Below are 72089 nucleotides of genomic sequence, written 5' to 3'. Positions count from 1 at the left end.
TCAAATAGTAAATCGTATTCTTTTATCAATACGCTATGTCAAAGATGTCGCACAAACCGCTGTCGTGGGTATGGCAACGAGGCCAGAAATTCACCTGGAGTGTCCATATAATTACAATCGCACTAAAACACTGAATTCTTTGATCATTATTACCTTTAGTAGAAGCAACCGCCCATAATCACAAAAAATGGCTGTGGCTTAGCTAAGGTTAAGCCCAGGATGCGAAGCATACTATCCTTTATTTTAGTTGTTGAACCACTGTTTAGCCTGGTGAACTGCTGTTGCTTGGCTATATTTGGTTCGGCTAGACGAAGAAACAACTCATGCGTTACTCTGCTTCGCCTTCGAGAGTGGAACGCGACAGCGTTCCCGTCGACCCGCCAAGGAGTGTAAGATAATGGGCTATAGGCGCAGCGACTACGCTCCCCGCATTGGACGCGGTGAGCGTCGAGCAACGCAGCGTTCGGCGCGGCAACGAAATGTGCGCCTGAGCAAGCGACGCACGCCTGAGCCTTAGAAACAGCTCGTTTCTAAGGCAACACCGCATTCACTAGAGGCGCTTTTGTACCGCTTTGAAGCATCGTACTCGTGGCTCAGTGGTAGCGTCTCCGTCTCACACTCCGGAGACCCTGGTTCGATTCCCACCCAGCCCATCTTGCAAGAGTTGAGCCAAAGCCACCTAGAAAATCAATCTCTGTAGCACGCCACAACCTTCGCTTCTCATTCCAACGAGCAGCTCTGTCTCCAGGAGGCATCTCACCTCGTGAGTGTCTAGCAGAGGCAAGCGCAGCTGCTTATATACCGCCGCCACGCCGCGAGCGACGGCGCGAGTTGGAGCCCCGTTTCTCCTTCGTCGTGACGTCACGGTGTCACGTGGTATTGAAGGCGACACCGCCGCGCCTGAGGAGCTGGGTTGAGCTCTCGTAATATGTTTCGCATAAAAAGCTCTTGCGCTAGGATCCTTGCGGGAGAACTTGTAAGAGCAAATTCTAGCCAATCTAGATGCTGGCTGTTTTATGAGCGAAAACGGGGGGCCTACGGCAAAGAGCACTAAATTGTGAACGAAAATCTTTCGTGAATATGAAATATTTCGTGACTGCTGAAAGCAAACTTTTCCTTTACAGTATTGGAATTTTTTAAGATTGTCACTGCATATTGCTGCGTTGAAAAAGATAAAGCAGGAAGTGCCAAGATTCGTTTCACTGCATCGAAAAGACGCATAAAGTTCGCGTAAACTGCACCTCATTCAGCATTTGTGGGGAAAAGTTCGTGAAACGCAGCTTTCTAAAAAAAACATATTGACATCATTTACGAGTGTACTAAAGGTCTTTCATTCACAAAATATTCGTCTATACCACAGTGGTTCACAGTACGTCGTTGCTATACTGCGATTTGTCAATAAATGAACATTGCGGTATTTTAAACGTCGTTATATAAACTCAGAGCTTCCATTGCAAGCTTACCGTCTCATTTTATTTTATTTACAACAGTTGTAGTACAAAATTTGACGGCGCAATAAAAAATAAGCCACCTATATTATAGCTACATTTGCGGTATTTATGTTTAACGGAACAAACATCATCAACACGTGCTCAGTGAACTCGAGCTTAACAATTTCTCTTAAGCTGATACATGTAAGACAGCTTCTATGGTAAATCTTGCTCATAATGGACGCTGCAATTGCGGCTGCCCCATATCAACATAAACATAGAGCAATTACGGCAGAAAGCTTCTCACGATGACCCTGGATGTTGACGCGATTAGCATTGAAGGAATGTAGCGACACACGAAACCTATCACCTCCGAAACGCATTACGCCTGAGGCGCCGAGTACAGCCAAGCTATTCTCTCGAGCTTCGCTCCGGAAATGCAGTGCCATGTAGCGGCGCCGCCGAGAAGTGCGCGCGTGCCACCTGTTTGAATATTCATTCCGAGAAAATTGTATGGATATGTAGGGCGTAGCTTCAATTCCGCGTATCATCTGACCGATTTTGAAGGATTTTTTTGTCAATAGGTAGCCGCACATATCCAGTGACAGAAGTGGCCGTCAAAACGGATTATCGAAGAACGGCGCATACGCAGCCGCAAGTACACCGGGAATCAGGCTGGCGTTAAAGACGTTTGCTGAAGAGCGACGCCTACCGAACGACACGTGCTCACTGACCCATGCTGGCGTGAAAGTTGGATGCAGACAAGACAAGATGCTTGCAAGACAGGCACTTGGATTTGCTGCTCTACTGAGGACAAGTATCTCGCTACACGGCACATTTGCTCCGAAGTAGCCATGAGAAAAAGCCCGCAGATGACTAGTGATTGTTGTTGTGGGGGCATTATTTGCGATGGAAATCTCTGAGCAAGGGAAGATTTTTGACCCCGCAGCTCCGAAGGATGCTATGTCTATGATCTAGATATGTTCTTTTTTCTTTCAAAATGTCTCCCTGCAGCAAAAAATTACTGGCAGCAGCCACGACAGTCCAACGCAGTGAATGCGCTCAATTAAATATCCATAAACGGAAATAACAGTGCATCAGCTATGCCCAAGAACGCAATAATTGCATCTCCAGTGTTCCTCGCGATGTTATGCACGACAGCCCACTAAGCAAGCAACCCTGTGTCTCGGCGATTATGTTGAAGAAATTTTCTTTTCCGAATATTCGTAAATGCTTTGCTTCAAATGAAGTGCTACACTTTCATACAATTACGTATGAGTGAGTTGGTGCTAGCGCGTGTTTACCGTTGGACGTATTTCTTTCCCAATGAAAGCTGCCGGAAAATGCACAGCACGGGTGGGGGACGGCACCCTTCCTTCTTTACGCGTACCGGCACGTCCTGTCTTTAGCGTGGTACCATGATTTTACTTACAAAATGAACCAACTAACGCAAACCAAAATTTCATTGTACAAGCTTAGGTTGTTTGAGGGGGGCCAGTAAATTCTGAAAATCCAAATACCTGGTTACGGAAACATTCAGGTTTTTCTCGCGTACTATGGCCCGTCAATTTCTGACGTCAAGCGTATACAAACTACACCGATAGGGAAATTATACCTATATCCACTTAAAGGAAAGGCGACCTTTTTTCCGGACTGCAAGGAAAGTTATGGAATAACTCAAGTAGAAGTAAAGTCTATAAAAAAGAAATGGCAAGAATAAGTTTAATGCATTCGTCTCCAGCCGCTAAGCTTTATCGATTTGCACGATGAGCTTAACAACAAAGTACCAGGTGGCTAGTTGTACAAGAAAAATTACGGCACAAAATTTTCACTCTACACGAGCTCAATGCATCCCGTGTCTCCCTTCGCGAATGAAATACGCGAATGAGGAAGCGGCCTCAATGATAGAGGGTGAATTTTCGAAAAATTAGGGGTCGGGAGATGAAATAAAGAAAAGCACGAACGCAGTGCATATTCCTAAGTAACACACTTTTAATATGCAAATAAATACACAAAATGAATTAAAGTCATGGCAAGTACCATGAACCTGTGTCTTGTGGCAGCGAATTTTGTTGAGAACCCCGTGTTATTAATATGCTCCGGACGCTCAAAGCACGTTTCCTCTAGGATATAAGCGTTTGAGCAATCAAATAACTAGTCATCAATGCGTGGTCTCTATCGCACATATTTTGAAAAGAAGGACAGCACCTCCTGGCTAAAAATATCTCAGGCCAGGTACCACAGAAAAAAGAAGATATCCCGCAGAATATAGTATTCACGTTATTGTTAAGCTTAATGTAAAAATGCAAAATTTACAGAATGACATTGATAGAATCAACTTTATGGGGTAAAAAGGGCGCTAGAATTTCTAGTTGTAAAAGTAATGATGGAAAAGATCATATTTGAGGAGTGATATCAAGAATGGTGAAATTCTTGTAAAAACCACAGTGACGCTGTACTAACAATGTGAAACTACCGCTAAATCGGCACCAATAGAATCAACAGATTTCGAAATGATCAATATTTTAAGAATGCTATCGCTAGTATTACTGATGATAACACTATCAATACTAGTACGATATCTTGTTCCTGAAGTCTTATTGGTATAACAAAAGCTATCGAATCTAGTACTGTCTAGGATACTATCAATAGTCAGACCATTTGCTATTAGCAGTGCTACCGTTTGTTTTGCTAGTCTTCCCGGAGGATATTTCCAGGAGTTTTGCAATAACTGACTGTCAGTAACAGTCTGTTTATACGATCAGAAAAGTGGAGTGTTACGAAGTTTATATCGTTGATTTGCGTGCCACTGGTGGCGTGATCTTACTTAAATCACAATGCTGTATCCATAGTACGAAGTCTATCGGTAGTGAATTATCAACATTAGTATTGGTTGCACGCTATCGATGGTAGTATTGATGTTTTTTCTAGCTTTTGATCACTCGATGACACCCGAAGACATTACTTTCTTTAACTTCAGAGGTTGTATTAGCGGTCAATGCTTTTCCGACCTACAGTGTTTACTGGAACATATAGATCCTATTAAAAAAGGAGACGTTGCCCAAGTTAAGCTAGAGACATATGTTCTAACGAAATAATGTCAACGTATAGACCGTTTTTTTATGGTCGCCGCCAAACTACGCATTCAGAGGTGCCATCTATGGGCAGTCGGCATGCTGGCTTGGACGAGCGCTCGGTGCGTGTAGGCAAGGCATAAGCTCGGCAGCAGCTTGTGCTAGTTGATTACGCATCGCGCGGGTTATTGGGTATGCCGTGGCATCTTCTAGGTGACAAATGGTTCTTTGTGACGTTATGGAGAGTTTTAAGCCAGCATGGCTGGAGTTTTTGCTGCACTGAGGTGGACGGAGCACCAGCGGAATGTGTGCACGCGTGTTCTAGCCTACAGTCAGCCTCGCATATCAGTTTTGTATTTCTGAAAATTTGTTTCACTAATATGACCTTACTGCAGCAGTCTTACTATTTCTAAGCTGTGCTTTAGCTCCAGGGAGTAGGTCGGGCGCATATGACGATCCCTACAGTGTGGGTGTCCTCTTCTGGTACGGAATAAGTTGCGCTGTTTACTTCGGAAGGAGCCGGTTCAAGTTGTTATCTCTCGATATATTGCGTAACAGCCTTTTATTGCGATATCAATTATATTCACCCTCCAGGCGCTTTTCTGCCGTCGTCATTGCGGTGATGTTACGTAGGAGTGAAAGCCTGTGAAGGTGAGCCGCCGAACGCGGTTCAATGTCGCCTGCGCGAGCGCGCAACGCGGCCCGGATGCGTGCCATCTCCTGTGGCACGCGAGGCAGGCAGATCAGACGAGGGAGGAGCGGCCTTCTTCTACAGCGGTTGTTAGGGTGCCTCGTTGTCCACCGCTCCATACAGAGTGGAGACAACCGCGGCCTGTACTACGGCGTTCGGCGCGCGAATCACAGACGCCGCAGTAGACGCCCTCGGTGGACGCCATAGGGATGCGTTGCCGGGGCCCGTATGTTTTGAAAGCGATCTCTGTGGATGAATGGATGGATGGATGGATGTTATGAGTGTCCCCTTTGGAACGGGGTGGTGGGATGCACCACCAAGCTCTTGCAATTGTACGGCCTAATGTCCTACCTAGGTTAAACAATAAAAAAACACAAAATAAACGCTATGAACTCCCGCAACCAAGTTTTCTGACCCCTAATGCAAACTTTTCTTTTGTACGTCTTCGTTTTTTGTCGTTTCCCTACTTTTCTTCCACCAATGCTCTAATCCCCTCTTACTAATCCCTATTGCGGACATGTTTACTTTTCCACTGCTCTCGCCGAACTCGAGGGCTTCAAGGAGGCCAGTGGTGCCTAAGTCGGCCGCTGGGTAGACGTCATCACATTCTAGTAAAACATACTTTCATAGCTTCCCTAGCTTTACCGCTGCGAGCACATGCTTCATCTTCCTTCTTTTATCTCGCTAATGGTGATACCTCTGATCTTTTGAAAGCAATCTCCGACTTGGCGCCAAAGTGCGCGCCCACGGGGGCCTCATCTTCAAAGCGATCTTCGATGTTTGCAGAGTCCGCGCAGTGTCGGTAGCTTCGTATGCGCTGTGCTTTCGGCGTTTCGCTGCTCGCGGCTGCTGCCGGGATCGCTAACTCTAGAATTTTCACAGTGACTTCCCGCTCTCATTGAGCGAGATGAATTCATTTTCAACTGTGCGCGCCTCACACCATGCTGATTAATTCAGATAAACACGTTGGCGAGCTAGTTGGTTTGAATCCCTGATAGAACGTGTAAGCGCGACGGAGCAAGGACGTAGATAGAAGCACACACACAAAGACAGCGCTGTCTCTTTATGTCTCTTTCTTTCTACCTACTCGTTGAATTACGCTTACATACTCTATCATTGGTAACATAGATAGTAATCGAGCGTTTACAAGTTTACATGGCCGATAGCACTACTATGCTTACCTTGTACAGCTGTCTACTATTTGATTATCACAATCGAGGCTTCGCCTTTCGGGCGGAACTACGAATGTTGTTGTTGGACTAAGGTTACGCCCACAAATAAAATAGATTTGGTTACTAACAACAACATACCGTGGAGTGTGAATTACACTTGTCGGGTGACCGTCCGCGGGCGGCGCAAGCGTGCGAAGCTGTGGTGAATTCTGGACTAAATATATGTTTGTTTCATATGGCACGTGATCCAAGCATGCGTCATGGCCATGCGAGGGGTTGTCGCGGCGTAAGCTCAATTTCGTTCTTTTTTCTCCGAAAGAAAAGAATGAGAAGAATCAACAATTGGGCAAGTTGGTACTGCAGTTGGACATGCTGAAGGGGAAGTGCAAGGCGACAAAGACAGAAGGCAGGAAACACACAGGACAGCGCTGAACCTGCAACTAACTTTATTAGGAAGCTTACACATACTTAAGTGCTGCCACCTCTACCAACGTTCTCTCTCATTGATGGCGTAATAATAAGTACAAAGACAAACAGCAAAATCCTGTAATCTAATGCTACACTACGAAGTGGTTTAAAAATTCAAATTCAGTGTCATGCAAACATAGTGAAGACATGCTTACACAACACGATTATTTTTTTCCTGATACGGTAGCCATGCTATGGCATGCCTTCATTAAATTTGCGTGGCAGTTCACCAGCCAGAACGTTAGTAAACGATACTGTGCAAACCAAACGTGCGTCGAGCTGTTTCGTTTCTTAATTATATGTATATATGAAAGTGTTTGCTGGCTAACAATTACAACGTTAGTTCTGGCAGTAAAACATAAATACCCAAGATACGGCTAGCGAAGTATATATATATATATATATATATATATATATATATATATATATATATATATATATATATATATATATATATATATATATATATATATATATATTTATATATATATACATACGGAGATGTGTTCATATACTCTATTTACTTGAGTATTACTTGGCACAACATTTTTGATACCGTATTCGTGCACGCAATGGACTTTGGACATTTGAAAATGCTGCAATAATAGTTTGATCAAGGGTAACTAATCTCAAGTTTCATAAAAAGCCGCAAGTGTTGATCAACTGTGAGCTAAATATTTTTGACATACCAGGAGCCTGCCTGAAACGACGACATTGCTTTTGCAGTTATAGGACATAGGGCACAAATATGAAGTACATTATGATAATTTTTTTTCATTTTCAATATACCATAAGAAACTGAAGGTGACGTTTCAAGCACTGAAAGAAAGATATGCACCACCTGACAAAAGTTCCGTATGCCTTTTTTTTTGGGGTAGGGGAACATATAACCTACTTTGATTCCACCAAATTTGCGTAAAATCTTTGGAATCCTACTTTTTAAAAAGCAATAAAACTGTAATTGCTAAGCAAAATAAATGAAGAACTATAATCACTCAGCATTGCTTTTCGTGATGTTGGTTAACAAATATCTACAGCTAGTGCCCGGCTTGACGCAAACACGGGATTGCCTGAGTTATTTATTCGTGCCACTATGGTATTTAATGAGATTTAGTTTTCAGCTCGCAGTAGCTTTGTTAGTGCAAATGTATTTTTGTGGACTTCTAGAATATATGTTTCGTTGATGCAGATATCAAAGAAAACATTTGAATATTAAGCCATTTTTGAAGTTTGCTCGCACCTTGTTTACGCTTTTTGTTGCTTAGCTCCAGTTAGCCCTGATGTTAATTCTTAAGTTTTAGACAAAAAGGATAGATGCAAATAAAAAAATATATTTGGGAATGAATTTACAACGTGCAACGTAAACGGAACGCAAATGCGGCATGATTCCGCACTCGTACTTATAGGTATAGAATATATCTAACTTTAACGAGATCACCAAAAGAGGGAACGAAACGAAGAAAGTTTACAAATGGTTATTTTGACTCTAAACCAGCAAGAAGTTTCGTCTTCAAACAAGTTTTAGCGTTTTGCTTGAACCTCTCGGACGGTGTATTAAGTATACGCGGGTCCAAATAACGCTGACGTAACACACGCGGGTGCGGAAATGTTGAGGAAACTATTGAAAGATCACTCAGCATTGCTTTTCGTGATGTTCGTTAACGAATATCTACAGCGAGTGCTCGGCTTGACGAAAACACGGTATTGCCTGGGCTATTTATTCCTACCGCTATGGTATTTATTGAGATTTAGTTTTACAGCTCGCAGTAGCATTGTTGGTGCAAATGTATTTTTGTGGACTGCTAAAAGATATGTTTTGTTGATGCATACCACTCCGCGTAGGGCCCGTAAAGATATGGCACATTCACCATTATTCTGCCTGTAAAGAGCCCCGCCGGTAAAATCGCATGCCTTTGAGATATGAACGCTGCTATCGTTTTGCACTTAGATATTTATTATACTGAGAATTTTTACAATATAGGCCATGCGCTGTGAAAGTTATGTTTAACGACTCTATCCGTGGGCTGCGACTCTAAAAATTCCAAGGAATGATTCAGCCATAAAAGTAAGTCCTAGTTTGAACAACCCTTGCGACTGAATAGTAAAGCAATATATCTTGCATATACGGCATGCATGGACATATAGTATATATATCCCTGTATACCTGAGGAGCACCACGGCAAGGCAGTTGCCGACGGCGAAAATTCGCCTGGAGTGTCGAAGTAGTTTTTATTGCAATAAAAGAACAACAACGTTAAAATAATTCGCCCTTGAGCTATGATTGCCTAGGTAACCATGGTGTAATGAAAGTTGTCTTCAAATAGAGTGCCCAAGCAGCCGAAAACGCGTGTAGACATTTTGCATTTGAACAAATAAAACATGAGTGCATTGCAAGAAGCACGTTATGATATTGCCTCACCAGTGCTCTCTTTACTCGACAACGTATCATTCTTCACTATCTATGGTTACGCTTGACATCGTCTCGGCAACACGCGATTACACACGTTAATTTACTTTGACGCTCAAATAAACCCGTCATGCAGCGTCTCCCACCGTAGCCTTCCCCCCTCTCTCTTCCTAAGCAAATCATTGGAGTAATTTATATCAAGGAAATTAGTCGAGAGAGCTTCATTATACATCTTTCAAGCCAGATTTATTACTGTCAGCAAGAGTACATTGATCTACAGGCGGCCCAAGAGATCCAAACGTAGCAGAACAAAACGAAGAATGAACCGTTCAATTTGTATTCGCTTACGGAAGGGAAACTTGTATGTAAAGTGTTTATTGATAACTAACTAGTGTGACGTTGTCCCCATGTACACGGTTTGCGAACCTGGGAAGCCCCACGCAGCGACAGTAACTCTATTAAAACTATTTTTGTCAGATCCGCCTCATCTCGTCGGAGTTTACGTACAAGGAAGCTTTATTTAGGCGTACGAAGAAGTTTCCGCGTTATTGAAGGGTCAGTGCAAGGTCATACCGAAAACCTTCGACCTTCGAAAGCTGTACGAACGCAGCCTCTTCGCATCTGCTCGGGTGCGTTCTACGAAATGCAACAGGCGCGCCGATCAACTCAAAGAGCCAGTTGGCGTTAACACTATAGCAGTAGGCGCGCAATCGTGCCCTATTTATTAGAGCATCGAACTGTTTTGCCATGGTACCGAGGCTCGATCGCACTACTGGGAAAGTAAGTGCTTTAAGTGGGACGCAGCCGGCAAGTCTGCAACACCGAGCAGCCTCGGTTAGGAAAGTGCAAACAAGCTGGCAAGGAAAACTACGCTTTAAAAGTTATCATTCGTATCATGCGTTATGAAGACAACAAAGCCTCTGTCAGAAACGCTCAGGAGAGTTGGCGAGGAAAGCTCCGCTTTAGGAGTTGTCATGCGTGCTAACTTTGAGCTGGATGCGATGTATAGTGCGACAGTATACACCAGTAATGGCCTCCCTGGTATAGTGGACACGGCATTCAGCCACGGACGCCTTCCTTCAGGCTTCAGTCGGCCGTTTCTTCTGTTGCTACGCTACTCTATGGTAAGCATGGCCGGCTCAAGAAAAAACAAAACTATAAAAACAGTACCATTTCTCACAGCACACCTGCGTTGGCGACAGAAGCTCATTCTTTTTTTTAATATTTATGCTATGTTTGCTTTAATAAATGGGTGCGAACATGTGTCATTCATCAGAGAACTTGTGTGTCATCAAATTTTACATTTGTCGCTGTTCTCACCTGAACGTAACTTTATTCAAGCTGTATGAAAAAAAAGAAGCTGGGCAGCAATAGTTTGTTTCTCCACTTTCTTTATCACACCACTCTAAACAAAGATTCGTTTGTGCTGAAAAAAACGCCAGAAAATCATCTCGCGAAGAATATAAATACCAGACGTAGGTTAGCGTCGGAATGGAAAGACAGAGAAATAAATCTTTCTTTCGTGTGGTCATATAAAAAGTCGAACGAACGACTTTTTCGCACAGCTTGCTTTCCAAAAGAATAGTCCACTGTGATGTGCTTTTCCCGCACAGGCAGATCAAAGGTTCTACAAACAACAAGTAGCAATCGTCTAGGTATAAGGGCCGAAAGAGCAGGTGGCAGCTGCTTATTTATAAGCAAAAGAAAAAAAAGCACGAGTTACCTTTTTTTTACCTACGCGGAAGTGCATTATGAGACCCGTTATTTTTCTTTCTCTATGAATGAAATATATGGCCAGTTTCTCAGGGCAAATGACATGGGCAAACTAAAATGAACTCCTGCTGCTACAGAGATGTGTGTCTTGTTTTGTCGCACTGGGAAGCATTGGTAAAGTAACACCGACTGGTGCAGCACCAATGCTCAGCTTCTGTGAAAAACGTCAGTGCGGCACGACCCTCCCGCGTGCCACCAATACTCACAATGCAGGTACAGCTTTATTTTGTTAATAAATAAGATATAATACATACCTCCTCATGCTTGAATTTAGCCCAGAGAAACTGAAACGCACATAGGGCATAAAATATTTATTAGTGCTTCCTGAATAAATGCCCCAACAAGCAGTTAGCACGGAAAGTAATGATGGTCAATAGGAGAAACACTTGTACGGTCGTTTACACACGAAGCTTCCATAACCGTCCAGCGATCGATCGATCGACCAATCAATCAATCAATCAATCAATCAATCAATCAATCAATCAATCAATCAATCAATCAATCAATCAATCAATCAATTGCGATTATTTCACAACAATACTTCACATATCGAGGTATACAGAAGGAGGTCCCAGAGTGAAAAAAGAATTGGACCTCCTGTTCATGGTCTCCATAAAAGTTACAACGGCAAGAAACAGCAGCTGAATCAGCAAAGAGACAAAAAAGATAAATAATGAAATCCGGATATAAGTAACTAAACATATTAATACACAATGAATTGGCAGTAAGTAATATTGTGGAATTAGATAAAACTAGCATACAAGAGCAGGAAACGGAAAAAAGAGGAACGAAAGAAACTAGAAAAAAATACAAGCTACCTGTTGGAGTACAAAGGAATTGCAGGTCTAAAACAAAAATTGGGCTATACAGTCCACTTTGTCACAGGCATCTGACATAAAATTTTTTGTTCCATTCATGGAATAATCGATGGGCTTTCTGGAGTTTTATGGCAATGGTAATGTATTCCATCATGATATGGCTGCAAAATGAACTGCCTGTTTGCCATAATTAGTGCGCACTTTGGGCCGAGTGAAGTTATTATGTACCGCGAGATGTGTAGAGTTAGTGTTCGCTAGACATGATATAGAAATTATCGGCAATAATATTCTGTCATTGATCAGTTTCAGAAGTAAAATGGCAAGGTTGTACTTCACAAGGACGACAACGTCCAGAATGTTATTTGCTTGTAGTAGCTGTTTAGCATTGGCGGTGTGCATATTCGACGTAATTATTCTAATTGCCCGGTTGTGGATTGTTTATATCGGCTTTCGGTAAGTCGTGTACGTCTTACCCTAGGAGGTCATGCAGTAATTAATGTGGGAGTGTACAAACGCGACATATAGGGAGACCAACACAGGTCGTGAAAAGAACGGACATGCCCTAATGAGAATTATTATTCCATGCGATAACTCCTTCTTGGTTTGAGTTATACGGCGATTAACTTTTAGGTTATAGTCAATAACTACTAAGCATGTACATTCTTCACTTGCTCAAAATAAATGGTTACCAATCGAAATGGGCAGTATGCATAGTGATGATTTATTGACATGAGAATGAAAAACAAAATGAAGTTTTAGTGTGATTAGTGGGAACTCTATTGATTTTGCACCATTTTAACAAGTGTCTAAAATCACTATTAAGCCTGGCTGCTACCGTTGACAGATTATCACCAGAATCCGTTATTGTAGTGTTATCGGCATGTGGTATACACTTAGAAGATCTAAGACAGTTATGGTAGATCAAAAACATAAAGTAAAAAGAGTAACGAGCCCTGAACGGATCCTTGCGGAGCACCTGAATTAGTCATTCTGGGCTTAGTATAAGCACCGAAAACATTAACAACCTTGTTTCAGTCTTTCAGTATAACAGCAGGATCTGTTATGCCTATTGAATCTAGTTTACCATTAAGAATCTTGTCGCCAATGCTATTAAATGCCTTTGACAAGTCCGCAAATAAGGATTCTGCGAATTTACCATGATCAATGGATTCGCCTAATTTGTCAGTAAGATATCCAAGTGCTAGGTCGTTAATATAACAGTACAGAAATGCGAACTGGTCAGGTGGAATAATCAATTTGTTTAAGTGTTTTATCAGTCATTTTTCGATGATATTCTCCATGAACATTTCTAAAGAGTAAAACACAGATACGCGCATATTTAAATAGTAATTAGCGATCGCGTTTCTTTAAAACTGGAGAAACCTTGTCACGTTTAAGCTTGCCAGGAAAGCTGTTTATTTTAAACATGTGGGTATTATTTGCAGACAGTGCAAATTATATTGATTTGGAAAGAATTTAACATGACCACGATGAATTTTATCTAGTCAAGCACTAGTTATTTTTAAATTGTTCATTACTCATAGTACCTCATCACGAGTGGTTTAAAACATATAAAATGACTGTGGAAGGGGCTCTGGTGTGTATAAGTGCTCTTCTGTTTGACATGAGATTGTAGGAAAGAAAAAAATCGCTGAAAGCATTCACAGTCATTTAGTGGTTCTAAATAAGTATTACTATCGTGAGATATTTTAGCTATGCTATTAGTTGCTTGCTTCCTATTCAAAAATGAGTTCACTGTTTGATACTTTTCTTTACATCACAACTGCATTAAAGTATTTCTTGTTCATAATATTTGGTTTTAGCTTTCTTTGAGCCGAGAAGAAAGTGAGATTCATAATATATTCTACCGCCCATGTAGGTTTTTACGGAATGGTATAAACCCATGGCACTTCTGGGAGGTGTACTTCACCTGCGGGTCTTACTGGGTGAAGCCCTTCGCATTCTATTAAGGTGTGCTGAGTGGTCTCCTCATTTTCGCAACAGCATGCGCATGCCTCATCTAGTTGCGATTATTTATCTAGCATGTTTTTTTTCCTAAGGCAACGGGCTCGAGCCTTAAAGAGCAAGGCGCTTCCCTTCGTGTGATCATACAGACTATCCCCCATAATTTCTTTCTTCGTATTCTTGTAAATCCCCATGGTCTTGTTTCCATTCTCTGCATACAAATCAGTATCTGATTCTCTCACTTCCTTTCCGATGACTCGTGGCTGTCTATTTACAGCTTCAGTGACCCTGTAATTCGTTACCATCTTCTTTGACCTCTTCCTCCATACCGCTTCCACGCCTTGCAAGTACGGATACGTGTACACTTTAGCTTCCTATTTATTTTCATCAATGTTCCTGAGTCTTTCTTCAAAACTAGTTTGCTCTGTGTTTGTTTAGGGACTTCAAAAAACGCCCAAGCCATGTCACCCTGCTCTGCCAAATTTTCAGTTTTACCGTGGGCTCTCAAAGCCAACTGGCCTACCGATCTTTGGTTAACTTCCAACCCCGACAATATATCCGGTTTTAAGCATACAATAGGATTCGCGAACGTTAGTTCTAGCACCATTGCTCTTTTACGGATTCCATGCACCACCTTATATTTATTGTGGCCATCCGCTTTCCTCTTTATTTCAGATTCTCTTGGTGGGTAATCGAATAAGCCTCTCCTTCGTTTGAAATGCCGAGGTGTGTATATAATGTTGGACTATGGGCATCAATTGCTGTTGAATTAACATCACAAAACTTGTGGTATCTCCGTTGAAGATAATTACCTATGTTTACGTTCTAAACTTGTGGCCTTGTCGCTTCGCTGCCGCAGGTATCAGGAAGTATCTGTAAATCTCTTTTACTGCCAGCCAGTAGTACTATGTCGTCGAGATACATCAGCCCAGACAGCTTGTGTTTCACCATTTGTCCACTACGCATGCAGGATATATCAAAGTGTAATTTTTATTATTCCAGTCCTCTTTCCTTGCCTTTAAGGTAAAGCGCGAACAACGATGGAGAGAAATGACATCCTTGCTTCAGCCCTTGTTGAAATCTCACCACTTCATTGCCTTTTTACCTCGTGCTCGGTTATTACTATGCATCTCCCTCAGCAGCTCCACGAAATCGTAATATATGCCTTCGTGCTTAAGAATATGCCATAATATTTCCTGTCTAGTTTGTCATAGGCTCCTCTAATATTTATGAATTACATCGGTAAAGGTGAATTGGGAGCCAGTTAAATCTCTATGCACTCAGTTAGTACAAAGAGTCTACCCGGTCTGAACCCATTCCTCAGTTCCCCCAGTACATCATATTTCTCCACCCACTTAGTTGCAATTGTATGGCTTCAATGCCAGTTTATACATTACTGACGTTACTGTAACGGACCTGTACGAGGTCGTGTTATCCCTATCACCTTTGCCTTTGTAGATGACGTTCATCTTGCTTACACGCCATCAAACCGGAATTTTCTTCGTTCTAATCATTGCCCTATGGCATTAGCGCGCCGTGCCTCGCTCTTTCGACTGAGGTATTTTTGATTAGCTGTATTGGGATTTCAACGGATCCTGTTGCCGTATTATGCGGGATATTTGCTGCTTTATTTTTCAATATAAGCTTCATTTGCAAAATTTTGTTCTAGCGGATGCATGGTGGCAAGCGCCATCTGGGGGCGTTCAAGGTTCAAGGAACCGAATGCTGCTCTGTGATTGGTGGAAGCGCGATGGTTGCCATGGGCTGCTTTGTGATTGGTAGAAACGCGGCACGCGTCGTGCGCCGCGCTGTGATTGGCACAGCTTTCACTCACGCACAACGCCGCTGGCGCTGTGCTCACTGCGTGAGATGCCCTTCAAGCTAGATCGCTTTGAAATTTGCAAAAATAGCGTTTCGGAAGAGTACAGCGCAAGGGCAAAAGGAACTATCTCTTGCACATTACTGACTACATGCGCGCCGAGTGTATATAAGGAGATGGACATCAAGTTGTTTAGTTGCAACAAAGAGCGTCTCCAATGCGCGAGTTGGCCTTCCGTTTCTACGTAATGATCCCCCTTCACCGATACTGCAGACGACTCAGAAGCAATTGAGAAACTGAACGGACACAATCCAGTCATGAGGTTGACAATCTGTGCGTGTGACCGTTGTTGCTGAGAATATTGACAGTCCTAAATAGTATGACTGGTTTTTATCAATGAAGTATAATACTTTCAATTTGTCTTAAACGCAGTCATCACAAGAATTTATTTTCATTACCGCATTTAGGTATAGTTTTTTAGTTATCTTTTATGCTTCTAAACAAGATCGGCGACGCTTGTGATCAAGAAAACGACATAATTTGTTTTGTTATTTGTCACTCCCCGATCCTACTGCTTATACATTGCGCTAAAGTCACATACGCCTAAAGTTTTCTTGAGCGAAAAAGAAAGAAATAAAAGAGCAATCAATGCGATACTAAGGACGAGACCTTTTAAAAATAAAAATATCATGATGGGGTTTTACCTGCCCAAATCACGATCTGCTTATGAGACACGCCGTAATGAGGGACTGCGGAAAATTCGACCACCTGGAGTTTTTTAACATGCACCAAAGTCTAAATACAATTGCGTCTTCGCATTTCGGCCCCGTCGAAATGCGGCCGTCGTGGCCGGAATTCGATCCCGCAACCTCGTGCTTAGAAGCCCAACAGCATAGCCGCTAAACAACTACGGCGGTTGAGATCTTTCTTTTCATCATTCCGGCACTGGAACTCTCACCTCTCTGTGATTCGCTGCAACCTGTAATCAGAAATAATTTTGCAGCTTTCCCTAAAAAATTCCAAGCAGAATACAAATATTACGGTATTGAATATTCATGGCTGTTGTTTGTGTCCATATTTCACCTGCGAGCTCCTCACATTTTGAATAATAGCTTTCGGCCAACGCCGCAACGCATCTGCCCCTGCACTTTCTTTCAAGCCGATCCGTCTGACTTCAATACTATATTGTGCGTCAAGCGTGAAAGGAAAGGAAATCTCATTGTCTTTTCCCTCTTTCTTCTTCCTTCTGCACTTTAATTCGAGTACAGTAGATATATGTATACTCACTTATTCCTGGCGTTCATTTCGTGCCGCCCTTTTGGACCCGTTAAATTTTTAATATTATCGGTTTCTACTCTTCTTTCGCGGCCGTTTGGAAAGCCATTGTTTCGTACACGAAGCTGTGGTTAGGGCTCGACAGGCCTGTATGTTCGTTTTATTTTACGCATACAGATGCGCGTTTTCCACAACAGCAAGTGATGTTTAAATATATATTGTCCCCAGCGCGATGTGGGACGCTTGCTAGACACGCACTTGAAATTTTGGCATTACGGCGCTAGCGACGACAAGTATCTGACTGCACGGCATTTCGCAGAGACGTAGACATGAAAAACGTCCCCAGGTCACTACTCATTGCTATTGCGGGGGTATTATTTGCGATAGAAATCTCTGAACAATGGACGGTTATGGACATTAAAGCTTGGAAGAATGGTATGTATATGACCTGGTTAAATTTTTTTTCTTTGGAGATGTCTCAATGAAGCATGAAATTAATGACAGCAGCCGCGGCAGCTCATCGCAGTGGCTGCGCTCAATGTAATAAGGAATAAACGGAAATAATAATGCATCAGCTATGCCGAAGAACACAGTAATTGTACGTCTCTCGTTTCTAGGTAATGTTAAGGACCATAGTCCTCTAAGTAGGCAACCGTGTGTCTCAGCGATTTGAACCGTCACACAGCTAATGAGGACTCAAACGGTGACGTGCGAGATGTATGAACACCTCTTTTGCATTGAAGTTCGCTAATTGCGGAAACAGGATAACCGATCGAGTATACGTGAAATCGGTAACGTTGTTTGCTAGTAATAAAATTTCAAACAACAACATCGTTACTTTCTCTCGCCGCTCATTGCATTCTCTCAATGACAGTGTAATATACATACCTGAACATTGACGGAGAAGTAGTCCTCTCGATTGCGAAAGGCTTGCGCGTTATCTACGCCGGAACTTCTGATCGGCGCATGACGGAAGTCTATGCATCCGCTCCCACCAGGAAACGGGGCGATGGGGCAAAATTTCCTAATTACCATTGCCAGTTCATTGGCGTTGGAAAACTTCACCAGCTGCGGGAACAAAAGTCTCGGTGATCATTCTTGACCTGCTTGCGTTGATTCGAGACACAGTTGCTTGTGAAACATTAAGGAGGTCGTCGATGACATTTTGGTAGCTCCCGGCAGCCCTCAATTGCAGTGCGATCAGGAGCTGGAGCAGCGGCGGAACGGAGTGACCGCGCTCGTCGTCATTCTGGCCCAGCGGAAGCGTTTCCAATAGCCGCGGTAGCACTCGCTTCGAAAAATCAGTACAGCGAAAAGCATTCCGCGTCGTTGTGTACACCTGTACGGTATTCTGTCGATCCCTAAGAACTGGCTGTAACGGCGGCTCGTTATCAGTGTGCCTCATCTTCCCTAACATCGTCCACACGTCCGACGAAATCGGCAAAGTCGGCGAGGCTGTCGTAGTGGTCGGCCATTTTGTTTGTTTCATGAACGTAGTGAAAGCCGCGCTTAAGGTCGCCAGTAGTTGTACTTTCCGTCAGTTAAGTGGCGATTAAGGTTTACCTTGAGTAGAAGATTTGTGTGTGAAACGTGCTATGTCCCGACCGGTTACTTCAGTCCTAAGTTAAGGGTAGGTTCCCTTTGTGAATACGGGCCTAAGTATATCTTTGTTATTGAGACTGAAAAAGAAACTCGCACAGAGAAACATGAAATGTAGGAAAATTTAGCGCTTCGTGTGTTCCGTCATTTTGTCTGCATCCATGTTTGTTCAAGTGCGTTGCACAAGTATAATTCTAGGATTATCAACTACGACATTAGTACGTCTTATAGGTACCATGAACAGGTATAGCAAATATATTTCTATTGATAAAGCCTTCTTGATTAAGTCTATTGTTAGTTTTACTTTACGATAATATACATATGTTTATATAATCGAGAAATTGAATGCTTTATTGTCATCTGCATTTATGGTTTCCTTTTTTTTCATTTTGCGCCTAAACCCCAGGGCTGGTGCGTCAGTGTAATGTGATATGTCTCAATTTATTTTCTCTTATTTGAGCCATTTCACCAAAATGAAAATTCTCAAAACATACTATATTTGTTTTTCCTTCAATTACTATAAAACGTAACACACGTTTAAAAATAAAAACAGAATTAGGCTCGAGGAGAAACTGTCCAAATTCAGGACATGACGCGCCAGTAAGTGCGGGCTTCAGAACGTAGTGTCGCCACCTGTAATGCGCTTTCCAGTGTTTTGTTACTTGTGAACCATCTTCCCACTTTTAGGGTTCTTTTCCTGATATTGATGAAGGGCAATTTACCAAAGCAGCCCATATCCTTTTTCTCTTAAGTGACCGTTTAAGCTGTAAATGTGAACATCGTCAATTATCACGTTCTCACTCTACACCGTTAACACACGTAAATGATTAGCCAAGCTGTTAAATACAGCGACACATAAGTATACGATGCAAGTTACGATTTTAAAAACTACAATGATCTGCAAAGTTCTGACGACCGAACTCCGTGATCTTAAAATTTGATTTGTCACCATGTTCTTTTATACAATTTTTTATTTGTTCGTCGTGCCTAGCGTTAGCTGGAACAGGCTATATAACGTTTTCAAGCGCTTGTATCGCATGGTATCACAACAATGTTGCAAGCTACTCGGAGATTTAGAAAATATTTGTGCACTACAGGTACAAGCTCACCAAACCATTAGAAATGAAGGATACATTGCTAAATTGCTCTTCAATGCACCTTTCACTTACTTTAAGCTTTTGCAGGAAATAAGCGAAAAGACAAACTATAAGAGTCGAGCACACCCACACGAACAATTATATAGCAAGCTTCAACTTAAAATTACATCAAAATGCAGCCGCCGCGGCTGGGGTTTCATCCCGTGACCTTGACGCCGTGACCTCGGCCTTAACAGCGTAATACAAGTTCACTTAGCCATCGTGGCGCGAAAAGAAGATTTTAGTCAACTGAAAGATTGAGCAAGTGGAAAATTAGAGCCCGCATAAAAATAAATGTCAGATGAGGGTGAAAGAGGCCTGACAACGGCGCAGTTGTCTTGTGTATCGCAAGGCGACGGGGGCGGGGAGGGAACCTCCCCTTTCGGTACAGTTTAGGAGGAAGGTTGCACTTGGGCTCCCGATCTCCTCGTAGTAGGCGCCTATTGTTGACTGTGTCTGGTGTCGTAAACTAGCATTCATATCGCTCAAAGCTTCATAGAAGAAGAACAAAACTTTATTCGTAGAAAGAACTTCGTTGCCCCGAAAACGGGGTAACGCCGTGTGGTCGGGCCCCTATTCCAAGGGCACCGCTGGCCCTCGCCATCCTTTCTGCCCTGCGGACGAGCCTGAGCTGATCCCCAAGGGCGGAGCTGGATAGCAATGCCTCCCACCTCGCTCTCGTGTTATTATCTTCTTGTTCTTCTGTGTGAGCGGTGCACTCCCATGTGATGTGGTAGAGCGTTGGTGTGCTCCCACACCACGGGCATATGTCCTTGTATGCGGTTGGGTAGTATATGTGCAATTTATGTAGGTTTATGTATGTGTCTGTTTGGAGCCTGCGTAACGTCGCTGAGTCCATGACTGAAAGGTTCCTATGCAGGGCTGGGTAGAGCCTTCTGATTACCTTGTAGTGTTGCAAGATCGCTTTATTACTTGGATCGATGGGTGTCGGGTCCTCCACCATGTTGCCATGGGCAGCTCGGCAATTAGTAAAACCTCGAACCACCTCATCTGCATGGAGGTTCCCAGTAACACCCTCATGTCCCGGGGCCCATGTTATAGTTTGGGTATACCTGACGTCAAGGTCTCTGTTGATTTCGGTAAGTATCCGGCGTGCCCTCGCGCTGATCTGTCCCTTCTGACAGTTTCTACATGCGGCCTGAGAATCTGTGACTATTGTTAGTGGAGCATTGCGCTCTATGCCTTCTCGTATAGCTAAGGCGATGGCTATCTCTTCGGCTTCTAAAATGGTTGCTCGGGAAACCGAAGCACAGGCCGTGATTTTCCCTTCACGGTTTACGACAACTGCCACCATGTTCTTTGCGTTGGCCCGATATGGTGAAGCATCCGTGAATCGTGCAGTGTCCAAGTATTTTGTTGTTTTGTCTATGTATTCTGCCCGAGCTTTTCTCCCTCCTGCGTGTAATGTCGGATCCATGTTTTGTGGTATTGGTGATACCCCATACAAAGCTCTAATCTGGCAGGGTAGACCTTTGGCGTTTTTGTGCATTTGTATGCATTCTCCAAGGCTCACTCTTAGAAGAAGAGCTCTGCCGACTGTCGTTTGCGCCAATCGACTCCTCTGCGCTATGAGTTGGGCCTCAGCCAGCTCATGAAATGTATTGTGGAGGCCGAGGGCTAGAAGCTTCTCATTTGAAGTGTTGCGTGGCAACCGCAGGGCTGTCTTATATGCCATCCTCATTATTGTATCAGCCTTTTCTTCTTCCTCCCTGTTTATGGTATGGTAAGGAAGGGAGTACATTAGTCTGCTGATTGACCAGGCTGTTCACCAGTCTGAGGGTGTCTTGTTCCCCCATTCCTGTCCGATTATGAGCCACACGGGCTATCATCCGGTTAATTTGTTGCGTTGTTTTTCTGATCGTGTTTAAAGTGTGTAAACATCTGGCATTAGATTGCAGCCACATCCCCAACACTCTTACTATTGACCTCTCAGGAATAATTTTCCCGTCCAGCCTGATCTCGAGTTTGAGGCTCGGGTCAGTTCTTTGTTTGTTTTTTTTCGTGAGGCGAATGAGTTATGACTTCTCCGCAGAGCACTGGAGTCCTCTTTGTTGCGTATAGTTGCCTATTATATTGGCTGCCCGTTGGAGCTTTTCCTCCTTCTCTCCCAAGTTGCCCTTGGTTTCCATATCGTTATATCATCCGCGTATAGGGAATGGTGGACGTCGGGGATTTCTTGGAGTTTTTAGCTAGTCCAATCATGGCTATGTTGAAGAGTGTAGGCGAAATCACCGCACCCTGTGGCGTTCCTTTCTTGAGAGGATGGATGACTTCAGATTCATCGTTTCCTACTTTTATAACTGCTATTCTCTCGTTGAGGAAGCTTCGGATGTACTGGTACGTCCTTTGACCGCAGCTGGTCTCTGCAAGTCCATCCAGTATCCCTATGTGACTTACGTTGTCGAAGGCCCCTTTTATGTCGACAGCCATGACAATGTGTTCTCCGGCCTTGGGGACGCTCGTTAACACTTCCTCCTTTAAAAGCAGGAGTATGTCCTGTGTTAACAGATGTGGTCTGAAGCCAAACATGGTATAAGACATTAAGTTGTTTTCTTCAAGATGACGTTGGAGTCTAGTGTTTACTAATCTTTCGAACACCTTTCCAAGACATTATGTAAGAGAGATGGGCCTAAGGTTGTCTAAAGTAAATTTCTTCCCTGGTTTTGGAATCATGATTATCACAGCGTGTTTCCATTGCTGTGGTATCGTTCCTTTGACCGAATGATCATTTGTAAAGTTCGTAAGGGCTGTTATGGCTTCATCATTCATGTTTCTAATCAAGGCATTTGATATTTGGTCCGCCCCTGCCGCTGTGTTCCGTTTTGTACTGGCGATTGCTGCTTTACCTTCTCCTACCGTGAAGAGTTCATCCATTTCTGGGTTTGGGTGTCCGATGTAATCAGCTTGGTATGGGGGTATCGGGGCTTTGTTACCGAAGCATTTTCTATGGACTGCCTGTAGGAGTTCTTCTTTTGTGCCTGGGTACGAGTGTAGCAATCTCTCCAAGTTCTTTTGTCCTTCGCGTCTGGTTTTTAGCGGGTCAATCATTCCTCTGAGGATGTTCCACGTTTTTGCCGTCCCTAAGGTTCCATTAAGTGATCCGCAGAAGCGTTCCCAGTTGGCTGTTGTAAGTTGATTAGCATATTCCTCGGCCTTCTTGGTTATTTCTTTGATTTTCATTTTGAGTTTGCGGTTGCATATCTGTCGCTTCCATCTTTTGGTCAGGCTTCGTCTTGCATCCCACAGATGCAATAGGTGAGGGTCCACTTCAGGCGTTTTGTCTGTCCTGGTGATGGTTTTGGTATGTTTCTGCTTTATATTTCATATGCATTCGCACCAATTATCTAAATCATTTATGTCCGTGGTATGTTCTTTAAGCGATTCTCTGTACGCCCGCCAGTCTGTTATTTTAGCTGTACCTATTGGTTTGTGCGGATTATGGTACTTATAATGCAATGGTCACTGCCTAGATTTTCGAGGGTGTTGCACCATTCCGCATTTGGACAATTTTTGGTTATTGTTAAGTCCGGACTTGTGTCTGCAGAGATACTATTCCCTGTTCTTGTTGGCATTGCAGGGTCTGTTAGAAGTGTTATGCCGAGTGCTTCTATTTGTCCCATGATATTTTTGCCTTTATTGTTCTGGGTTGGATACCCCCAGCTTGAGTGCCTGGCATTAAAATCCCCAACTATCACTAGAGGTCTCCCCTTCGCCATTTTTGCTGCCTCTTGAAATAGTTTGTCGAACGTTGCTCTCTTCTGACTCGGCGGGCTGTAGACATTAATTATGAAGGCACTCTTTCTTCTCGTGCCTTTATATGTGATTTCTGTTATTATATGCGGAATGTCCGTTCCTTCTATGGACTTGACATAATTCCGTTACTTTCTTGTCCACCAATGTTGCGACCTTCCAGTTTTCACCTTCGGTATTGAAGGTTTCGTATCCCTGTAATTTTGGGTTTGTTCCGGCTTCTTGCAATGCAATGATAGCTGGTGATCTGTTTTGTGTCATCACCAGCTGCGACAGTTGTCCCATTTTACGCCGGAACCCGCGGCAGTTCCACTGCCATATTTCGCACTCTTCGGAAGCGTGCTTTTGATGTTTAGGCATTGTGTGTCGCCTGGGTAATGGCCGACAAGCCTGGCCTGTTGTATACTTTCTCTGCCTTTTCTCTTATGCTGCTGCCTGTGGCATGTTTTCTCAGTGCTTTCGTAAATTCTATTTGTTGTGCCTGGATTTTCTTGTCTAGGGCTTCTAGTTTTCGATCTACCTGAATCATTACCTGCTCTATGATTGTGGGTATAACATCTTTTATGGTTTCTTTCAATATCGACAAGGTAATTACGGTGTCGCCTTCTAAATTCGGTAGCTTTTGTCCTTTCTGTCCTGTCTGGACTAGTTTAGGCTCTCGTTGTGGTTGCTGCATTTGTTGCTTTTTCAATTGCCTATTTTCTCTTCCTAGGTCCCCTATTCGCACTCGCATTAGCTCTAGTTCGCGTTCTAGGCGTGTGAGTCGTGTTGTTTGGTGGGGGGGTTGGGAGGCGATTGCTGCCCAGCTCACCTTGTTTTTGCCTTCCTTGTTCACAGTCTTCTTGCTCTTCGGCTGTTGTTTTGTTGTTTGGCCCCTCTCTTGGCCACTGTCCCTGGAGCTGGAGCGGTCTCGGGAGCTAGACCTGGATCGGGAACTGGATCGGGACCTGGAACGGCCCCATCTGGTGATGCAGAGTCCTCACGGTCCATGCTGAACCAGCGTCTCTTGAGGATTCCGTTGGCTTGTGGTCGGCGTAGACGTTGCGACAGTGGTGGCCTGCCCCTTTGGGGGACACGTTTGAGTTTTTTGGTGCACTCCGATGCCCCCGTGGGATGAGCCCCCCCACACAGGGCACACTCTGGATCACAGGTGTGGTCCTCAGGAGGGTCCCTTAGCCAACAATTGCTGCACGCCTTTGCCGTGGGCGTTGGACAAACGTCCGTTCTATGTCCCTTGCTTTTACACAGTTTGCAGTATTGTCTTGTGGGCTGATAAGGCGCACATGGCATTTCGCCACCGTAATAGTAGACGAAGCGTGGCACTATCGGTCCATCGAACGTTATCACTGCGGTTTCAGACTTGCCGAGCATCCGGGCTTGTACGATTGTCACTCCTTGAGTGCGCACTCGGAGATGACTTAAAAGTTCCTCTTCTGGGGTTTCGCGTTCCAGTCCGTGTACCACTCCTTTAAGGTACCCTTCAGGGGTGGTTATGTAGGTGTTCATCGGATGTTTAGTGCCATTGAGCTCCAGCGTTTTGATCTTCATGATCTTCTCCGCCACTTGTTCGTATGGGGTACTTACAATGATTATGTTTGACCCGTTGCGGAGGCGAAACAGAAATTTATCGCTCCTGCAGGTCTCCGGGTCGCCGCTGGCACGCTCTATCGCTCGCGCAACTTCCTAGATTTTAAGTTCTTTTACAACTAGTCCTGGCTTGGGACGCATGATAATTTTCATGTCATTTCTGGGCAGCGGCACCGCGCGCGTTCGCCGTCAGGCTCTTATAGACGCTACGCCGCGTTGAGCTCGCTGTCCTGCAGGCGCCCTGGCAATGCAGCTGCTGTTGCCCTCACCGTCGCATCGAGCTCCGCTGTCATCAGTGGCTGTTCGCAATTGTTTCCTTAGACCTTTTCGTTCTCGCAAAGATAGTGCAAGTTGCCACTGACCGTTCTTGGCTTCGTCATCTTCCCGTGCTGTCTCTTTCTCCTCGTTTTCGGCGGCGTCGCTGGTTGATTCCCCCTGTGTCACCTCGTCTAGCGAGAGCAAGTCCTCTTCAGCATCGGCCGCAGATCCCGCTTGGGTTTCAATGGCTTGGTCATCCGTGTCCATGGTGTCCTGGGCTATTTCCGGGTCGTTGTCCGTTGGAAGTTGGGCTGTGGCGGCGCTACGCTTGGGCCGAGAGCTGACTGCCGGGGGTCCGCGCTCCGGTACGCCGTTAGGCTTAGCGTGGCGGGCCGGCATGCTCGGGCGGTGGTCTTATCTTCTTGGAAGAAACCAGGCCCACTTGTCAAAACAGGGGGTATCAGCGCGTTCCTGGTGTCTTCCTACACAAATCCTGCGAATTCCGTGGTTGTCACATGATTTTGGCCGCTAATAGGCAAGATTATTGACAGAGCCGATGCGAACACGTCTGCACTCCTCGGCGCCACCTGGCGTTCCCGCAAACATTCATAAATCATTTTTTTATATTCAAAAAGCATTTGGTACTCTTTAGTGTTATGGTCAGCGCTCATGCGTTATGGTTCCCGCAGTAGAAATGACCGAAGGTAATTCTGATTTTCACGATATGACCACAGGAATACCTCATGGTCGATTCTTGACCCAACATGCTTCCATTTATCCATTTATTTATTTTTTTACTTATGTGAATTACCTTACAGGCCCATAGGGCACTGTGTAAGGAGGGTTGCGAAAACTCCCAACAGTGTATACCCAACCAGATGAAAAAGAAAAAGGTGCAATACATGGTAAATAAAATTTGTGCACCTAACAGCAGGAAAAAAGAGGAGAATAAGCAATGCGGAAATAACGAGAAAAAAGCTGGAACAGTAAGCGAAATAATTCTGTGGAAAGACACTGTTGAAATTATGGGAGTGTCATACCCCTGTCAAACTACTCGCGTCATAGGAACATTTAAATACATGGAATTCGTGAGGCGCCTCAGGAAGATTTATATTGTACATTGACAGAACTTAGCTCTAGGCTACAGTAATTGCAGGCACCGAAACATGAGGAAATTGAAGCGGTGCATCGACCACGAGCATGGCCTGACAGATTTCGTCAATCATTGTTCGCTTCAGAGATCAGAACACTAGGGACACTTGGTTATCAGAAAGAAAAGCGCTAAACGATTACAACATTTTTATCAATCACAACATGACAAGGAACCAAAACAATATTGTTACGCATGAACAAAACGAAGACCAGTGAACGTGCTTGTGGTCCCGAGTGCGGGCTGGCTGATCAACTGAGCGTTGTCCTCTTCTTCCTTCCCCCCACTTGGGACCGCAAGCACGTTCACTGGTCTTCGTTTTGTTCTTGCGTAGCAATATATTTGGCAATACCGAGAGCTTGCTAAACAAAAAGGCTACCACTACATGTGGACACAGAACGAACGAATGCTAATGAGAAAAGTGGAAGGGGCACCGAAAAAGCACATCAGGACAGAGAGGGACCTTATCTACATAACGTAGTGGGTACATTTCGCAACATCAGTGGCTGGAATGCTCATGTAAATGATAATTTAAAGGACGAGGGGTTGCAAATTAATCGAAATAAGTAGACATAAATATACACAGTTTGAGAAGAAATATGGAGGAATTATGTTTATGTCTAGAACGAGCAGTTCGTCGCAGTGAGGCTATTGTTTTAACTGAAGTCAATATAGACATCTCTTCGGTAAATATGTATACCCTAAATGGCTATACTTGTATGTGTGGTGTAGAAAATATAGGAAAGGTGGAGGTGTTGTATTCATTCATGATGACTGGATATCGAATAATACGGAAGTAAGCTTTACTGATCCAGAAGTAGTGGGGCTTTCTATAAATAAACACGATGTGGATTATACGTTAGGTGCGATATATTGACCTCCTAATATGAACGCGAATGGTTTTCTTAAGCATATTTTTTTTTTCAAACATGCACGAATGAAGCGCGATTACTATTAGTTGGAGACATTAACATAAACACAATGAAGGAGCCTAGTCGAGTTGTAAGGGATTATCTAAATTTATTAGGCAGAATTTGGACTAGACAACTTAATTAAAGATTATGCTAGAGAGGAATATCGCAGCTCAAAAATTACAAAATTCTGCAGTGACCACATTATTATTTCATGTGCAAATGAAGGCTATGCTGCTGGTATTGTGAAACAAAATTAGTGGATCAGTATTTCTGTTCATTGTGGTGATGACGGATAAACACGTTGAAAACTGCGATGATCACGTTATCACAAAAGAGGTACGTATTAGATAACAACATAGTAGATAAACGTATAAAAATTTTGATTTGATGTCCCTGTTGCTACTTGGTCACATTAGTTTGTACAAGAAAATAGCACAAGTATTGCAAGGTATTTCTCTAAAGTCAATGAAGCGTGTAAAGATTAAAATAAGAAACGCTGAAAATGAATGGATGACTAAAGGGCTAGTTCATTTATGTTATCTGGAGCTGAAACTTGGAAAAAGTACAATAAAGACTTAGAATATCTTTCATCCAGAGATGAAGGCAAATCATTAAGAAATCGTATAACCACAAAAATTATAAAATCAAATCAAAGGTACCTCATGAGGCAGTTTACCTGAAGAAATATTATTGCAAAGAACTTTGAAACTGGCAAACCAAATGATGGGCAGATCAAAGAAAATGTCTACTGACGAAGCAGTAAAAAAAAAACTTTCCCAGGGAAAATTTGCACACCATATGCGGTAAATTCCATACAACCTTCACACGTGTAGCAGAAGAAGTGAGACGTATGAACCCTGATAAAGATAGCAGGTATCGGCCGAAACATGGTTGTACGGATTCTGCGTATTTGCCGGCTATTTCTGAATATGTTATAAATGCTATAATGCGCCAGATGAAGAAGCGCAAACAACCTGGGTATGATAAAATTCGCTTTAAAGATCTGTTCTACAACTTTAATAAGCTAAACGAAGTTAGCATCAAAATACTAAATGCAATATTCGAAACTGGTGAAATACCTGATGAACCCAAGGTATCCATGCAGAGACCATTAAACAAGAATGTCAAAAAGTCAAAGTGGGCATACTACAGGCCAATCACAATTTCATCTTTGAAAAACGCACTGCATTTACCATGCAAACATTCTGCAACAGGTTTTCTTTAATTAGTACGGCACAGTTTGGATTTACAAAGAACAACAACTCGGTTACACTACTTGAAGAATTTGCGGATTTTAACAACAATGCGTTTGAAAATAACCACGTAGTACTAGCACTATTCTTAGACCTAACCAAAGAATTTGATACAATAGACAACAATACGTTGCTGGAAAAGTTAAACTGCTTGGGCTTTCAGAATGAGTTTAGAAACTATTGAGTAATTAAATTTAAAACAGAATACAGTGTGTGAGACTCGGGGACATTTATGGAAACTTTCAACTAATGAACTATGGGGTGCCTCATCGTAGCATGCTCGCACAATTGCTTTTCAACATATATGTATCTGATCTGGGTTGTTAAAAACTAATTCGAAGCTTCTTCTATAGGCAGATGATACAGCATTTGCCCTCCAGATATCTGGATTTAAAGCAAACAATCAAACATTTCAGCAGGATATTAGCAATGTAATACACTGGTTTTCAGAAAATGCAGTTTATGTAAATCGCAAAAAAAAGCTGCTATGTCTTAGGCACCCGAATAAGAATATTTCCCTAGAGCTGCATTTATACATGCACAGTTCGATGTGTTCCCCGTGTAAGTGTCTGCTTTTAGGGTATTAACCAGTTTTTAAGTACCTGAGTGTTCTCTTTGACAAACATGTTATATGGACTGAACGAGCTACCTACATATCTAAAAGGATAAGGGCCGCTGAGGCAACGATGTACAACTTGCGAGGGAAAACGCCACTGAAATTGCGGTTAACCATATACAAATCATTAATTGAATCTGTATTAATGTATGCGATCACATTATATGGCACTTGCTCACACTGTAAAAACCAAACCTTGAACAATACAGTTACACGAATTGCAAATACAGCAACTTACGGCACTTCATTGAAATCAGCTCACATGGGAAAAACATGCGTTCTTCTTTGTGTAGTACGAATACAGCAACTCTTTAATTTTGTTGTGCTTTCGCGGTATTTGTTTTCCGATTTAAACATACCAGTTCAAAAATTTAACATTACGTACAAGAGAGAGCTTCGTTAAATTACGTTTTCATAATAATTATGGTAGCAAGGGGCTCGAATATTATGTTCGAAGTCTTTCATTAATCAAATTGACGAGGGCCTGTTGGGAATTACCTTCAAAAGGAAAATGCATGAAAAAATTAGAAAATGGTTTGTGTCTGTGGGGGTCAATATATAATGTAACAAAATGTTTTTGGATGTACAGCATTGCCTGCACATCAAATACACTTTTTTCTCTTACACTTTGTGTAAACACAACATAGATCTCCGTGTATCAAATCCGGTTTTTTTAAGATGGTGTTATATACACCTGGAATATCTTGTGAATTGTTAAATTTGGAGAAATAATGGGTAGCACGTGATGTTGATACAATAACTCTGTGGCACATTTTTGTTACATACATTTAGACGCTCTATTTACTGCCTGGTTGGTTGACAAGCGCAATGTACTTAGACAAATCTATTGAATGCTATTATTACCAAATGTATTTTTTAAATTAAAATAAATTAAATGAGTTGAATTGAACGTATCGTAGGTATGTGTGAGGCTTCTCAGTGCAGCGCCATAGGAAATCTGCTTCTAGAATCCCCATTAATATGCTCGCGTAGTTTGGTGCAAAAGGCGTACCCATACTTGTCCCACGTATTTGTAGGTAGTAACTCTCCTCAATTTCGAAGTCGTTATGTGGTACAACTAATTCAAGGCGAGACAAGTAGACTTCAATATAGTTTCGTGGATTGTGTTTAGACAGCGTTTGTTTTATCGAACATAAACCATCGAGGATTGGAATGTTGGTGTAAAAGGCCGTGCCGTATAGTGTTTCGAGAATATCTTTTTGCGTAGTGTGCCTTTAGCAATATTTTCCCCCATAATTCTTAGTAGGTGAGGCGTATCTTGCACAAATGATGGAGGTGCTTTTAGAATGTCACCAAGGAAGTGGTTAAGGAATGGGGAGTTGGTTTCTGTCGTGTGTTGTTGTTTGATACCATCTGGCGCCCCGTGATATTAGTGGTTTATAGTTCAGTGGATGGTATTTTATGCACCCTTGGAAGGAGGTAGAAGCGCCCGGCATTTCTGTTGCTTGGGTAAATTTCTATTCTTATGGTGTTATACATTCATCACCCAAAAGTGATTTCAGCCTGTTGGTAATTGTCATTGTGTAGGATAATGTCGTATTGTTATGTAGCTTACGGTAATGTTCTGGATTGGTTAGTTGTCTGTAAGCCTCGTGCTTGTATTTTTCTCCTGGCCAAATAACTATACTTCCACCTTTACCTGGTTCCTAATAAGAATCTCAATCCAGCAATTACGATTTGAAATGATACGACTCTCCGACTCAGTCATGTTTTTAGGTCCCTTAGTTGTCTTGAATTGGCTTATAATTTCTTTACTCACAGTTCTAAGATATAGGTCAAGTTCTATGGCTTGTTCTTGACCGGTAGTCCAAGTGGATTTGGCTCTAAGTGGTGTCATCCAGCTGTCTAATGTGTTCTCTGCGAAAATTGTCCGATGCGCATTCACTAGGAAAGTTCTGAAAGGTACTTGTGAAGCTCCAATTGGATTCATTCTTCCATTTAGGTGTGAACGTTTATTCAATAACTCATGAATTATGTACAAAACACTGTATGGACCTATACCTGCAAAGGCTAGAGGCCTGTCGAAAACAAAAATTACATGCAATTCAGCTACAGAGCGTGAAGGGCTGACGAACAATTGAGATGGATGCAACACTATATTATACAACTGTAATAGAACATGTTTACAAAATACACGCAACGAATCCAAGAGAAAAATATGACACAAAACGAAAATTCCCATATATGTTTCAGACAGTTTCATTGCACTTTTAATGAAGGTTCGTGGTCATCTTAAACTTTATCGCTGCTTTAACCTATATCGGTAGTTCATTTCACATTTTGGCACCACTGAACTGGATCAAGTGTTCACCATGCACATTGTTACATTTGGGCAGGTTAAAATTGCAATTGGATGCTTGGCTTGTACTACGAGAAGGTAAAACGAAGAGGAATAACGGAAGGGGAGAATAAGTGTTTATGATACGGTTGATCGACAGCGGAGTTTTATAGTTGCGCAAACGATAGTACCTGATCATAATGAAAAACGGCTGAATAAACGTACACTCGCCAACTGAAAAAATTACAAAACACGGATTGACGTTTCGGCGCCCAATACGGGTGCCTTGTTCACAATGAGCGAATGCATGGTGGTCTTTAATAAATATGCGTCGGAAGACGTAATGCGCTTGCGTACAACTCAGGGAGGGGTCCCCGTGTCCGGTTTATCGTGTTAGTAGTAGATTGTATGCAGAATGATTCAAGGAGCAATCGGGATGATAATTGCACGAGTGTACGTTTATTCAGCCATGTTATTTCCTCGCCAGACGAGTTTTCGTCAAACCCTAGACTTCATAATGAAAAACGTTGCTCCCGAAATGATTCCGGAGTAACGTGTTGGTATGGAACAAAAGTTTATGTGCTGTTGGTAGGTGAGCACGCCTATTTCTCCTTTATTAAATGTTTTTGAAATGTCCACTACATTAGACAGGTATAATTTTGTCGAAGCTTCCGCCACGTTTGGTATTTCTAGATTCGAGGTCCCTCTTATTGACGTGAGGTGGCTATTTGCCAGGAATGTTGTTTTTTTATTGAATTAGCTTTTCCACTTCGTTTTTGAACCAAATTTCTAGACTGCTTTTGGTCATAATGCTCCAAATCTTTTTTGTAATCCGGTGTCACAGCCATGTTCTGAAGTCTGTGGCTAAAGCTTTCGAGTTGATCTTCGCAATGTTCTTTGAGGATATTGAAAAGTGAAAGTGAAGCATTGTTCGATGTTGTTTGCCAGTTTGCACAATTGTGTAGTGGCCGTTGTCCTAGAACTGGTATAACCTTCAGTGTTGTGGCGATCCACGTCGCGAGTGGTGTAATGAATAAGAGAATACGACGACGCTAGCCGGAGGAGTGTAGCAATAAATGGGTTCGACCGGCACTACCCTAGTGAAATCTTTCCATTGGTGCAGTCGAAAACAGGAGCCTGTGGAGAAGAAGATGAACGTCGCGTTAAAGGAAGGGCAAACCATCATGGAAGGTTACAAAGCAAGTGCCGAACACCATGCCCGGCCACTGGACGATGTCACCACGCCTGATGTTCTATGGAGAGTTCCAAGTGCCTCTGGGTTGAATTCTGACAACAACGTCTCTAAAAGTACCGTTTAGTGCTTTAGTGTCTCAGCCACTGACGTACGTTATGACAACACATTTTAGTGTACCATGAAAAAAGACAAGAGTCGCAAGCCTGAACCAAGCGACAAGCACACGCCAGGCTCGGTACTTCATAACCAGGCATACCTCCATAAGTCCAGGCAGCACATAATCTCCCCAATATGCTGAAGAAACGGTGTTCCTTGTTAAACCAAGTTTTCTGACAGGGCCGACGCTTGTAAACAACCTAAACACGTCAGCATTGATGGACACTGGTGCTTCCGCGAGCCTAATTATTGAAGCTATAATGGAATCAGCCAGAATAATATTCTGAAAACTTATTCCTGTGAGTAGCTACGACGGTTCATCTCTGGATTACCGTACATGAACAACAGCAGCTGTTGAGTTTGAAAGTCAGAAGTTCAAGGTAGAAGCACTAGTCGTGCCAGCGGTGAACTTCACCTTTCCTTTATCAAAACCTGACCCGAAGAATATGATGATGAATATACTATGGAATGACGAGGGGACTATTGAAAAACCTGAGTATGATATGTGTCTTCAGCGGAAAAACCCGATGAACGAAAGCCATCATGCGCAAAAGACGTGCCACTGAAGTTGCCCGAGTTAATCTGCATTGGACTATATCCCGAAGCCACACCCACGATTGAGGTGCTGTTCTTGTTGCGCGACAGTACAGTAGTCAGAAAAAGCCGTACAGGCTCAGCCATGAAAATAAAATATGGCTAAGACAAAAACTTCAAGGCATGCTAGAAGCAGGGAACATTAGGCCATCTACATCCTGTTTTGCTTCCCCCATTACCATTGTACCAAAGAAAGATGGATAATTCCGACTGTGCACTTATTACCAAATGATGAACAGGCAGACCAATCTTTTTCCCTACCCGATGCCTGGGATGGGTGACATCATTGACGAGACAGGAGGATGCGGATGTTTTTCACGCATAGAGTTATGCAAGGGGTACTCCCAAGTACCACTGAAAGAAGAGACTAATAAGTTTACAGTATTGTCACACTATTCGACATCTACAAGTATAATCGGTTACCATTTGGCTGGAAGAAATCTGGGTCGTAGTTCCAGAAGTTGATAAACGAAAAGCTGAGCAAATTAATTGAAAACATTTGCAATGTATATGTGGATTATATTATTGTCTACTCCAGGACAAGGGAAAACCACGAGGAACATTTGTGTAAAGTACTTCAGGCACTAAGCACCGCCCGACGTAAGATTAACATGAATAAAAGTGAGTTTTTTTATGTAATAAGGTGGTCTTCCTGGGAATGGTCTTTGATGGTGAAACGAAAAGCACCAAGGAAGAGAGTGTTCAACACATCAATAAAATGGCGAAATCCTATGTTCATTTCCGTGCACTCATAAGAGACTATGCCAGAAAAACCAAATGCCTCACCTTATTCGAAAAGGGCGTACCGTTTATGTGGTCACAAGAGTGTGAGAATAGCTACATGGAGCATGTCCGCATCATTTCATCGGACCCTGTATTTATGCTCCCCGTTCTCAAGCTGCCTTTTGAGCCCTATACCGATGCATCTTATTATGGAGTAGTCGCCATACTCTACCAGCGTGGTGCCACAAAGCAACAAGGAAAGGAGCTGAGGGTAGTAGGTTACTATTCTTCCACTTTTACAAAGACAGAAGAAAATTATGCAACTACAGAAGAATAAGCACTGGCAGTGGCGTTAGCCTTGAGAAAGTTCAGAAGCTGTCTGGAAGGCAACCACTTCAAGCTGTTCACACACAACCAGGCGTTGACGTACCTGTTAGAGCTATCACATCCAAAGGGCAGAACAGCCCCATGAGCACTCTAAGAACAGTTTACACCCTTTGGCGTGCCCCATCTGCCATACAACGATAATCGTCATCTGCCTTGATGCGTTTCTTTCTTTAACGCTGCGGCCCCGGAACTTTCCAGTAACGAACGGCACGTGCGTTATCAGCATAGAACAGTTTACACCCTTTGGAGTGCCCCTTCTGATAACGCGCGTGCCATTCGTTACTGGAAAGTTCCGGGCTCGCAGCGTTAAAGAAAGGAAACGCATCAAGGCAGATGACGGTTTTCGTTGTGTGGCAGAAGGGGCACACCAAAGGGTGTAAACTGTTCTTAGAGTGAGGCAGCGAAATACAACCATTCAGCTTTGGCGTCATACATCGCCAGGGACAGAAACATCAAGATGCCGATGCCGTATCTTGACTCCACTTGCCGTATGAAACTTCAACTAGAAAGGCAAACCTGTTGTTGCAGTTTTGGGAAGGCACAAAGGATATGGCAGTAAAGAACGGAAAATTATACGTCCTGGAGACCAAAGTACCAACAGTCCTGAGGCTTTGCCACGCTAGTCCAGAGCCAGGACGGCACGACGGATTCTGGAAGAAATTCCACAAAATAGCCCAGCGCCTCACTTGGCAAACCATGAAACAAGAAATAACAAATTATGTGAAAACTTGTCGTCACTGTCAGCTTGTTAAAGGCATGTACAAGCCATGTATTCCGATATCCCTTTCGAGTGTGTTCATCTTGATTTTGCTTAAATTAAAAAGAAGGGGGAGGGAGTTAGGAGGACGCCAGCATTCCATGTCGCCGTGGATGAGTGCACGCGTTTTGTCGCCACCAAAGCTGGAAAGGAGAACGCAAACTGCGTGATATCATTGCTGGAAGGAAAACTCTTCAAGAACGCGAGACTCACAGACAATGGCCCAGCATTTGAAAACTAAAAACTGTGACTTTGGGCTGAAGAAAATGAATAGCACCTTTCGTTTTCCAGAATCTTACCATCCGGAAGCAAATTGCCTCGCAACGAGAATGATAACTTTAGAATGTACATACAATGATACCCCGAATTCAAAGGCGGCTGGAAATGCGCCTTGGAAGCCGCCCTTGCGCAACTCAACAGATCATATGCAGCAGGCCTGGGATGCAGGCCACGCATTGCGACATTTGGCACGGCTTCATGGATGCCAGCTGACCACGAATTGGGCTTCGTGAAGCAAATTGATCTAAAGGAACATCCCAAGACTTCTCAACAGCGATAAAAATGTAGAGCGACAACGAAAAAGAATTTTGACCGCAGACACTACACAAAGGTGCTAGAGTTTGAACCAGATTCGTAAATTATCGTCCAAAAGGGAATTATATCGAAAATACCTTTTACAGAACTTTACTAAGTCGTCAAGACAACTAGACAGTAAGGACTGCTGAAGATATTAAACTAAGGACCCCGCGAAAAAGTACAAGAGGCTTCAAATGGGAATGCGCTACCGTATTATCATCGTGCGGGCCAAGACAGCCGATTGGAAATGTGTGGCGATGCATATCGCCAGCTGGGTAATGACGACGAGGTTAGCCGGATGAATGCAGCAATAAATGGGTTGTGCCGGCTGTATGCTAGTGAAATCTTTACAATTGTTAGGCCTTTAGGGATTATAATGTTCTCTGTGCAGACTGTGCACCTATTCGGACGGGCAACTTTTCTAACCTGCAGGAATTCGGTGCTCCATGGCAGAGAAGAGTTATCGGCTCGCAATGGCTGTTATTTATTTGTCTTTTTGTGGGTAGATGTGCGTGGGGTGTGTTTCTGTTTGGCAAGTTTCCTACCGTATGGCCTCGATTAATTCCAGCTCGGTTTCTGTTTGACTTTCGGCGTGTGCAGGTGCGCGTGTAGGTGTCTGTGTGAACACTTTGGTAGTGAATTTTTTGTAGACTGTTAGAGTTGTGTCAGTTTGCACGGCCATTGGTGCCGTTTTTGGAATAGTTTTTCTCTTGTGCCTCGTTTCACATTCTGCTGTGTTCCGAGTGTTCCTGATGTGACTGTCGCCGTTTTGTTGTTCGGGGTCCCAAAGTCGGCAGAGTCGCTGGGGTGGTATCTAGGGTACGTTTAAAGAGTGTTTTTCTGTACTTGTCCTTAATGAACCATTTGATGCGTTGACAAGCCAGCTGTATTCCTTTCCGGTTTAAATGGAAGCCGTCCCAAGCTAGGTGTCCATGCGGTGCTTCGGGTATTTCTGCGTGGTGAATTGTGTCAACGTTCTTGCGGAAGTGTTCCAAGTTGAAAAGAATGAGTTGAGCTTGTTGGTCTCCTCATTGTACTTCGTGAGTACGTTAGTATTTAGATTAGTGAGCGGTGTTTGTTTTGTAGTGGGGGAGCGACAGTTGTTATGGCTGTGCGTGCGTTCGGGCCAGCGCCCCTTGGTGTCCTTTTTTCTCGCCTTTTCTTTATTTCTTTTGTCGCCGCCTTCCCACTCCCCCGCTCTTGTCCCCTCGTTTTGGGAACTACGCTTACAGACGCCAGATGACAGCGCTCATTCCCTTTGAAGTCTCTCCCTTTACAACGAGCCACCACCGACAACAACCGCACGTGACGTCACTCTACTAATCCGTTAAAGCTAACATACCCAGGACCAAAAAAGGGCCTCATATCGAAACGTTGGCCTGCCTTTCTGAGGCCTCTTATCTCTGTTCATAGCATTTATACCACCATGTGGTATTTCATCTGTCAGCCCCAATCTTGATTTTGGATTTCCATGCCAACTAAGGACATTATGGAGGAGATTAATGCTAAATGAACAATACCCCAAAGCATAATTCTCGCACCACTAGACGTCACGGCCCTGTATACCAAAATTCCAATCCCCGACGGTTTATGTTCGATAAAAAAACGCTGTCTAAACGCAATGCACAACACTCCATTGAAGTCTACTTGTCTCTCCTTGAATTAGTTCTAACACATACCTCGGTGGAATTTTAGGGGAGCTACTACCTACAAATATATGGGAAAAATATGGGTATGCCTTTTGGGCCAACCTACGCGAACATATTTATGGGGATTCAAGAAAGTGATTTCGTACCACGCTGCACTGACAAGCCCCACACATGCCTAGGGTACATAGAGGAGATATTCATACTATTGCGACATTGGCAAGACAGTCGGGAAATATATGTAGTATTTCTAAATTCTTTTCACCCAACAATAAAATTCAGATCACAACCTTCAACGAAGCGTATAAACTTTCTGGAGACAACAATATTCATTGGCAATGGGACACTAAACACAACGCTGTATAGGCAGCCTTTCGATAAACAACAGTACCCAGAATTTACAAGCCAATTCAAGACATTGCAAACAAGACATTTTTAAAGGCTGAGCCACACGACCAAGTTCCATTTGCATTGAAAACCATGACTACAAAGATAGACTTGATCATCTTAAAAAAACCCTATCAAACAGGAATTACCGAAACAGTGCCTTTCAACAAGCCTACACCGATGCAACCAAACTCATCGAGTCTAGGTCCTCAAGCCCCGCTCTAGGATCACAAGAACAACAACGCCTCTTCTTGCTACTAAATTCTCAAACGCACTCCTATATGTGAACAGTATTCTCCGTAATTACTACCCAATTCTCACCAGCAACCATATATCTAATAAGACTTTTCCCGATCCGCCCAGAGTAGCCTACAGACGCAACACAAATTTTGAGGATATTCCTGTACATGCCAAACTAACGACAAAGACGAAGTTAGCAGCCGGCGCCTGTGGCCGCCCCAGGTGCTCTACATACAAACATATTCAATCTACTACTACAGTAAAAGATACGGCGTCGAATTACTCACACAACCTAACTTCGTGTTTCACTTACTCATCAAGCAACATAGTCTACTGTCCAGAATGTGCCGCTTGTAGCAAACAATACATAGGTGGGACTGGACAACAAAATCGTACAAGACTCAACGGTCACCGAGCAGATACATACCACAATTTACCTAAAGCAGTAGCCAGCCTCTTCAGTAAACATAGTCCACATTCGACAAAGCAAGGCTCTGTATACTACAAATTTCCGTTCCCCTCGGAAGAGGAAATGTACGGAATCATACCTCATACACAAGTTTAAATGCCTACACCCGATGGTAATGAATTTGGCATGTGGCAGCTTAGAATCTTTAAAAACTGGTACTTAAATTTGAAATTGTCATCTCAAGAACAAAGGCACAAAACACATCATGCCACCAACTTACCTTAATTCCTTAACATCACCTATTCCTCTATTTCCAATTTTTACCTGCCTACTACTGAAATTAATACACTCTTTCATGGGTTTAGGTTTACATCAACTGTACGACCCCTTTTCCTCTATACGCCTGTCCCCGCTCGATTTTACTCTACCACCAACCTTTTATGTCCATTTTTATTATATATATATATATATATATATATATATATATATATATATATATATATATATATATATATATATATATATATATATATATATATATATACCCTCGCCAAATCATTCCCAAATCCCAGATGCCAGGATACTTTTTTTGGCGCCTCAGCCACAGAGGGTATCGCCACTTCTGTATGCTGCCATGACGACTCTTACGCTGCGCTACTGGGGCTCACGTCACTTGGAAGACCAAGCATTGCACCCCAGACGCTCTTCGCCATTTTAAAGCCTTCAAGATTACCAGATGCACTTCTGCTACGCTACTCTAGCGATTCTTTCAAATGATGTATTTTTACACCTTTTTTGTTACTCGTCCCCTGACCGCCAGACCGGCTCTTATAAAGCCGCAAAAACATGCCCCCAACGACACCCCTAACTGCTCCCGGACGTCTCGCTTCCCCAACACCCTCCCATGCCTTCCTTTTTCTTTTCTTGTTGTACCTCGTGGTGTCTGTTTTTACTTCCTCCTTTTCTTTCTTATCTTTCGCTCCACCCTCCCATTCCCCCGCTCTTGTCCCCTCATCTTAGGAACCATGCTTACAGGCGACAGCAATCTTTCTCTTGGAAGTCTCTCCTTTTACAACCAGCCGCCATCGACAACAACCGCACATGACGTCCCCCTATCCGCCCATTAAAACTAACATGCCAAGGATGACGAAGTGGACTTTGACGAAGATAAAACCTCCTATCGAAACTTTGGCGTGCCTTTCTGAGGCAGCTTATCGCTGTTTATAACATTTATACCGCAGTGTGATATTCCATCTGTCAGACCCTTTCTTGATTTTAAAGAATGCAGTATTGGAAATTCAATGCTGAGTAAAAGATTGTGAGGACAGTTTAAGCTGAGAATTGCGAAAGAGAAAGATATGGTGACAACCAATACTAATGAACATAGCCCATATCGAACATGTCATACAAGATATTTGACCAAACACTTTCAAATTAAAAAAAAACACTGCCCGCGGTGATAACACAGTTCGTCCATGAGCTGGTCTGCTCGAAGAGGTGGACATTACTTGCACAAAAAATTTAAATGCCTTATGGACTAACTATAAAGGTTAGCGCATCAGATTTTTAAATAACTACCTTAAGCACATATGGCAATTTACAAATTCTAGCGGTTGAGACTACAAGGCATGTCCACTAGAAAATAATTGTGTGGGTGATAACGTTCACGAGATATGCGCCGTCAAACTTGCGGTAAAAATGCACTGTCGTTCCCCTTAGTTTCTTAACAAAACGTTGTTTTATGCACTGAAGCAGAAAATTTACTCGAACGTCAGTGCATTTCTCCTCAAAGTTGGGAAATGAAGGTCTCGCAATTGGTCTCCTTTCGAGAATTTGTTCCAAGTGGATCCGCTTTGCAAACTTACGGGCTAGACTTTGTAAATCGCAGTATTCGCCACAATCCGTATAATTAAAAATTTATTAGAATTGTTTGCTTAATTTGACGCTTATGCATTTGAATCTTTGTCACTTGATGCCCGCCTCTTCCAGTAGACCAGCCCATGAACTAGAATTGTGCTTGCCAGCGGCAACTTATATTTTCGAATGTAATTGCTGAAACACCCTGTAAGTATATTGTCACAACGAAGACATGATGTGGGCTCTGACCATTAGCATTGCTTGTCTCGTGTATGTATGTATGTGTATATATATATATATATATATATATATATATATATATATATATATTATACACGAGATTGATTCAGGTTCGTAGCGACAGCCGGTTCTAGGATGCATGGAGCACAGTTCACTAGATCAAGCCTCGGTTGCGCGCTCGATGCTGCCGATGTTGCTGACTCTGCGCTCGCATTGGTTATCTTCTCTCTCTCTCTCTCTCTCTCTCTCTCTCTCTCTCTATATATATATATATATATATATATATATATATATAGAGAGAGAGAGAGAGAGAGAGAGAGAGAGGGAAACGAGTCTGTACTGACGTTCAGGCTGTGGGACTAGCCGTTGTCGTAATGAGTTACTTCTGTACTTACTTCGCCTGGTGAGGCTAGGACTCAACCATTCATATGAATGCCTTCATGTCGAGTGACCGAATATATCATACTCTATTGTATTGTTTAACTAGCTGCCAAGACGGTACAATTATATATTACTTCTTCATTAAAGGGAAGTGCTACTTCAGAGGAAGAAGTTATCAAGTTGGAGAGGCAATGTATGACACAAAGCAGTGCATGAAATGGATTTGTATCCGACAGAACAGCACTCATGGCGGGATGTCTGGTGCAGGGTGAGTATAATTTTATTATGCATATATATATACATACATATATCACCATAGCATTGATTATATATTCCATACAGTTCAGCATTACTTGCCACGAGACATTTTATACTATTTTCATGCACGCAATGAACTTAGGACATCTGGAAAATGCTACAGTAATGTTTCCTTTCAAGGCAACAACGTCAATTTTCATGCAAAACAACCAGTGCTGATTTCATCATCAGTCATCATTAGTAGAGGAGGAGGTCCCGGAGTTGCAAAAACTGTCCGGCGGATCTTTTATTAGTAATTGAACAATATATTATTTAGTACAATATGGCAACATTGCAGCAACAGACATCAGATTACACTAAGTTGATGAAGCAGATAATCAAGTACAAGAAGGGTGTCTACAATAATTGAAGTTCAAGTCAAACGCAAGGAAATGAAAGAGATACTGCGTATCAGTAAATATAAATGTAGTAATTGACCAGTTAGAGAAAAATAGGCATGACATATATAAAAAAACACGAGGTTAATGTAGCAGATAATTGGAAACAGAAGTATGCTAACAATGTGCGAAGTAGAAGGCACATATATCCTATGGAACGAAAAACTTAAAACGTCTAAGAAAAATTAAGAAAGACAAAGCTATTTAGGGCATAGAAGCAATACATTAGGCAAGTACAGAAGAAACGAAAAACCTAAGATTTCTAAGAAAGAAAAGTAAAGAGGAAATAGGAGGTAGAGAATAAAAGCAATACATTAGGCAAATACAGAATCACTGGAAAGTGTAAAATCAATTAGTATACAATATATGTTCATATTATTGAGTTTGTTGCCAGTAGTGTCGTTAGTACATATTTCTTCCTATCTCTTCTGAGTTTTGTTTGTGCGGCAGTCTTACTATGGAGTGCTAGTTTATTCCAGTATCAACTAGCCATAAAAAAGGCAGCAAACCTTGTATAATTAGTGCTTACTTTAGAGAGTAAAAGCTCTTGCCAGAGGAAAATCTTATATTGTTAGTGTTGTTATGAGCAGATATAATAAATGTATCTAAAATGATTGCATGGTTTAGTGTGTGGTATATTAGTAAGACCAATTGGAGCTGGAGCATATAGTCTAATGGTAGTATCTTTAAGGAAGTGAGAATTAGTGTTGCATGTGACATTTAAGTAGAGAAAGTAATTATCATCAAGGCTTCATTTTTTATGTCTAGATGTGTTATCTGCGTGGAATATTCGTTTCCCCAAACCGAGATACAGTATTCTAAGTGGCAATGTCTAAATGTGTAATAAAGTGAAGTTCTTATGTTTTGTGCGAAACGTGAGCGTGTTAATGTTAGCGCTTTTATTCCAAAAGCAATTTTTTAGATCATGTCGGCATGCAAGTTAAATTAAAGGTGACGGTCAAGTTTCACGCCAAGGTCACACAACTTCACGTGCAAGTGAAAGAACGTGAGCTGTGGTGAGGGGGCGATGAAAGTTTGCGCTTGAAAAAGCACAAACTGCGTTTTGAAAGGCTTGATCCGAAGGTTATTACTTCTGCACCATGCACGTAACTTGTTGAGGTAAGAATTTAGTCTGTTTATTACAGTATTGATGTATTTGCTATTAGTAAATATGGTGGTGTCTTCAGCATACAGAAGTACTGGTTAAACAGTGAGGAAGGTCATTATTGTACACGAGGAAAAGTAAAAGGCCAAGGAGCGAGCCTTGTGACATACACCTAGTGACTCATTTAGTACGTGACAGTAAACCACCGAAATCTACCACTTGCGTTCTTTTAGACATCTGTGGATGAGCGAAAGAGCTTGGCCACGAATGCCCAGAGCCTCCAACTTCTACGAAATAATGCCATGACATATAGTTTCAAATGCTTTAACGAAAACTGAGTCAACAATATAGCCCTGGTCAAGGGCGTGTTTTTTTGTCAGTGAATGATGTTTCAGCTGTTTCATTCGAACAACCGATACGAAACTCATGATGCTCAGGCGAGAGAAGATTAAATTTGTGAATGTAGTTTGGCAAGCGGTTTACAAAAAGTTTCTCAGTAAGTTTACTAAATGGGATAGCATGCTGACTGCGTGGCAGCTTGAAATTAGTTCTTTCTCACTTTTTCATTATAGGAGTTATTTTACCGTGTTTTGGTTCGACGGGGAAAACGCCTGTTTTGAAGAACATTTCACAATGAGCGAGAGTACGTCGGTGATATGAGATGATATGTTACGTAGGAAGACACAGATGGAAAGCTATATAAAAGTATATTTACAAGGAAATACGCCGCACTTGACCAAAAGGCAACAGCCTGCGCTAGCGTCTATTCGCGTCGTCGTCTTCACACTGCTCGCCTCTTCGTCATCGCAATTACTGTTAAGTAGCTCTACCCCCGGCGGCAAAAGCGCCATCATGGAGCGACTAAGTACCGGACTCGGAAGCAGTGTAGTAGGTCTTGAGCCTACCGACGTGCACGACATCACTAGATGCCAGAGTAGAGAACGAGGTTGAACTCACAGGAGCAATTTCGTACGTCAGAGGCGTCACCTGGCGCAGCAAGTGGTAGGGCCCCATGTATCGTGGGAGGAGCTTTACTGAAAGTCCGACGTGACGAGTGGGTGAGGACAGGAGCACGCACGCACCAAGTGAATAGTGTACGTCACGGTGATTCGTGATTTGTGAGGCCGCCAGTCGAGTACGGGAAAGCTGGCGTGCATGGTCGGCGAGGGCGATGGCGTCGCGCGCATACCCGCTTGTTGAGATGGCAGCAGGATTAAGAGCCATGTCAGAGGGCAAGGTCGGTTCGCAACTGTACAGAAGATAAAATGGAGAAAATCCGGCGGTGTCATGCCGGGAAGAATTATACGCAAAGGTGACGTAAGGAAGGGCAATGTCCAAGTCGTGGTGGTCCTTGGAAACCTACTTGGATAGCATATCGGTAAGAGTACGGTTGAATAGCTCTGTTAGGCCATTTATTTGAGGATGGTGTGAGGTAGTCAGTTGCGTTGAGTGGAGCAGGTACGCACAACGTCGGTGATAGCTTTCCAGAAGAATTTACGACCATGGCCAGTCAGTAAGCAGCTGTCGCGGGGGGCGACGAAGCAAGATACTGTCACGCAAGAGAAAGTCCGCGACGTCAGTGGCGGAACTCGTAGGGAGAGCCCGCGTGATAGCGTATCGGGTGGCGTAATCAGTTGCGACGGCTACCAATTCGTCCCCAGAGGATGACGTGGGAAAAGGACCGAGGAGGTCTAATCCAACACGAAAGAACGGTTCCACAGGGACGGTGATCGGCTGGAGATGACCGGTAAGTAGCACCTGAGGGGTTTTCTGATCACAGGCAGCAACATAGCGTCGGACGGAGCGTGCGAGACAAGGTCAATAGAAGCGGCGGTGGACGCGGTCGTACGTGCGGGTTACCCCAAGATGTCCTGCAGTGGGTGCGTCATGCATCTCAAAGAGCACAGTCTGTCGTAGATGTTTTGGCACGACAAGAAGAACAGGTCCGTCAGGGAGGAAGTTCCTTCGGCAGAGAATGCCGCCATGAAAGACATATGGGCGAACGGATGCGTTGGTAGGTGAAGAGCGCAGACGCTCGATGAGTGCTCGCAGCGGTAGGCCTCGGAACTGCTCATCGGCAATGTTAGCGAAGGCAGACACAGAGAAAATACCGTTGGCGGTACTACTGTCAGCGTCGTCAGGCTCGTCTACCGGGTAGCGACACAGGCAGTCAGCGTCCTTGTGTGGTCGGCCCGATTTGTAGGTGACAGAATACGAATACTCTTGGAGTCGTAAAGCCCAGCGACCAAGTATTCCTGTACTATCTTTCACTGAGTATAACCAGCAAAGCGCGTGATGGTCTGTGACAACGGAAAAGGGTCGGCCATATAAGTATGGGCAGAGCTTCGGAAACGCCCAAACTACGGCCAGACACTAACGCTCAGTGATCGACTAGTTTCGCTCCGAGGGTGAGAGGAGCCCATCGCGCGCGAGGCACCGGGAGAAGGGGGGAGTGCGTTCTACTCCGGCTTAACTGCGCATGTGGCGACTAAGCGCGGTCGCGCGGTCTTATCTTGAGCTGCCGGCGCAAGCCATAACACGGACGTTGCCGCGCTGGCGTTGTGCCAGTACTGCGCCAATTCCGTGACCGCTGGCATCAGTACGGACTTCGGTATGCCCAGAAGGATGGAAATGGGCCAGAACGGGAGTCGTTGTGAGAAGGTCGATTAGATGCAATATTGCAGAGGCCTCAATATCGCCCCACTGGGAAGGGGCGTCTTTATTCAAAAGGTCGGTTAGGGGTCGTGCTATGACCGCAAAATTTTTCACGAAACGGCGGAAGTACGAACAACGACCGATGAAGCTGCGCACATTCTTGACCCACTTTGGAAAAGGGAAGCGCGTAAGAGCATGGATCTTGCCTGGGTCCGGTTGCACTCCGTTCTCGTCAATGAGATGTCAAGGACGGTAATCTGGTGATGGCCGAATTGGCACTTCGATGCGTTGAATTGCAGACCGGCTCGACGAAAAATGCCAAGGACTGCTGAGAGGCGCTCGAGGTGCGTAGCGAACGTTGCGGAGAATATTATAATGTCGTCCAAGTAGTACAGGAACGTATACTATTTGAAACCGTGAAGAAGGGAGTCCATCATGCGTTCAACAGTGGCAGGAGCGTTATATAGACCTAATGGCATCATGCTGGATTGATAAACACCGGCGGGTGTCACAAAAGCAGTCTTCTCGCGGTCGTGATCGTCCACGGCAATCTGCCAGTATCCAGAGCGAAGGTCAATAGAGGAGAAATAGCGAGCGCCATGGAGACAATCAAGGTCTTCATCAATCCGAGGTAGGGGATACACGTCCCTTTTGGTAACCCTGTTTAGGGGCCGGTTATCCACGCAAAAGCGCCATGAGCCGTCCTTCTTTTTTACCAGTACAACAGGTGACGCATATGAACTACATGACGGTTAAATAATGTTCTTGGCAAGCATTTTGCGACCTTTTGCGTGAATAACTTGACGCTTAGCTGGTGACACTCGATACGGGCGGGGATGAATAGGAGGGGCATCGCCTGTAATAATGCGATGTTTAACAGCTGTAGTTTGGGCCAAAGGACGATCGTTAAAGTAAAAAATATCATGGTAGGAAAAGAGAACGCGGGACAGCTCACGAGCGTGCTCGGACGGCATGTAGGGCGCAATCATTTTCTGTAAGTCGGCCATGGCACAAGTTGCCTACAGCGATGGTAGAGGAGGATCGGCTGAATTGTCGTCTACTGCAATAGATGCTACTGAGTGATGCTCGAATGAGTAAAGCTGGGCAGAGACATCCCGCGTGGCAGCACCTGTGTCCTTAAGCCAAAATTGACCACTGGCAGGCAGACGCATTGCGCCGTAACAGATAAAACTGTATGACGTTCTGTGATCCGGTGTGTAAGGAGGACGTCTCGCATAGGAGCTGCGATCTAGTGACCGTCGAGCACTAGTGGATGTGACACTTAATCAACGTATGTCAGTGCCGAAGGTGGCAAGCGAACGAAGTCGACATAACTGAGGCGAATGGGGTGTAGTTCAGCGAGATCCAGAACAGGAAGGTCAAGGCAGAGAGTAATGGCGGAATAGTCGATGAGAGGAGGATGTGTGGAGAGGAAGTCTAAGACGAGGACGATGTCGTGGGGACAGGAGGCGATGACTGGGAATATCCCGATAGTGGAGTGATCGGCGAACGAGACGCGGGCGGCACACATACCAATTGCCGGGGCTGTTTCTCCATTGGCGACATGGACAACAGTCGTCGTGGCGGGCGTGATTATATTCCTCAGGTGGTTACGAAGGTCAACGCTCATTACCGACAAATGCGCCCGTGTCTACAAGGGCAGATGCAGAAACACCGTCGACATGCACGTCAAGAAGGTTCAGATCCGTGGGGAACGTCAGCAGTGAATTTGGCGGCATAGGGAGCAATGCAGCGTCACCTCGAGGCGCTGCATCGTCTAGTTTTGCGACTGGGAGCGGCGTCCGAAGGGAGTGGGTGAAAAGGAGCAACGGGTTTGGGGAGAGCGAGACTGTCGTCGTTGGGGCGAAGGCGAACGAGAATAGGGCGGTTAGGCGCAGGAGAATCAATGGCGGCGTTATTGGAGTGTGCGGCATAGGGACGAGAAGGGCCACCGGGGGGGCGAGAGTAGCCAGTATAATTAGACCGGGTCGGGGAACTCACTGTGACAGTGCCGAGAAATGTGCCCGATTTTACGGCAGTGAAAACAAATTGTCTTGTTTTCAGCAATGCGCCATTCAGATGGGTCGCGGAAACGTGGTGGGTTATAAGATGTAGGACGGGGCGGAATCGAAAAAGCCGGGTGGGTATCAGGGTGATGGGCCGAGCAGATGGTGTGAAGACCCGTGTTTGCGAACTCCTAGCGGACAACTGCCTGGGTCAGGGAAACCGTGACGCCGGTGCGTTGGAGGAGCTGGAGTTGAAGGCAGCCGGATAGGCGGCCTCGATCTCACGCCGGACAATCCTGGTAACATCGCCAGTGTTGTTTGGACGAGGAGCGTCCGCACATGAAGATGTCGCTGGGGTGTTGGGCAGACGGGCAAACTGCTCGTCGATATGTCGGCTTTTAGCGAGTTCCAGGCGGCGGCACTCTTGTATAAGTACATCCACCGTCGCCACGTTGTTGAAAACGAGCAAGTTGAAGGCGTCATCGGAAATTCCTTTGAGGATGTAGGAAACCTTGTCTGACTCAGTCATGTGTGCGGCAACCTTGCGGAACAGAGCCAAGACGTCCTGAATGTACGTGACGTAGGGTTCTGTTGACGTCTGCACACAGCCGGATAACGTATTCTGCGCGGCAAGTTGGTGAGCGTAGGGGTTGCCGAACAAGTCTCCGATCTTTTGTTTAAGCGAATCCCAACTGGTGAGCTCATCTTCGTGCGTCCGAAACCAATCACGAGGTGTGCCACCTAGGTAAAAGGACTACGTTGGACAACGTTAGTAGGGTCCCACCGGTTATTGCGGCTGACGTGTTCGTTTAGGCTGGTCCAGTCGTCGACGTATTCCCCATCTTTGCCCGCGAATACGCCAGGATAAGTGGGAGCGGGGAGAGCGATGTAGGTCGTCGAAGTGGCAGCAGGTGTCTGAGGCGGCTGAGTCGAGTTCTCGTCGCCTGGAGCCATGACAAAAGGCGCGACGTACCGTCCACTGCGAAGCTCCATGACGAGGTACAGGTAACGTCAACCTCCGCCAGATAAGTTACGTAGGAAGACGCAGACGGAAAGCTCAATACAAGTATATTTACAAAGAAATACGCCGTAGCGTGGGCTGTTGCCAAGAGGCAACAGCCCTCGCTAGCCTCTAATCGTCGTTGTCGTCTTCACACTGCTGGCCCCTTCGTCATCGCAAATACTGTTCCGTAGCAATATAAATTTGATTTGGGAGGGTTAAAAATCATCAAAGCCGGGACCTGTAGTTAGTGAACAAGCGATTGAAACCGACAGTTCTTTGGGTGATGTTAGTACAAGTAAACATAATTAAGCGTTTGCTTGAATACTGGCTTTGGTATTCTGTCTGGTGAATGATCATGTCTAGGACAGGAAAAGTCATTGACCACTGATATCGAAATCATTTGCGATATCAGTGGCTTTCGCTACTGCCGTTGTTCCTGCATGAAGTTTGTTCAGAGTGGGGTTTGGCGAAGACAGGTGAAGAAAGGCCCTAATGGTATTCCAGGTTCTGCGGGTATTATTTGTGTTTAACGCTCACTTTCTCAAAGTAGGAGCGCTTGGCTTCTTTAAAGAGTCTGGTAAGTGTAGTAAAATAAGTTAGCTACCGCGACATTATGATTACATCAAAGGCTTGGCGTTTAATTTGTTTTATTAAGTTTATCGCGTTTAGTTGTACTTCTTAAGAGGGATCCTGTTATCCAGGGGTTTCTAGGGGCTGAGAACCAGTGATTATTCTGGGTTAGTCTCGTGCACTCTCAGTACACGCGTCTAACATTGTTATTAAATTGTTGGAAAACCAGGATTGGGTTATTCATAGAAGGAATCGAGTTCCAGGTGATTTCCGCAATTTGATTATTGAACATAGTGGTGCGAAGGTTAGCTATCTTTATGTTTCCATGGTACGGTGACTTGATACATTTTAATAGAACGAACAAAAGATAGTGGTCAATAGAGGGAATAGTGACTACGCGAGCACATTGCTCTAGGTGTAAGTTTGATTATACATGGTCGATTATTCAGTGAGATCCGGACGGTTGACATCTTGTTTGTACGGTTAATAATGAATCTAGGCCATATCCTGCATAGCAGTTGGTGTAATTCGAGCAATGACTATCAAAGTGGTTAGTATTATTTATGTAATTGTCACGAAGGATGACGACATTTTTGTTTTCGTTTGCAATTATGTTGAAGATAGCATCTAGTTGGGAACAATAACGAACGGAAGAGGACGATGGGGAATGCTGCACTGATCCAATTATTGTGTTTATAGTGTTATCTGAAAAACATTTATCAAATTTCAAAAAAAAAAACAGATTCAGCGTTACGGCGAGAGAAACACTGGTCATTGCGACGAGGACATGGCTGGTTGTCTTGGACGAGGATCGCTGAACAACAATACCGAACTTGCTTACGGAGACATACTTCCATTGTGTATCCGGGAATACAAAATAAGTTACTATCAGCGCTGGTGAGCCATATGTATGAGAGAGAAATGATAGTGAAAGGGTTATTTAGATGAGAAAAGAAATCTATCATGTTATCATAGTTCTTTGAGAGGCTACGCATGGCAAATTCTATCAGGGACTTGTGGGAAAGCCTGGTGTTATTTAGTGAACGTTTCAGTTCTTCTTAAGAAAATACATTGACTGGAATATTTATTTGATTATATATCAAAAAAGTTTTGGACAGCTACGAGCTGATTAGCCAAATGTCGCACGCGCTACAAATGACGTACACGCAGCTCCCTTCTGTCTTTCGTGCTTTGATGCGGTAGTTGTCCGTCCATAAGAATTTCCAGTTGTGCTGCCCTTTTACATCCAGGGTTAAATCAACCAGTCTTGTCTTGTGTTAAGTGGTCCTTAATAAAGACTTCGGTCTCTGCAGGCGGGGGGAAGCAGAGAGTACTAGTACTTAGTCGTGCTTTCGGGGCTGAGGGTGTCTACCAAGTTGATACTTCTAAATTTCCTGATTTCTCAAAGTTTTCTCTCAGTGCCTTTGCGAAATTCTCTGGGTGACACAGAACATTGTTTTATGTCAAGACGGGTTAACACTGTCGCGCTATGGTGTCACTCTCTTGTAAGGTTGTTAAAAAAATGAAACAATACAACTTAATCTAGTTAGAACAGTAAAGAGTAGTGTTCCTGTTATTCGAAAATAATATACAAGGAAAGGGTCAGTAAAATGCACAGCGAAACAAAAAAGAATATTTTCGAAAGAGGTAAAAGCCTATGTCGCAGGTACCCAAATATTAATAAAAAGAAGATGCACACAGAAGGAAACATTTTCGAAGGTAAGGTATTTCTTTCAACTGATAGCAAGCTCACTGGAGTGAGACCGAAAACTTTGTCACAAGTGAGGTTCTCTCTAAACAGATGGTAACTTCAACTCTGCTGACATATTCTCAGCCCGCGCACAATGCCTCAGATTAGGGTTTCACTGATATAAAGAGATTATTTTACTTTCTATTAGGAACATTTGCATCTTGGTATCAGTCAACACTTCGTTTCTTCTTTAGCTGAACCTTCAACGAAGCGGTAGCACGCTTCCTTTTCCGTTCATTCCTCAATACGTCGGTACTTTCGGTTCTCGTCCTGCGTCCACCGCACGTTCGCCCCACGAACCATTTGAAGCATCCTCTTGGTCAGTTGTACAGTGATCGCTCCCTATGGACCTCGAAAAGTTCAAAAAATCAGGCAGTCGGAAAAAAATGAGTGCATTTCTTTTACCGCCCTTAAAGACTAAAGTTGCCTCAGGGACATACAAAAGACACTGAGGACTCCTTAGGCATATTGGTGCTCGTGCTGCGACAAAAGACGATGGGTGCACGCTTGCATAATGAAGAAATACAAACTGTTTTCCATGGCAATTGTCTGATCCCACGCTTGTTATGCTTCACCGCAATACTTTTACGCATGTTTCACCGTCTAGCAAGACTTGTGAAGCAAAACTAACTTTTCGGAACCGGCATTATGCAACGCGCCATGCTCTCCGGGCTTCGAAGCCAATCGCGAGCACCACAATGGCGGAGTCGGTGCCATTGCTGACAGCGGCAAATTCTTGCAATGAAAAACGCGGCACAGAACGGCAAGAAGTTTAATAGCGAACGTCTAAGCAGCCAGGCCTAGCCTTGTGGCGGTAGTGGCTACGGCTGCCAGCGGACCTGCGTGCCAGAGCGCCGGTTCGTGGTGGCGAGGTCATCAAAATGGCGAAGCTGGTGGTGGCTTTGATTAAAGCCATTTGACATCTGTGGTCACTGCAAAAAGTCCAGCAAACCCGACTGCGACACGTTCTTGCATCCGAAATTTCAGGCTTTCTTTTGCATAGGCCCTGCGGGGTACCTGGCCGTGCCCCAAAGCAGTCCAAATTATCAGACGTCCGGAACAACGGTCTTTGACTATATGTACCCTGGCAGCTCCTCCAGACGGCATCAAAGACGATTAGTTGTGATTTCTCTCTGTTACTTCGTTTCCTTTCAATAAACTTACAGCTGATTTTCCCTTATAGAAGCACAAGTTCGATGAGTATTACCAGACTAATAAAGATCTCTGAGAGTTACCGTTTTTCCCGGTTGGTAGACACCCCGCGGGCTTTACTTACGAATTCCCGCTTTTTAGAGCGTGAACAAAAGCGTGCTATATTATGTTTATCATTCCTCGCAGAGACGCGGTGAACAGCGTCTATGTGACATCTTGTCAACTGTTTCTTGCGAAATAGCGACACAGTTCCCACCCTGTGTGCACCGCACAACCTTGATCTCGACATTGTTTCTGCGAAAATACTGTTCGAAGTCCGCTACTCTTGTAACCAGCATTTGGTTTTTATTTGTGAGCGTCTTGTTCTCTGCACTCACAGCGTCCAATTTCCCCTAGATTCTTCATAAAACTGGTTGATCATGCGCAAACTATCACCCATTCGTGCAGTCTCTTGCCGGAGGGCTTCGACATCGCGAGTAAGTTCTCACTTATTAGGCAGCGCTAAAAAAACGCGGGAGTAACTTGGCAGCTGCAGACGTACGTCACAAAACAGAAGTGGCAGATGCCGTACGAGTGTGACGACTAACCTGCACAACCAAAAACTTCCGCTTAGCGGAGTTTCCTTGCTGCCACGGCTTCTGCTGCCAAGTGAAGCACGGGGCCAGGTGGACCCCTTTTTTTTCTAGTGCTGGCAGCACCAAAGAGCGCCCAATTTCAGTGGTAGCACTGTGAGATGTCACCAGGTGTCTCCGGTGGTGTTGACGTGCTGGTGAGCGCAAAGTCCACCTTCTAGGATAACTGAATGCTTGTAACCACAACGATGGTGGAAATCAGCGCTTGCGGATGACCGTGTTCCTATGTGCACAACCAAAGGTTTGGCTTAGCAGCGTTTCCTTGTTGCTACGGCTGCTGCTACCAAGTCAAGCACGGGGCCAGCTAGATCCTTTCTTTTTCCTAGCGGTAGCAGCGCCACGAAGCGACCATGTTAGTGGTGGCACTGTGAGATGTCCCCAGGTGTCTCCGGTGATGTTGATTGCCGGTGCTGGTGAGAGTGAAGTCCACGTGCCAGGATGTCTGAATGCTTGTGCTGTAACGGTGCTGTAAATCAGCGATTGCGAATGACCGTGCTCCCATCTGCGCAGCGAAATGTTTGGCTTAGCGGCGTTTCTTTATTGCCATGGCTGCTGCTGCCACCTTTTGTTCGGCATACCTATGAGCCTGCCCTAAAACAACTAAAGTGCTTTTGCAGTTACAATACATTGGGCTCAAATATACGAGAATTTATGATAAATAATTTGTTCAATATACAAAAATTCGACAACGAGAGCTCCATTTCTAGCACTGAAATAAAGCAATGAGCCATCTAGGAAAAGCTTAGTTTTTCTTTTCTTTTATTACATAGAACCTACTTTGATTCCACTAAATTTAGCCGTTGCTCAAATCTTTCGAATCACACATTTTAAAACGAATGAAACTCTAATTGCTCATAAAAGGAAGTGGCGATCTCTATTCAGTCAGCTTTCGTTTTCGTGATGTTATCATAGAACTGTAGTGACTACTCACCTATACGCAAACACAGGATTGCCTGAGCGATTTATTCGTACCGATATGGCTGCAGTTGAGAACAATACTGGGGCAAAGATGTGTTCTGTGAAATATAAGAATTGCTGCTGCGTTAATTGTAATATCAAAGGTAATACCTAAATACTCAGCTCTTTTTAAAGTTTGCTTGCACCTTTTTTACGCTTTTTGTTGCTTAGCTGAAGCTACACTGAATGCTACCTCTTCACTTTTGGATAAGAAGGCAAGCTCGCATTAGCTTTATTCGTGCAAAGATATTTTCGGTGGACTGTAAGAATAGTCGCTGAGTCAATGAAATATCAAAGATACGATTTAAATATTAGGCTGTTTCTAAAGTATGCCCGGACCACGTTTACGGTTTTTGTTGCTTAGCTCAATTTATGCCTCATATTACTTCTTCACTTTGAGATAAAAAGGAGAGCTGCGAATTAAAATTTATTTCGAAACATTTTTACCACTTACAATGCCAAGTGAAAACGAATGCAGCATGATGTTGTATTCTTATTTCTAGTCATCGAATATATTTACCTTTCAAGAGATCACAAAAGGAAGGAAAACACGAAGAATGTTTACAAATGGTGGCAGTGATGAAGAACCTACAAAATATTTGGACTACAAAAGCATGCTTTAGCAATGCGCTTGAACTTCTGGGGCGGTTTATTAATTATACGCGGCTCCGAAAAACGCGGACGTCACATACGCGCCTGCAACAAAATTTGCGGCACTCTTAAAGAGAGAAAAAGCGAGAAGTTATTTGAAAGAAAGCAGAGAGGCCGGCCTGAGCCATCGCACTCCGACATGTTACTTTGCATAAGGGGAGGGGGAATGGGGTCATAAAGGTGTGTTGACGGATGATGATGACATAAAAAGATGGGTGAACAATGGTGAAAGCAAGTTCAACATTCCGGTTATAAACATTCAGAAATGTCACCCATTAAGCGACTGCCATATTCCATATCTTTCTTGTAGTCACTAGTTCAAGTGAACCTTCAGATAAAGGCGCTAAGACGAAGCTGGTGTGGGGGCCTCCACTGCGTGAGAAGCCCAGGCGCCAAGAAAATTCCACAAACAGTTAACAGCATGTCAAGAGCTGCCATAAGCGCCTCCAGGGCGGTGAGCCTCTGCAGGGCACTTTTAGCGGCTCGATTCGTGAGACCACAGCGAATCACGCGAATGAATTTGACCAGGTGCTTCTGAATTTTCTGAACGCTTCTCACTGTGTCCATCTCCTTGCTTGCCCGTTGTGTCACTTGTTTCGTTGGTCTTATCATTCTAGGCTTCATGGCGCAGAGGACCGCTATAAGGCCCGCTGCTATGGCCGTCGGCCTCGAGGGCAGCAAAGGCCATTCCGTGTCTCTATCAGCTGGTGGAAACGAATATTTGACGCACGCACAGGCAGAGGTGCCCGTGGCGTCCACCCGCCGCTATGTAGGTCTTCCGAAATGGTTTTGTGGCGCTACTTTTGCTAGCGTTAATCATTCTGGCTAACAGAATGAGTAGCCTCTTTACGTGACGATTGGATATCTTGCCCTACTTCGAAGAATACGAAGTTCTTGTATCATTTTTAAGCACTCCTTCGAAATCGCTTCGAGAGACGGTACAGTTGGGACATTTAAATGAAGACTTATCACAGTCGGTGGTATTATGTCCTCCGTCACTACGCGAGCACGTGTATTCACTTCTACAAATAGTGCTCACGTGTCCTATATTTAGACATCGCCGGCACTGAAGAGGACTGGGAGCGAATCGGCGCACACGGTGTACCATATGTAGTCACTTTGGCAGACGCTGGTAATGTCGAAGAAGCAAATATCAACGTGACGCATCAGAAGTTCCCCAAGCAGTGAATCTCGAGATTTCGCACCGATGACCTCAGAAGACTGTTCAGGTCGGCATACTTGATTTCAAGCTCCACGTCGGAAATCGCACCAGTCATTGCCGGCTTCCCGTGCGAAATAAAGGACGGGCAGGGATTGCGCTTAACTGCGGAATGGTCTTGAACTTGTTCACTTTCACTCTACATTTTGCATCTATCGTCAGGATGTTCTTGCGACCATTGATACTGATCTCGTCCAGGCGCCACACTTTCAGTACATTCGGTTACAAGTTGCGTGCTTTGGGAGCTGATGCTCTGTGACATCGAGAGCGGTTCCTAAGAAACCATGAAGGATTCCTGCTCACTCTGATTTGGAGAAGCCTTCTCAGTCGATATACGGTGCATCTTCATACGGCAGCCCATGGCTACAGTTTACTTCTTGTCAGAATCCATAACTTCCGGCGTTGAGCTCTCCCAGCAAACGAGCTTGTCCTAGCATTCAAAGGCACGTCGTCCAAAAAATGAGCGCTGCAGCAGACAACTGACCTTGTTTAGAAGGCTCTGTGAGCGGAACGTCTTCTTGCTCATCCTCGATGAAGGACTATCATGAAAATGGCAAAAACGTTACAAACCGCTTAACCGCAAGAGGCTCAGAGCGCCAGCGAACCCTGGGCTCTTATTTATCTTCCTCTCCGCTTAAAAGCTTTAGCATACCTCGTAGGGCCGGTAATGACTTCGAAAAATCGGCACCATTATGCCCTTAAAGAGCCGCACAAGTAAATTACATACCTTTCAGGTTTTAACACTGATATTGTTTTGAACATAAACATGTAATAGTCTGAGAATGTTTACAATATAAGACATGCACAGTGAATGTTATGCTTAATGACGTCTGATTGTGGGCAGCCACTCTCACAATCCTGAGCAATAATTTGGAGATAAATAAAACACCTGGTTTGAAGAACCATTGGGGCTGAACAGTAGCGAAATCTACCTTGCATATACAACATGCCTGAACATATAAAATACAAATGCCCATATACATGAGTATCCACACAGCAACACAGATGCCGACGGCGAAAATTCGCCTTGAGTGTCCGCGTTATTTCTAGTGCAATAAAAGAATATTAACGTCAGAATAACAAGCCCTAGAATATTATTGCGCGGATCACATTGGTGTAGTAAAAATTTGTCGCTGTTTCTGGCTACTTCAAGTATTTCATTTCTTTTCAGGTGCGGAAAGGTGCACGCAAAGCCACGATGCAAAAAGATACCTACGAGGGAAGGTATACACCCGAAATGTTGCGAGTATGCACTGTGCGGAACCAGGCGATTTACCGGATAGACTATTGGTGCTTGAACAAAGACAATTTGAGTGCAAGAAGCACGTTACTATATCGCCTCACCAGTGTTGTCTATACTCAACAGCGTACCACTGTTCCGTATCAGGAGTTACACCACTGGGGAAACGCAAGGACTTTTTTTTAATTTGTCAGGTAGTGGGCAAGACAGCAACACTGAGCAGCCACGCTGAGAAAGGTGCAGGAGAGCTGGCAGGGAAAGCTCCCCTTCAAACGTTTTCGTGAGTATACATAGTAACTTTGAGCTTGATGCGAGTTATTGTGCGACGTTCTGCACTACACCAATAATAGCCCCCCTGGTATAGTGGACAAAGCATTCAGTCACGGACGCCCTCCTTCATGCTTTAGTGACCTCTTATTTCTGCTGCCATGCAGCTCTATGGTAAGTACATCCGCGATGGCGATAGAAGGCTATGCTTTTTCGCATCTTAAAACCATGTTTCCTTTAACAAATGGTAGCGAGCATATGTCATTCTGCAGAGAGCTTGTGTCGTCAAATTTTACATTCATTGCTGTTTTTACCTCAACATAACATTATTCATGCTTGCCGAAAAAAAAAGCCAGGCAGCAATCCAATTCTTTCCACACTTTGCAATACCTCCTACATGCATTTTTGTAACACCACATATATTCACACGAACGATTCCTTTGTGATGAACAAAGACTCCAGCGATAATCTCACGACCTCGATAATATCAGACTTAGGTTAGCATTAGAAAAGAGAGACGGATAAATAAACCTTTTATTTTTCCTGTTCTCATATAAACAGAAGAAGAAACGGCTTTATGGCACAGCTTGCTCTCAAGAATAGTACTCTGTGATGTGTGTTTTCTGCAGTGACAAACAAAACGGTGTTTTGACAACAGGTGGCATTCGTCTAGGTATAAGCGTCGAGGGCAGATGGCAGACAGTTATTTCTAAGCACAAGAAAAAAAGCACGAGTTACTCTTTCTTTTTCACTACGTGGAACGGCATTGTCAGACCCATGATTTTTTTTTTCCTCTGGGGACAAAAAACGCGGCCAGTTTCTCCGGCCGAATGACGTGGGGAAATTAGAATGGACACTCACGCTGTTGAACGGAAGCCTGCTACCATGATGAGTGTGTCTTGTTTGTCTCTACTTGTCGCACAGGGAAGCATTGGCAATGTAACGCCGAGTGATGCAGCACTAGTGGTTAGCTTCTGTGCAAAATGTCAACGCGGCATTCCCTTGCCCTGCGCCACCAATACTCATAACGCAGGTGCCGCTTCATTTTGCTAATAAATAAATTTATAAACCCCTTCATGTTTCAACCTTGCTCGGAGAAAGTGAAATGCACGTAGGACATAAATATGTATGCATAGTGAAAATATATCTTTGTTCGCGCAGTCATCAGGGAAAGTAATGGTGGTAAGTAGGAGAAGCTCTTCCACGGTCGTTGACATACGCGGCTTCCATAACAATCCAAAAACATTACTCCAGCCTAAAGCGTTGCAGCACTGGTGATTGTGACACGGCTTCAAAGAGCCCACTGCTTCCTGCGCCCTAAGCACAGCACCCGTGCCACAAGGGTTTAACTGCGTTGATGTTGAACGCGACTCGTAACCTAAACTATATGCTTAGCGCGACTATGTTTGGAAGTGAAAGCGTCAGAACAATGGCGATTAGTCAAAACTAGGTATGCTTGTAAATATCGGATGTGGCATATTGACCAGTTAAGCAAAAACAGGGGCGAACAATATAGCAAAACATGCCGAGCAGTCTGAGGCTGTACGCACTTCCTCAATACAAGATAGGTTTCGTTATTCCTGTCAGCAGATGTATGACTGAAAAAAACGCTTCCTGCGGAGTCCTTGCTGACATTCCTGAAGTAACCAAATCATTCATTCTTATTACTGGATCTCAAATAGGAAATCCCAATCTTTTATCAATACGCTATGTCAAAGATGTCGCACAGACCGCTGTCGTGTGTATGGCAACGAGGACAGAAATTCACCTGCAGTGTCCATATAATTACAATCGCACTAAAACACTGATTTGTTTGACCTTTACTGCCTTTAATAGAAGCAACCGCCCATAATCACAAAAAGCTCTTGCGCTAGGATCCTGCAGGAGAACTTGTAAGAGCAAATTCTAGCCAATCCAGATGCTGGATGTTTTATTAGGGAAAATGGGGGGCCTACGGCAAAGAGCACTAAATGGTGAACGAAAATCTTTCGTGAATATGCTCCTTAACTACCTTACGACTGCTGAAAGCAAACTTTTCCTTTACAGTACTGGAATTCTTTAAGATTGTCACTACATATTGCTGCATTGAAAAAGATAAAGCAGGACGTGCCAAGATTCGTTTCACTGCATCGAAAAGACGCATAAAGTTCGCGTAAACTGCGCCTCATTCAGCATTTGTCGAGAAAAGTTCGTGAAACGCAGCTTTCTAAAAAAAAACATATTGACATCATTTATGAGTGTACTAAAGGTCGTTCATTCACAAAATATTCGTCTATACCACAGTGGTTCACAATATGTCGTTGCTATACTGCGATTTTTCAATAAATGCACATTGCGGTATTTTTACGTCGTTATATAAACTCTGAGCTTACATTGCAATCTTACTGTCTCATTTTATTTTATTTACAACAGTTGTAGTACAAAATTTGACGGCGCAATAAAAAATAAGCCACCTTTAATATAGCTACATTTGCGGTATTTGTGTTTAACGGAACAAACATCATCAACACGTACTCAGTGAAATCGAGCTTAACAATTTCGCTTAAGATGATACATGTATGACATCTTCTATGGTAAACCTTGCTTATAATGGACGCAGCAATTGCGGCCGCCCCATATCAACATAAACATAGAGCAATTACGGCAGAAAGCTTCTCACGATGACCGTGGATGTTGACGCGATTAGCATTGAAGGAATGTAGCGACACACGCAAGCTATCACCTCCGAAACTCATTACGCCTAAGGCGCCGAGTACAGCCAAGCTATTCTCTCGAGCTTCGCTCCGGAAACGCAGCGCCATATAGCGGTACCGCCGGGAAGTGCGCGCGTGCCGCCTGTTTCAGTATTCATTCAGAGAAAATTGTATGGATATGTATGGCGTAGCTTCAATTCCGCGCAGCATCTGAGCGGTATTGAAGGATTTTTTTTTGTCAATAGGTAGCCGCACATACCCCGTGACAGAAGTGGCCGTCAAAACGGATTATCGAAAAACGACGTATACGCAGCCGTAAGTACACCGCGAATCACGCTGGCATTAAAGAGGTTTGCTGTGGAGCGACGCCTGCCGAACGATACGTGCTCACTGACCCATGCTGGCGTGAAAGTTGGATGCATAAAAGACAAGATGCTTGCAAGACAGGCACTTGGATTTGCTGCTCTAGTGAGGACAAGTATCTCGCTACACGGCACTTTTGCTCCGAAGTAGCCATGAGAAAAGCCCGCAGATGACTAGTGATTGCTGTTGTGGGGGCATTATTTGCGATGGAAATCTCTGAGCAAGGGAAGATTTTTGGCCCCGCAGCTCCGAAGGATGCTATGTCTATGTTCTAGATATGTTCTTTTTTCTTTCAAAATGTCTCCCTGCAGCAACAAATTACTGGCAGCAGCCACGGCAGTACAACGCAGCGAGTGCGCTGAATTAAATATCAATAAACGGCAATAAGAATGCATCAGCCATGCCAAAGAACGCATTAATTGCATCTCCAGTGTGTCCTCGCGATGTTAAGCACCACAGCCCACTAAGCAAGCAACCCTGTGTCTCAGCGATTATGTTGAAGAAATTTTCTTTTCCGAATATTCGTAAATGCTTTGCTTCAAATGAAGTGCTACACTTTCATACAATTACGTATGAGTGAGTTGGTGCCAGCGCGTGTGTACCGTTGGGCGTATTTCTTGCCCAATGAAAGCCGCCGGATGATGCACAGCACGGGTGGGGGACGGCACCCTTCCTGCTTTACGCGTACCGGTGCGTCTTTTCTTTAGCGTGGTACCATGATTTTACTTATGAAATGAACCAACTAATGCAAACCAAATTTTCTTGTACAACCTTAGGTTGTTTGAGGGGGCCAGTAAACTCTTAAAATCTAAATACCTGTTTACTAATACATTCAGGTTTTTCTCGCGTACTATGGCCCGTTAATCTCTGACGTCAAGCGTACACAAACTACACCGATAGGGAAATTATACCTGCATCCGCTTAAAGGAAAGGCGATTTTTTTGCCGGATTGCAAGGAAAGTTATGGAATAACTCAAGTAGAAATAAATTCTATAAAAAATAAATGGAAAGAATAAGTTTAATGCATTCGTCTTCAATCGCTAAGCTTTAACGATTTGCACGATGAGCATAACAATAAAGTACAAGGTGGCTAGTTGTACAAGAAGAATTACGGCAAGACATTTTCACTGTACACTTGTTCAATACATCCCTTGTCTCCCTTCGCGAATGAAATACGCGAATGAGAAAGCGGCTGCAATGATAGAGGGAGAATTTCGGAAAAATTAGGGGTCGGAAAATGAAATAACGAGAAGCACGAACGCAATGCATATTCCTAAATAACACACTTTAATATGCGAATAAATAAGCAAAAGTAATTAAAGTCATGGCATGTACCATGAACCTTTGTCTTGTGACAGCGAATTTTGTTGAGAGCCCCGTGTTATTAATATGCTCCGGATGCTCAAAGCACGTTTCCTCTATGATATAAGTGTTTGAGCAATAAAATAGGTAGTCATCAATGCGTGGTCTTATAGCACATATTTTGAAAAGAAGGACCGCACCTCCTGGCTAAAAATATTTCAGGCCAGGTACCGCAGAAAAAAAATATATATCCCTAGGAATATAGTATTAACGTTATTGTTAAGCTTAATGTAAAAATGCAAAATTTACAGAATGACATTGATAGAATCAACTTTATGGGGTAAAAAGGGCGCTAGAATTTCTAGTTGTAAAAGTAATGATGGAAAAGATCATATTTGAGGAGTGATATCAAGAATGGTGAAATTCTTGTTAAAACCACAGTGACGCTGTACTAACAGTGTGAAACTACCGCTAAATCGGGCACCAATAGAATCAACAGATTTCGAAATGATCAATATTTTAAGAATGCTATCGCTAGTATTACTGATGATAACACTATCAATACTAGTACGATATCTTGTTCCTGAAGTCTTATTGGTATAACAAAAGCTATCGAATCTAGTACTGTCTAGGATACTATCAATTGTCAGACCATTTGCTATTAGCAGTGCTACCGTTTGTTTTGCTAGTCTTCCCGGAGGCTATTTCCAGGAGTTTTGCAATAACTGACTGTCAGTAACAGTCCGTTTATACGATCAGAAAAGTGGAGTGTTACGAAGTTTATATCGTTGATTTGCGTGCCACTGGTGGCGTGATCTTACTTAAATCACAATGCTGTATCCATAGCACGAAGTCTATCGGTAGTGAATTATCAACATTAGTATTGGTTGCACGCTATAGATGGTAGTATTGATGTTTTTTCTAGCTTTTGATCACTCGATGACACCCGAAGACATTACTTTCTTTAACTTCAGAGGTTGTATTAGCGGTCAATGCTTTTCCGACCTACAGTGTTTATTGGAACATATAGATCCTATTAAAAAAGGAGACGTTGCCGAAGTTAAGCTAGAGACATATGTTCTAACGAAATAATGTCAACGTATAGACCGTTTTTTTCATGGTCGCCGCCAAACTACGCATTCAGAGGTGCCATCTATGGGCAGTCGGCATGCTGGCTTGGACGAGCGCTCGGTGCGTGTAGGCAAGGCATAAGCTCGGCAGCAGCTTGTGCTAGTTGATTACGCATCGCGCGGGTTATTGGGTATGCCGTGGCATCATCTAGGTGACAAATGGTTCTTTGTGACGTTCTGGAGAGTTTTAAGCCAGCATGGCTGGAGTTTTTGCTGTACTGAGGTGGACGGAGCACCAGCGGAATGTGCGCACGCGTGTTCTAGCCTACAGTCAGCCTCGCATATCAATTTTGTATTTCTGAAAATTCGTTTCACTACTATGACCTTACTGCAGCAGTCTTATTATTTATAAGCTGTGCTTTAGCTGCAGTGAGTAGGTCGGGCGCATATGACGATTCCTACAGCGTGGGTGTCCTCTTCTGGTACGGAATAAGTTGCGCTGTTTACTTCGGAAGGAGCCGGTTCAAGTTGTTATCTGTCGATACATTGCGCGACAGCCTTTTTATTGCGATATGAATTATATTCACCCTCCAGGCGCATTTCTGCCGTCGCCGTTGCGGTGATGTTACGTAGGAGTGAAAGCCTGTGAAGGTGAGCCGCCGAACGCGGTTCAATGTCGCGTGCGCGAGCGCGTAACTCGGCCCGGACGCGTTCCCTCTTCTGTGGCACGCGAGGCAGGGAGATCAGGCGCGGGACGAGAGGCGTTCTTCTACAGTGGTTGCTAGGGTGCCTCGTTGTCCTTCACGCCCACCACTTCGTACAGAGTGGAGACAACCGCGGCGTCTTCTACATCGTTCGCCGCGTGAATCGCGGACACTGCAGTAGACACCTTCGGTGGACGCCGTAGGGATACGTTGCCGGCACCCGTATGTTTTCAAAGCGGTCTCCGAGGATGGATGGATGGATGGATGGATGGATGGATGGATGGATGGATGGTTGGATGGATGGATGGATGGATGGATGGATGGATGGATGGATGGATGGATGGATGGATGGATGGATGGATGGATGGATGGATGGATGGATGGATGGATGGATGGATGGATGGATGGATGGATGGATGGATGGATGGATGGATGGATGGATGGATGGATGGATGTTATGAGTGTCCCCGTTGAAACAGGGCGGTGGGATGCGCTACAAAGCTCTTGCTATTGTACTGCCTAATGTCCTACCTAGGTTAAACAATAAAAAAAGAAAAAAATAAACACTATGAACTCCCACAACCAAAGTTTTTGATCTCCTAATGCAAACTGTTCTTTTGTACGTCTTCGATTCTTGTCGTCTCCCTACTTTTCTTCCACCAATCCTCTTATCCCCTTTTACTAATCCCTATTGCGGCCATGTTTACTTTTCCACTGCTCTCGCCGAACTCGAGGGCTTCAAGGAGGCCAGTGGTGCCTAACTCGGCCGCTGGGAAGACGTCTTCACATTCTAGTAAAACATACTTTCATAGCTTCCCTAGCTTTACCGCAGCAAGCACATGCTTCATCTTCCTTCTTGTATCTCGCTGATGGTGATACCTCTGATGTTTTAAAAGCAATCTCCGACGTGGCCAAAGTGCGCACCCGCGCGGGCCTCATTTTCAAAGCGATCTTCGATGTTTTCAGAGTCCGCGCAGTGTCGGTAGCTTCGTATGCGCTGTGCTTTCGGCGTTTCGCTGCTCGCGGCTGCTGCCGGGATCGCTAACTCTAGAATTTTCACAGCGACCTCCCGCTATCATTGAGCGAGATGAATTCATTTTCAACTGTGCGCGCCTCACACCATGCTGATTAATTCAGATAAACACGTTGGCGAGCTAGTTGGTTTGAATCCGTGATAGAACGTGTAAGCGCGACGGAGCAAGGACGTAGATAGAAGCAGACACACAAAGACAGCGCTGTCTCTTTGTGTCTCTTTCTTTCTACCTACTCGTTGAATTACGCTTACATACTCTATCATTGGTAACATAGATAGTAAGCGAGCGTTTACAAGTTTACACGGCCGATAGCACTACTATGCCTACCTTGTACAGCTGTCTACTATTTGATTATCACAATCGAGGCTTCGCCTTTCGGGCGGAACTGAGAATTTTGTTGTTGGACTAAGGTTACGCCCACAAATAATACAGATCTAGGGCCCTATAACGTAAAACTATTCCAATATGTTTCTATTCCAATCTCCTGACGTCAAATTTTCGTAACCACCAACGCAAGCACCAGGTGGCCACCCACAGGGTTGTCTTAACAGACCAATCAAACGCTCTCCTCGTTCATAGGAGGTCACTTTTGTTTGCTTGAAAAACGAATAACATTGCCTACACTGAGCGGCTTGACGTATCTAATTGACTGACAAGAGGCGAGGAGAACGCTCAAGTGGAGAGGGATTCGATGGGGCCGAGCCATTGCACTGAAAGTCGATAACCGGATGAAGAGGGTGGTGCCGGCGTCTACGATTGGTCGGCTTTCCCTTACTTACCTTGCGGTGGCTGGTCGAAAATCGCGGCGGCATGCAACGGAAGCTCAAGAATGACGCTAAAGTGGACCCTCAGGAAAGAAGAGTTGGCAGAATGAGGGGGTAAACATGCCGAAAGTGCTCGAAAACGTTACACGGCCACGCAAGATGTTTTATTATTCGTATGCTCTCCGGCAGGTGCGAGTAGATTGCGTCTGAGCGATCGGCGGCAGCCATCTTCTATTCCTTTCGGAACGGGGCAGCCTGCGGCTATTCCGAAGAAAATTCAGTTTTGTTCGGCATATTAATGCATCTTTATCGCGTACACGTCACTTTGAAGCGGTGAGTTCTTGCGGTTTTGTGACGTCGCGTGACAGGCAGGTGAGGTGGGTGCAGCCCGAAAATTTTTACCAATAGCTGAGGGCTTATGGCGAAAAGGGGTCGAATCAGAAATCACTCTTTTTCTTTTTTCTGTCAAATCATGCATAATCAGGGTGTACACACCATATCAGATGGGGAGGTATCGCGGTTTTCGTGACGTCGCGTGATAGACAGGTGAAGTGGGGGTGGTCGAAAAACGTTTTTGACCAATCGTGGAGGGCTGACAGCAGAATTGGAATAAAAAAGTTTGGAATAGTTTTACGTTATAGCGCCCCTGGTTACTAACAACAAAATACCGTGGAGTGTGAATTACACTTGTCGGGTGACCGTCTGCGGACGGCGCAAGCGTGCGAAGCTGTGGTGAATTCTGGACTAAATATATGTTTGTTTCATATGGCACGTGATCCAAGCATGCGTCATGGCCATGCGAGGGGTTGTCGCGGCGTAAGCTCAATTTCGTTCTTTTTGCTCCGAAAGAAAAGAATGAGAAGAATCAACAATTGGGCAAGCTGGCACTGGTTGGACATGCTGAAGGGGCGGCGCAATACGACAGACACAGAAGGCAGGAAACACACAAGACAGCGCTGAACTTGCAACCAATTTTATTAGGAAGTATACACATACTTAAGTGCTGCCACCTCTACCAACGTTCTCTCTCATCGCTGGCGTCATTATGAGTACAAATGCAAACAGCAAAATCCTGTAATCTAATGCTACACTAAGAAGTGGTTTAAAAATTCAAATTCAGTGTCATGCAAATTTAATGAAGGCATGCTTACACAACAGGATTAATATTTTCCTGTTATCGTAGCCCTGCTATGGCATGATATGGTATGGCATGCCTTCATTAAATTTGCATGGCAGTCCACCAGCCACAACGTGAGTAAAATATACTGTGCAAATCACACGTGCGTCAAACTCTCTCGTTTTTTCGTTATATGTATATATGTAAGTGTTAGCTGGCTAACAAGCCCAACGTTAGCTCTGGCAGTAAAGCAGAAATACCCAAGAAAGTGGAAGCGCGAACGGCGCAGCGGTAGCTCGATTGGTTAAAGCATCGCATGCGTAATGCGAACACGTGGGATCGTTCTCCTCCCACGGGAAGTATATATATATATATAAATACTTATACATGTATATATATATATATATATATATATATATATATATATATATATATATATATATATATATATATATATATAAGGCGCTGTGTTAATATGTTCCATATACATCAGTATTATTTGGCACGCAATTTTTTATGCCGTCTGCATGCACGCAATGGACTTAGGACATTTAGAAAATGCTGCAATAATAGCTTTCATCACGGGGAACTAATCTCAAGTTTCACGAAAAGCCGCAAGTGTTGATCAACTGTGAACTGAATTTTTTCGGCACACCTGGAACCTGCCTGAAACGACGCAAGTGCTTTTGCAGTTATATGACATAGGGAACAAATAGGAGGTAAATTCTGATAATTTTTTCTTTGTCAACATACCGTAAGAAAATGACGGTGATATTTCAAGCACTGAAAGAAAGATGTGCACCACCTGACAAAAGTTCCGCTTCCTTTTTCTTTTTTTTTTTGGGGGGGGGACATATAACCTACTTTGATTCCACCAAATTTACATAAAATCCTTGGAACTCCACTTTTTAAAAACGAATAAAACTCTCATTGCTAAGCAAAATAAGTGCAGAGCTACAATCAGTCAGCATTGCTTTTTGTGATGTTGGTTAAGAGATATCTACAGCGAGTGGTCGGCTTGACGCAAACACGGGATTGCCTGAGCTATTCATTCGTGGCGCTATAGTATTTAATGAGATTTAGTTTTCAGCTCGCAGTAGCTTTGTTGGTGCAAATGTATTTTTGTGGACTGCTAGAACATATGTTTGGTTGATGCAGATATCAAAGGAAATATTTGAATATTAAGCCATTTTTTAGGTTTGCTCGCACCTTGTTTACGCTTTTTGTTGCTTAGCTCAAGTTAGGCCGGCTGTTGTTTCTTCATTTTTAAACAAGAAGGATAGATGCAAATAAAAAAAATTATTTGGGAATGAATGTACCACGTGCAACGTAAAGGGAACGCAAATTCAGCATGATTCCGCACTCCTACTTCTAGGTATAGAATATATCTAACTTTAACGAGATCACGAAAAGAGGGAACGAAACAAAGAAAGTTTACAAATGGTTATTTTGACTCTGAACCAGCAAAAAGTTTCGTCTTCAACAGCAAGTTTTAGCGTTTTGCTTGAACCTCTCGGACGATGTATTAAATATACGCGGGTCCAAATAACGCTGACGTAACATACGTGGGTGTGAAAATGTTGAGGAAACTCTTGAAAAATCACTCAGCATTGCTTTTCTTGATGTTCGTTAACAAATATCTACAGCGAGTGCTCGGCTTGACGCAAACACGGTATTGCCTGAGCTATTTATTCGTACCGCTATGGTATTTATTGAGATTTAGTTTTACAGCTCGCAGTAGTTTGTTGGTGCAAATTTATTTTTGTTGACTGCTAGAACATGTGCTTCGTTGATGCATACCACTCCGCATAGGGCCGGTAAAGATATGGCACATTCGCCATTATTCTGCCTGTAAAGAGCCCCGCCGGTAAAATCGCATGCCTTTGAGATATGAACGCTGATATCGTTTTGCACTTAGATATTTATTATACTAAGAAGTTTTACAATATAGGCCATGCGCTGTGAAAGTTATGTTTAACGACTCTATTCGTGGGCTGCGACTCTAAAAATTCCAAGGAATGATTCAGCCATAAACGTAAGTCCTAGTTTGAACAACCCTTGCGACTGAATAGTAAAGCAATCTATCTTGCATATACGGCATGCATGGACATATAGTATATCTATCCCTATATGCCTGAGGAGCACCACGGCAAGGCAGTTGCCGACGGCGAAAATTCGCCTGGAGTGTCGAAGTAGTTTTTATTGCAATAAAAGAACAACAACGTTAAAATAATTCGCCCTTGATCTATGATTGCCTAGGTAACCATGGTGTAATGAAAGTTGTCTTCAAATACAGTGCCCAAGCAGCCGAAAACGCGTGTAGACATTTTGAATTTGAACAAATAAAACATGAGTGCATTGCAAGAAGCACGTTATGATATTGCCTCACCAGTGCTCTCTTTACTCGACAACGTATCATTCTTCACTGTCTATGGTTACGCTTGACATCGTCTCGGCAACACCCGATAACACACATTAATTTACTTTGGCACTCAAATAAACCCGTCATGCAGCGTCTCCCACCGTAGCCTTCCCCCCTCTCCCTTCCTAAGCAAATCATTGGAGTAATTTATATGAAGGAAATTAGTCAAGAGAGCTTCATTATACATCTTTCAAGCCAGATTTATTACTGTCAGCAAGAGTACATTGATCTACAGGCGGCCCAAGAGATACAAACGTAGCAGAACAAAACGAAGAATGAACCGTTCAATTTGTATTCGCTTATGGAAGAGAAACGTGTATGTAAAGCGTTTATTGATAACTAACTAGTGTGACGTTGTCCCCGTGTACACGGTTTGCGAGCCTGGGAAGCCCCAGGCAGCGACAGTAACTCTATTAAAACTATTTTTGTCAGATTCGCCTCATCTCGTCGGAGTTTACGTACAAGGAAGCTTTGCTTAAGCGTACGAAGGAGTTTCCGCGTTATTGAAGTGTCAGTGCAAGGTCATACCGAAGACCTTCGACCTTCGAAAGCTGTACGAACGCAGCCTCTTCGCATCTGCTCGGGTGCGTTCTACGAAATGCAACACGCGCGCCGATCAACTCAAAGAGCCAGTTGGCGTTAACACTATAGCAGTAGGCGCGCAATCGTGCGCTATTTATTAGAGCAGCGAACTGTTTTGCCATGGTACCGAGGCTCGATCGCACTACTGGGAACGTAAGTGCTATAAGTGCGACGCAGCCGGCAAGGCTGCAACACCGAGCAGCCTCGGTTAGGAAAGTGCAAAAGAGCTGGCAAGGAAAGCTACGCTTTAAAAGTTATCATTCGTATCATGCGTTATCAAGACAGCAAAGCCTCTATCAGCAAAGTTCAGGAGAGTTGGCGAGGAAAGCTCCGCTTTAAGAGTTGTCATGAGTGCTAACTTCGAGCTGGGTGCGATTTATAGTGCGACAGTATACAACAGTAATGGCCTGCCTGGTATAGTGGACACGGAATTCAGCCTCGGACGCCTTCCTTCAGGTTTCAGTCACCCGTTTCTTCTGTTGCTATGCTGCTCCATGATATCCACGGCCGGCTCAAGAAAAAGCAAAACCATAATAACAGTACCATTTCCCACAACACATCTGCGTTGGCGACAGAAGCGTATTCTTTTTTCAATCTTTTATCTATGTTTGCTTTAATAAATGTGTGCGAGCATGTGTCAATCATCAGAGAACTTGTGTGTCGTCAAATTTTATATTTGTCACTGTACTCACCTCAACGTATCTTTATTCAAGCTGTATGAAAAAGAATGCTGGGCAGCAATAGTTTGTTTCTCCACTTTTCTTTTTCACACCACTCTAAACAAAGATTCGTTTGTGCTGAAAAAAAAAAAACGCCAGCAAATCATTTATCTCCCCAACTATATAAATACCAGACCTAGGATAGCGTCGGAAAGGAAAGACAGAGAAATAAATCTTTCTTTCGTGTGATCATATAAAAAGTCGAACGAACGACTTTCTCGCATAGCTTGCTTTCCAGAATAGTCCACTGTGATGTGCTTTTCCCGTACAGGCAGATCAAAGGGTGTATAAACAACACGTAGCACTCGTCTAGGTATAAGGACCGAAAGAGCAGGTGGCAGCTGCTTATTTCTAAGTAAAAGAAAAAAAAAGCACGGGTTACTTTTTTTTACCTACGTGGAAGTGCATTATAAGACCCCTTATCTTTCTTTCTCTATGAATGAAATACATGGCTAGTTTCTCAGGGCAAATGACATGAGCAAACTAAGATGGACGCTTGCGTTGATGAATGAAAGCCTGATACAGAGATATGTGTCTTTTTTGGTCGCACTGGGAAGCATTGGTAATGTAACACCGACTGGTGCAGCGCCAATGCTAAGCTTCTGTGAAAAACGTCAGTGCGGCACGACCCGCCCGCGCGCCACGAATACTCACAATGCAGGTGCAGCTTTACTTTGTTAATAAATAAAAAATTATATAAACCCCCTCACGCTTCAATTTAGCACAGAGAAAGTGAAATGCACATGGGGCTTAACATATTTGTTAATGCTTCCTGAATAAATGCCCCAACAAGCAGTTAGCATGGAAAGTAATGATGGTGAATAGGAGAAACTCTTGTACGGTCGTCTACACACGAAGCTTCCATAACCGTCCTGCGATGAATCAATCAATCAATCAATCAATCAATCAATCAATCAATCAATCAATCAATCAATCAATCAATCAATCAATCAATCAATCAATTTCGATTACTTCACAAAAATACTTCACATTTAGAGGTATACATATGGAAGTCCCACAGTAAAAAAAAAATGGGACCTCCTGTTCATGGCTTCCATCAAACTTACAATGGCAAGAAACAGCAGCTCAATCAGAAAAGTTACAAAATAAATAAATAATGAAATCTGGATATAAGTAACTAAACATATTAATACACAACAATGAATCGGCAATAAGCAATATTGTGGAGCTAGATAAAACTAGCAGACAAGAGAAGGAAACGGAAAAAAAGAGAAAAGAAAGAAATTTGAAGAAAAAAAACAGGCAAGCCACCTGTTAAAGTACATAGGAATATCAGGTCTAAAACGAAAATTGGTTCATACAGTGCACTTTGTCACATACATCTGACATAAAAAAAAATGTTTTTCACTTCATGGCATAATCGATGGGCTTTCTGGAGTTTTATGGCAATGGTAATCTATTCCATCATGATATGGCTGCAATATAAACTGCCTGTTTGCCATAATTAGTGCGCACTTTGGGCCCAGTAAAGTTATTATGTACCGCGAGATGTGTTGAGTTAGTGTTCGTTAGACATGATATAGAAATTATCGGCAATGATATTCTCTCATTGATCAGTTTCAGAAGTAAAATGGAAAGGTTGTACTTTAAAAGGGTGACAACGTCCAGAAGGTTATTTGCTTGTAGCAGCTGTTTAGCATTGGCGGTGTGCATATTCGACGTGATTATTCTAATTGCATGGTTCTGGATTGTTTATATCGGCTTTCGGTAAGTCGGGTACGTCTTACCCTAGGAGATCATGCAGTAATTAATGTGGGAGTGTAGAAACGACAAATATAGGGAGAGCAACACAGGTCGTGAAAAGAACGGACATGCCCTAATAAGAATTAATATTCCATGCGATAACTCCTTCTTGGTATGAGTTATATGGCGATTAACTTTTAGGTTATAGTCAATAACTACTAAGTATGTACATTCTTCACTTGCTCAAAATAAATGGTTACCAGTCGAAATGGGCAGTTTGCATAGTGATTTATTGAGATGAGAATGAAAAAAGTGTAGTTTTAGTGTGATTAATGGGAACTCTATTGATTTTGCACCACTTTACCAAGTGTCTAAAATCACTATTAAGCCTGGCTGCTACCGTTGAAAGATTATCACGAGAATCCGTTATTGTAGTGTTATCGGCATGTGGTATACACTTAGAAGAACTGAGACAGTTACGGTAGATCAAAAATATAAAGTAAAATGAGTAACGAGCCCTGAACGGATCCTTGCCGCGCACCTGAATTAGTCATTCTGGGCTTAGTATAAGCAACGAAAACATTAACAACCTGGTTTCAGTCTTTCAGTATAACAGCAGGGTCTGTTATACCTATTGAATCTAGTTTAACATTAAGAATCTTGTCGCCAATGCTATTAAATGCCTTTAAC

The 72089-nt window shown here is 43.6% G+C and overlaps 1 long non-coding RNA gene across 1 annotated transcript; it reads left to right on the top strand.

Moving 5' to 3' along the window:
- Positions 1–17189: 17189 nt before the first annotated feature.
- On the top strand, positions 17190–56742 carry LOC135921101 (uncharacterized). Its single transcript, XR_010570455.1, has 3 exons — positions 17190–17327; positions 41171–41291; positions 56590–56742. It is a non-coding gene; the product is annotated as an uncharacterized lncRNA (long non-coding RNA).
- Positions 56743–72089: the final 15347 nt, after the last annotated feature.

Source organism: Dermacentor albipictus, chromosome 8 (genome assembly GCF_038994185.2).
Source record: "Dermacentor albipictus isolate Rhodes 1998 colony chromosome 8, USDA_Dalb.pri_finalv2, whole genome shotgun sequence".
Classification (NCBI taxonomy): domain Eukaryota; kingdom Metazoa; phylum Arthropoda; class Arachnida; order Ixodida; family Ixodidae; genus Dermacentor; species Dermacentor albipictus.
This window is presented reverse-complemented; position numbering and strand designations above follow the sequence as displayed.